At 39.7% G+C, this 64,142-nt stretch overlaps 2 protein-coding genes and 1 long non-coding RNA gene across 4 annotated transcripts; 2 read left to right on the plus strand and 1 right to left on the minus strand.

Annotated features, from left to right (window-relative positions):
- Positions 1-27,944: 27,944 nt before the first annotated feature.
- LOC113308126 lies at positions 27,945-29,837 on the minus strand. 2 transcript variants are annotated; one of them, XR_003339512.1, is made up of 4 exons: positions 29,762-29,837; positions 28,868-28,967; positions 28,429-28,548; positions 27,945-28,325 (listed from the first exon to the last, which is right to left on the minus strand). It is a non-coding gene; the product is annotated as an uncharacterized LOC113308126 (long non-coding RNA). The 2 variants fall into 2 exon arrangements; XR_003339511.1 differs by having other exon boundaries at positions 29,656-29,792.
- An 11,402-nt stretch (positions 29,838-41,239) lies between these two features.
- LOC113310310 (uncharacterized protein ycf45-like) lies at positions 41,240-44,700 on the plus strand. The gene is made up of 9 exons (XM_026558931.1): positions 41,240-41,817; positions 41,965-42,179; positions 42,361-42,511; positions 42,615-42,806; positions 42,923-43,085; positions 43,184-43,467; positions 43,618-43,794; positions 43,884-44,048; positions 44,172-44,700. The coding sequence occupies exons 1-9, from the start codon at positions 41,371-41,373 to the stop codon at positions 44,490-44,492; spliced, it is 2,115 nt and encodes a 704-aa protein (XP_026414716.1). The 5' UTR covers positions 41,240-41,370; the 3' UTR covers positions 44,493-44,700.
- Positions 44,701-48,025: 3,325 nt separating this feature from the next.
- LOC113308600 (protein NUCLEAR FUSION DEFECTIVE 4-like) lies at positions 48,026-49,600 on the plus strand. Its single transcript, XM_026557061.1, has one exon. It carries the CDS (start codon positions 48,026-48,028, stop codon positions 49,598-49,600), a length of 1,575 nt encoding a protein of 524 aa, XP_026412846.1.
- Positions 49,601-64,142: the final 14,542 nt, after the last annotated feature.

The following is a 64,142-nucleotide window of genomic DNA, read 5'->3' on the forward strand; positions in this document are numbered from 1 at the left end:
CCATATGCTCACGTGAGTAAATACGAAGAACTCTTGAAGAGTTGACGATTTGTTGGTGGAAGAATGATTAAATGCTGGCTTAATCATTTATTCAAAATGCTCGTCTGAGCGTGAGAAAACCTAATTAATTATGACGAGGCGAGGGACCGACCATGGAATCATGAAACCGGCCCTGGGTTGTCCCGTGACCTCCTGACGATCACTTCATGAAAATCCAAAGTGTTTGGGAGAGTTTTGGACCTAATACGAGCAATTGTGCAAATTAGGTCAAAACTGTGAAAATTGATGGGACCGGCTTCCGTGAGCCAAAGAGCCAATCTTGGTCGGTCAAGATAGCATGCTCGTGTCCCCAAGGCGTCCGCGTCTCAGTCCTGAGAATTTTGATATTTTATGGCGTGCAATTGAGCATCCATTCAAGAAAATATGCCAAAATTAGTGTTTTGACGAAACTGAGGAAAACACCATGAGATGATGAAAAAAATTATAAAATAAGGAATGAGGAGGCGTGGGACTGCCGTGGTCAAGGCATGGTTGGCCGGTCGTGACCACGGTCTTGTGGTGCCTTTTCCTTAATTTTATAATATTTTGATGATTTTATGAAAAATTCATGAATTTTGAGAAATTTGATGAATTTTGGGAGTTTCCATGAATTGAAGGAGTTTTCATGAGTTCAAGGAAGCAAAAGATATTAAAATAATAAAACAAGGGCGTGTGGAACCGTGGAAGGTATGGCCGACCGGCTAGGGCCCGGTCCCACAAGTTTCCCTAATTTTATAATGATTTTATGAAAAATTCATGAATTTTGAGAAATTTGATGAATTTTGGGAGTTTCCATGAATTGAAGGAGTTTTCATGAGTTCATGGAAGCAAAAAATATTAAAATAATAAAAACAAGGGCATGTGGGACCGTGGGGGCATGACCCGCCGGCTTGGGCCCGGTCCCACGAGTTTTCATAATTTTTTAATATTTTTTAGGTATTTTTGATGATTTGAGGGAATTTTTCCTAATTTGAGAAAAATACCATGAAATCAAGGAATTTGATGAATTCAAGGAAAACTAATAATAAAATAATAAAACAAAGCGGCGTGTGGGACCGGCTAGGGCATGGCCGGCCTGCCAAGGCCCAGTCCCACAAGTTTTCATAATTTATTTTATATTATTTGATGATTTGTGCAAAAATACCATGAAATCAAGGAGTTTTTCCATGAAATTAGAGAAATAATAATAATAATAATAAAATAATAAGAAACCGTGGGTGTGGGGCCGGTTGGGACCAAGGCATGGCCGGTTAGCCAATGGTCACGCCCCACACTCCTTTCCTTAATTTTATAGTATTTTTTATGGATTTATGGAAGTACCATGAAACCGATGAGTTTCCTCGAGACGAAGGAGATTTGATAAAATGAGTGGATTTTCATCAAATCATGGAAAATAATAAAAATGCATTAAAAATATAAAACTGGCGTGGGATTGACCACGACACGGTCGGTCAGTCGTGTGTCCGTGTTCCCAGCAACCTGGTCAATATTTTTAATTATTTATTATTTTCTTCTCTATTTTGCATAGGTTCATCGTTTCGTTGTATTTTTGAAATACTCGTTCGTGCGGTGACTGTTAGTGTATCATCGTTGAATACACCTTCACCATTTGAATCGGGCTTACTTAGAGGTAGCTCAGACGCCCGGTTGTTGATTATTTATTACTAACTGTGGAATTCAGTGGAGAATAATTCACAAAACTGAGTAATAAGATGTTTATTATTAATTCATAGGATCAGCTGAGGATTCGACTACGAATTCAGAATAATAAAGTGAGCATTACCATTCCAGGGGATCGTAGATTCGACCATAAAATCGGAGTAATTAAGGTTTATCTATTACCATTTATGAGACTAGTTGTGGATTCGATCATGAAATCGGAGTAATGAGATAATATAGTTATTGTTATTCTATGAGATCAAGCTGTAGATTCGATCATAGAATCAGAACAATTGTTATTGTCATTCCATGAGACCAGTCGTGGATTCGACCATGGAATAGGAGCGATTGTAATTAGGAATAATTAACTTTGTGGATCTATACTAGCAGAGCAAGCTGTCTAGGAGCGTTAATCATCCCGATATGAGCTTGTTGGTAAGTCATATCCTTTATATAGTCAGGGTAAAATCGTTGTTTGTTCCTGAAGACGTTATTGCTCTATACTAGCAGAGTAAGCTGTCTAGGAGCCGTCCATCACGTGATGCTATATAAAATAATCACTGAAAGTATTCAGTATTCCTGAGGTATGCCGTTGTCCGGTCTTGAGACTACATATCCACATGTTCTCTGAGAAAAAGTACTCTCCGTTGAGAATTCGATGAGAGAGCCGTGTCTCAATACTCGCGTCTGATTGCTGAATCAGAGCTTCGTATAATTATGAGTTTACAATTTTAGACTTTGTCGAAAATCCACCATCTACACACCATAACTAGTTAAAATGACTCAAATGAACTAGTTAGAGAGTTGTTCAATTTCATGGAAATATTATGTAACTACACAAGACACAATCGAAGCAAAAACGATTTGATTCACTCGAATCGGTTCATGAAATCTATAGCCACGGATTGTAATTTGCATCCCTTAGTTAATATAGATAAGTTCACAAACAATCGTCTTTAGATATAACCAGCTTAAGTTCGCATACTTAGTTCGCGGACTTAAGTTCCCGGAAGGAGTTCTCAAACTCCAGCAGATTTTCTCGGGTCGAGAACTTCCGCCAGTTCGCGGACTGGGTTCGCGGACTGAGTTCACGGATCTTGTTCCGGTTCTCTTGATCAACAAAGTTCGCAAACTTCGGTTCAAGGAAAAAGGACTTATACGTATATGTGTTACCACACAATGCTTATATCCATCATTGGTTATATGATCTAAACTCTCATTTCAATAATTGAAACATTCTTAGAGGACGTTATATAGTTGTTATTCACAAACCATTTTTCGTCAAAGCAATTTTCAAAGTGATTGAAACATAACATGACTTTCGTCACTAGGTAAAGATGAACTTGGCCAAAGTGAAAGCTTACCAACACATATTTCGAGAAATAGATAGGCGAGATAAATTCGGCTCGGAATAGCAAATGTGTATCATCAAAGTCTATATAGCAAAACGACTTTTGTCTCAAGATAGGAGATAGAGTATATATACTTTTGAGTGATAGATAAGTTCAAGTCTCCACATACCTTTTAGTCGATGAAGTTACACCAGTTCCTTGAGTATTCCTTCGTCTTGTATGATGATCGCCATGGAGTTCTTGAGCTCAACTACGCATTCTATCCTAGTCCGAGACTTAGCTATAGTAGACTAGAAATCAAGACTTATAATTTTGATCACTAACAATTGACAAACATGCTTGAGATAGCAACGCATGCGAGTTTGACCGAGCAATGATCTAACAAGATTAACTAACAAATTCGTTACGTCAATTTACTCACCCTCTACTCCCCAGAAAGATATATCATTAAGCACAAGTTCAAATAAGAACTCTCCCCAAGTGTGTTGTCATCCACTTGCAAGAACAAAAGAATAACAACAAAAGCAATCTTTACCAGAGAAAGGTTGAATCGGTTTTAACTAATGCGTGCCAATAGCAAAAGTTGAAAACCTGAAACACATATGTTATGCTAAACACAACTCATGTAAACACAAATTGATTCAACATATTGTGACTTTTCACATATGAGTTTCAATAGGAACACCTTATGATCTTTTAGTAAAGCCTACCAACATGGGCTAGAACTTAATCCCGCTAAATCAAAAAGACACACAAATCATAGGGTTACACCATATGAGATCGATTATTAAGGTTAATTAAACCGAAAACAGACATCTCATAAACCGAAAACACATAGCAAAAATATAAACACTCTTTCACAGGCTATGTAATCGAAAACTATCACATGAAACAAAAATTATAAAATAATAATTTTATTCATAATAATTATTGATAGTTTTATTCAAAATAGACCTTATACAAAAATATCAAAATAAATCAATACATTTATGTCTATTTCCTGATTAGTTCTTATTCATCTTTGTTTTCCTCAGTTTCCATGTTTTCATCAAGATTTTATCCAAACATTTCCAGATTGGCAGAGTGAAATCTAATCATTTGAAGATCATGGAAATCTCTATAGGATGCCCAACATACATCATGGAAAGTGATTTCTTTGTGGGAAACTGAGGATAGTTCTTTCAGAAGTTATTTCTTTCCAATTAGCTCAAGAACACCTTCACAAAGACTAGTTGCCCTAACTTCCATAAGGGAGGGCATAATATGATACGAGCATAATTCAGAATAAAGTTTGAATCTTTCCTTATTAGAGGTATCCAGGATACCTTCTACTCGTCGAATACAGTATTCTCCAACAAATTCACTGTAAACTTTCTCATTCTTAGTGAAAGCAATTATATGAAGTTTTCTAGTTAAAATATCTTGAAATCTACAAGAGTATATCAGATTTGATATAACATTTTTTAGGTCTTTCATAGTTTTTCCGATGAAGTCATGAAAGATCCGAACACAAGTTGCATTCTTATAAGACTTTGGCCTCTTATAAAAAGAAACTTTTTATTCGAATTAACTGTATATTTTTCGGAAATCTTTATTAAGAGGGAACAAATAGAATTACCCATATTGTTCAAACAAATCTGTAAAACACAAAGTAGTGTTTGGGTAAGAAGATTTTTTTTTTAAATAACAATGCATTATTTTTTACTGTTTTTCCTCTTCCATTTCTTGAGATATGATATATCATCATATTCAAAAATTGTTTTCGAATTTGTTCCTTTTAAAGGATAAGCAGCAGATCTTTCTCTTTTAAAGTCATTTTTATTACACCCTTTTTAAGTGACTTTAGAGCATAATGAACAGACTATGGACCAGTATTGTAGTTCCTTTGTCTGTTTGTTGAGAAATAGGGATCAAAATTCTTTGTATGAAACGAAGCTTTTGCCAATTCCTTTGATACAAACCGAAGAGCATTTTGCATCTTACGAATCTTACATTTTCTTTGTAAATGATATTTATTACCACAATAATAACAATGTTTAGTATTATAAAAATTATAATTTTTGTTGTTACCTTTCTGTGGGTATTCTTGAGATGACCCTTTTCTTTTCTGCACTTTTGGAGGCTTTGATTTCTTCTCTTTTGTGAAAGATTTTTTCTTTAGTTCCTGATTTGATTGATCATCAATTGTTGGTTTGTCATCATTTGTTTCTCCACAGCTACAATGAGTATCATTAACATTAGTGGCCTCCATTTGTGTAGAGAGACTAAAAGATTTGACAAATTTTATCTTTTTGGTTATAGATTGAGGTATTACAACCTTCATATCCCAAGCCACGTGTATCACCATAACATTTTCCTATTTACAACAAAAAGGATAAATGATTTGTGCTATCATTAAGTTTTTTAAACTTAGAGATTTCTTCTTCCAATGATTTATTCTTATCAAGAGCAGAGATAAGATTATCTTCTAAGTGCTTTATATGGGATAGAAAAGTACTCTCTTTCTCCTTGTAGCACTCTTGCTGAGAATTAGATCTTGGATTAGAATCAACAAGTTCTTTCTCCAAGAGATGAATCTTTTTGAGACTTACATCCCTTTGTTTCTCAGCATTTTCTGCCCGATAAAGTTCAGCACTTACTCTTTTTTCGATACATAGTACTTGTTGAGAGAGATTTTCTTTCAACAAATCATGCTCTTTACCAAGATTTTCATACATGGTAGTTGTGAGTTGTTCACGTTCAAGTGATGAAAGGAGTTCATTAGACCAACGAAGAAATTTCCTGCTCAACTCTTCTAGTTCATAGGTTTTTACACTTGACCGTCAACCAGGAATTTCAAGCATAGAGCTCAGTAATATCTTGTCAGGGATATCTTCAGAGAAACATGAACTTGAGGAGAGATAATATTTTGAGCACATATCATGTAGCCCGTTAGTTGAGTCTTTTGACTTTTTCCGTATTCGCTTAGTCTTTGTTTGACCCATGATTTATAAGTTGGATCGCATCAAACACATATTGTTAGATCTTTTCTTGTTTTCCTGCTCTGATAGCAATTGAAAACACGAGGGTACCCAAATACACCACAACCTTTTTATTTCAATCTATAAGTCTGATACCAAGTGTGATAGTCTATGGATAAAGTCGAGACAATACCACAACTTGATATTCACTTGATAATAGTTACAGTCCGAAACCGATTCACTATAGGATCAATATCCAGTGATTCGTGCACAAGTATATTTACTTTATTATAATATAAAACAATTATAGTGTGAAAGTAAAGTAAATAACACAACACAGGATTTTGTTTAACAGGAAACCACAAATGCAAAAAAAACCCGGGACCTAGTCCAATTTTGAATACTCTCAGAATTAAGCCGCTATACAAAATCTAATACCAACTTCGTATAGTTGAGACCAAGTAGACTACCCCTAGATACTTAGTTCCCTCAGTATACCTGCGCCTTTGACTTCTATAGTCACGTACGTGAATAGCAAATCCTTTGGATCATATTCCAAACAGCAAAGGAAGAATCTATTTGGTAACCACTCTAATCAATCTTGCTACAAGATATAGATGAGTCGTTGACTAAATCTCTTCCATTTAATCTAATAAACTCCTTTTTCTGGTTAGATCAATCTAACTTTAACTACCGAAATAGTCAATTATAGATTCACACTCAATCAATATAGATCTCAAAGAGAAATATAGAGAATGCCGATCTCACACAACTAATCAATCAGATCTATCAAAGATAAACTGATTCTAGGTGGATCCCAGGCGATCAAGGTTTGTGCACTAAATCCACAAGATATGAAAACTAATAAGAAATATTCTTCGTCTTCAAATCTTCTTTTATCTTCAAAACCTGCACAACACCACTTGAATCTCTTGTGATCAATCACGCGAAGTCTATTAACAATGAATTATCACAAGATGTCTTTAGATCTAACAACAGTTCTAAAGATACCGTCGATACTTTGATATAGTCTGAGTGAATCTTATATCAGAAGAGAAGATTCTCAAACATAAACAAACTAGGTGCAATCAAAGTTTCAACAACCGTTAGTCAATCAAATGAAATGGAAAACTAATAACACTGTAATTATCTAGTTTCCCACCAATGGTACTTGTAGAGCTTCTTGATCCCACAGAAGTCTTTAAACGAGCGGTCGTAAGATATTTCACCTAATTAGGATACTTTCCTCTCCGAATAGACGGCTCCACCAGAAACAACAAAAAATGAAGCTTGCCTGGCTCTTAGGATAGTTTGCTAGAAATGCAAACTTAGGTATTTATAAACCAATGATGTTTGGACACCAAGGAATTTCCAAAATCGAATATATTCTCAAGATATGCAATGAATGCCCAATTCGGTTTTCATAATTCCAATAAATATTGGTCCAATATTTCCCGAAATCTCTCAATAGAAAATCTCTAATTAGTAAATGCATATTACTAATTTTTATTCTCTGGTAACTAAAGCATATCAAAAACCTTAATGAAAAGATTCTTAATTTATTTCGGCACATGATCACCTTGAGTACCAAGGAATATCTTTGAACAATAAATGCTAAGAGTTACTACTCGTGTTCAAAGTATGTGTGTTCAAAGTATGTTGACATCTTTTCACTGCAAATCCTTATTTCATATTTACATGGATTTTCTTCTTGGAATCGGTTATACCATACTTCCAAAAAAGTTTAGAATTGGTTTGCCAGTATTCCAAGACTACTATGTGATTGGTCATACCAAATCACAATGGTTAGTTATGTTCGGTCCTACCAAGTCACATACATGGGTTCGGATCGGTTATACCAAAATATGGTACTTACTTGTGATAGGTCATGCCAGTCACTAGGATCGGTTAGACCAATTACAAGGATCGGTTCCATCTTCACATGGTATCTACTTGTGATCGGTCATACCGGTCACTAGGGATCGGTTACACCAATTACAATAATCGATTACACAACACTTATGATCGGTCACACCAATTACTAGGATCGGTCACTCCAATTACAAGAATCGATCATACCATCTCATGGTGATTACTTAGGATCGGTTATACCAATTACCAGCACCGGTCATACCAAATGATAAGTCTAGGCATTGTGATCAGTTATACCAAGATACATAACCTGAGTTAAGATCGGTTCTACCAGCTCACACATATTGTTCATCCAAAGATACGCAATGAATAGGCGGACCAATAAACCTATTGATTTCCCTTTCGATTCACGAAACAAGTTCATGAATGTACTTCATTTAAACAAATGTAAAACATTGTTTCCTATGATGAAATTTTCACCGGAATCCATTCACATAATCATAACACTATATACGAAGTTCAAAAGATAAACGTTATAATTCGTAATCTAATTCCTTAATACTATGATCATGTCACATCACTAGAGCATTATATACAATATGTACAATATATACAGTTTTTCAGTTATGTTTTCAATATAACATGACTTGAAAGATACGTTAGGAATGAAACAGTTCAAGTCAATATTACTAACCTCAAGTGGAAGGATGATGTTGTCGTTGTAGTTCGTTACTTCTTCACATTCTTCAGGTATTCGTAGTAATACTTGTATGTCTCAACATTCCTAGACTTTCTAGTCTAACCTAAACGAAGTTGGATCTAGTATTTAATCAAGCTTCTTTAGATGAGTTTTGATACTAAAATATGACAACCAAACTTGCATACCAACGTTTGGTGAGTTCAAATGAGTTATGATCTAACAGAATTTACCTTATTGTTTTCACCCATTAGTTCTGCAATGTTACATTGGACATCTTATAAACTAAACATAGTAGTTCCTTATTGTTATGTGGTACTAGAAGTGTGGTATCATACTAATGTACACCGTCTGAAACATCTAGAGCGAAATTGTAAAAATTTATCGGCACAAGTTTCTCGATGACAATCGGCATGTGGGCTGAAGATACGTAAAAAGGATAATTCTCTTCTATCCTAACCCATTTGGTTTGACCATTTCTGGATATTTATGCAGTACTTTTTGTACATATGTTAACTTGATTTCCTATTTTATTATGACTTGTTAAAGAAAGAGTTAAGACATCTCACGATAATTTGTATGTGCTATTGGCGGCATAGATAATTGTTGTGGTATACGAAGAAATATCCAAAATGGTATGTATTAGAAATAACTCATATTTGTGATATTATCCAATTTTCGAATTTAATTAAATATTTGAGTTTTGGGGCATTTGTTATTTTCCTCTTTAGTCAACCAACGAAAAGTTTTTCCGCGTCCTTTATGGATAGCGTAGAAAATAAATTTCCTTTGTAGGTACACTACTGATTTTTGTAGTAAATAGTTCGTCTAGATTTTACAGAAGACACATGCGCAATATAAAATATTGCGGCGAGCAATAAGTAAAGCAGAAAAATTTTGCGTCCTTGTATGCTCCACTAATTTTTACGACATGCATAAGATGAGTTAATACCAAGTCTTGTCTAACTAAGCTATTAATTAAAGTCAAGAATTTGGTGAATTAAATTTGCGTTTTTACATAAGCAAATATTAGTTTATTTTTGACAAATTAATAGATACGACGAATGAGGAAGATGCAATTGTGGTATGCATATTTAAATATGGGAACCAGAAGAAGTGGAAAAATACGGGACAGTAGCATAATGATTGGTCGAATAAGCCATCTTTGAGCTGTGATTGAGCTATGTTATCATTGTGGCCTAACAGACACATTACGTGCACCTGAAGTGTGTCGTTCATTACTGTTAATCTCTGTCGGTCGTCTAATCAGGATTGGAACTGATGTTGATATTACGTCTATGCTCACAAACATTATTTTACAATTTACTATTGATTTTACATGGCAATGTAAATTCTTAAATTTATTTCATCTGGACACTAAACGAGAGAGGAAACCTGATCAGTTATCTCTCCTAGGTAGCTTATCATTGTTTATGAATCTCAGTTATACCTTTGATGAGTAGACTAATGCGAAACTGGAAGTTCTGTTGATGAGATATTCCCACTTGAGGATCAGGGGTGAGAATCGTCGATTATATTCGTTTAACTCGAATTGTGTCTCATTTAAATTCTCACACCAATAAATGCCTAGCGTGTTGTAAATTACTCTGCCGCTGGTTTTTGCAAGAGTACACTTGCTTGATTCGGCATAAATTAAGGTCATTGTAAAACATGCCATGGAATCACAATAATTGTTTCGTCCGAAAATATGCTTACAAGCATAGACGAAAAACCGCTAATATTTGGTATATGCCAACCTAATCAGATAATGTCCATATTCTCTTTGAGTCATGAGTTGATATCTCATGACGAGGAGCATATCCATAAAATTTGGTATCAACAGATTATAATATCCTCATACTCTGGAGAATGATGTAAGGTTTTTATTAACTAATTATTAACTAGTTGTCCATAGTATTCAGAGTGGCTACCAAAATCTTTGCATATAATTAAATATCCTCATTTGCAAAAGATTTATCGACAAAATTCATATTATTGGAAAATATGGATCTTGATTCATATTTAGTTGTTTTCTCGCTTGCTTATGCTTTTGGATTTTAGCCTTAGCATCGGATATAAATTTGATGCTTATATGAAAAAAGCATAATAAGAGAGCTAATTTAATTCATCTGTCTTATAGCGTAACCCTTGACAACGAATTCCCACATACGTTTGATCAGGTTGATGGAAGTATAGTCTTGTAATCTTATATGACTCGACGTATCACCTAAGTGAGAACTGTGTATTTAAACTCTTGCTTGTCAGTCGTTGATGTTGTATAATCCTAATAATGCTCTGGGAATGATGTTGAGTATTGTATTGTTCTTTTGTCTTCATTGAATGGTTTAGTTAATTCATTCATGAAGTATTTCACACCTATTACTCATGAAACCACTGTCATGTTTCTGTTTGAGATGTGCTACTTTCTACTGTTGTTACTCATGTTATTACAAGATTTGAAAATTTGATGAGAAAATCTTCCCACCATTTGGGGGAGAAAAGACTATCGTCTGAAAAACGGCGTGAAATATCCCAGTTTGCACAAAAATAAACCAGGATGTATCTCGTCTTATTGTTATCAGCCGTGAAAGACATGTACAAGATTTGACATCTTCAGAAATTACAAATCAAGTTGCTTCTTGAGAAGTTGTGAATGTAGTAACTAGTGTGTCATTTAAGGCACACCACAACATGGATGACCAGTGGATTCGGTAAAAGGTAGAACTACTGTGAGCAGTTTAAAATTCGACCTTGATTTCTTTCTTCATATTGTAAAAGGGCTGCAATTCCCTCTACTGATTGATCAACTTGTGCCGCCGTTTCAGTGACCCACACAGCTCAGACTTGTGTCGCCACCTCTTCCAGGACCGGAATGATTATCCATGTCCGATGCATCTACATCCTTCCTTGAATATCGCAGGGTACTCTTCACTTCCCCTCCATTCTTGTAACTGTCACCTGTCATCCGTGCAGGTGTGTCTGCCACCCCCCCTAATCACTGAATTTTCGATTCTTCCTTCAACTTGGAATAGATTCACAAAAATTATTTTTTTTATGTAAATTTTTTATAGGGAGACATTAATATAATCCTTGATATTTCAGTACGAAGATAAAAAAACTAGTTGCAATCATTGAAAGATAAAGCTCTTTAAGAGACTATCAAAGGAAGATTTGATTCTCCGAGTATGTTTCTCCTAAAAAGAGAATGTCTCTGTAAAAATATGTAGATCGTCAATATGAGGGGATTTCCATAAGGAATGTCGTCAAAAGAATTCACCGATACTTCCATGGATGAGGTTGGTGTTAAACTATTATCTATAGAGTAATGTTGTCAAAAGAATGATTGGTTAATCTGGAAGGAGAAATCCAAACAAAATGACAATTTCTCAAAAAAATGCATATCTTTGGAACTGCATCCTGAACACTTAATAATGTGATCTACTCTTAGCCGTAGGCATGTTTGCATTCCCCACATCCGACAATGTAAGCCATGGAAGGTATAAATATGCGTTTTTGCATAGTGAGAAAAGTAAAGTCAACTAATGGTACAAAGTCTTTCATAGAAACTTTAGATAGATTACAAATAAGCATATTCCCTGTATTAGATGCAACTACCGTCATCGTTATTTCTTCTGGTAATACTCGAACGACTCGACGTGCATCTAATGGATACGGTTACTGCATGACTAAATACAAATATATACCTGGAAATCCTTGAAGGGGTTTTCAACTATCAATATGCCATGTCATATGCATTTTCTAAAACTTGATCGAGCCATGTGTGGTTTGAAATTATTTGAAAGAATGTGGTCAATTTTCTAAGTGAATCCTTATTAAGCCAGGGAAATATGAATTGTCATATATGACAGTAAATTGTGAATTTACTAGATATGATGTATACAACATCAATTTGATTGGAACTCTTGAAGAGCTCTTCAAAGAAAAAAAAATGCTTAAAGCAGGAGTTCGAGATGAATATCCCGGTAAAACAAAGTTTCATTCTTTTGATTGAACATTGTAGCTAGAACTCCGTTAATTTCGACAACCTTGAAGGTTTAGACATGTTTAACGGACAAGCTGGCACGATTACCGTCATTCGATCCCTTACTTTTAATATTAATTGATTTACGTCTCAAGAAAGAAGAAGTATCACTCTGTGGTTTGTATTACTTAAAATATGTGTAAATGGTATATTAGCTGAAATATGATATAATACCTGATATCGTATTTGTAATAAATATGTAAGCCCGGTTCTACCTAATATCGAGACATTAGTCCGGAAAAAAGTTCACCATCTTCGTGGTACCGTGTAGCTTGATCTTTTGCGTAGAAGATCGCTTAATGTCTCCCATAAAGAAAAACTAATTAAACTGTTTAAGTTTGTATTTTTATCAGGTGTATTAAAGCAACTAAGTATTCTCATATCTAGTGATCTAGTAGTAGAGGATACTTGTTGTTCTTCCGATCGCTTAGAGTTTTACAGACAAAGCCAGTGGAGAATAAGAAGCTTCCACAATCACAAGGTCATTAAGAAATTGTACAAAGGAAGTTTGGACCGAGTTTCTCAACTAAAGGAATCCTTTGAAGACAATACAAGATGTTCTTGATCTCTATGCAATATTATCGAAGAGAATGATCAACCGAGGGTTACTCATCATGGGGAGTAAAGTCGTGGAAGACTATGAATATTAGACACTTTGGACTTTTACGATGTATTCTTTTTCCTCGGACAAGGTATTTTCCCACTTGGTTTTCCTTGTCAAGGTTTTGATGAGGCATACGAGTCCAGAGATATCCGTAGTTTAAAGGGTTTTGCTCTTTTTCCCTTCCTCCGGGTATTTGTCCTTCTGGGTTTTTCGGGTAAGGTTTTAACGAGGCAACATCTGCGGGTCCAACAATATTATGAGGACCCATGTTTTCCAACGTTCAGGTTTTGTCCCTCTGGGTTTTCCTGATGAGGTTTTTAATGAGATAATAATCTTAGAATGGTGATCATCATATAAAGATATGTGTACATCCGTAAAGTTTCTTAACATGCGGCTATCAGATAATCGCAGTATAAATTGGGTCAGGTTTTCACATCACACATTTTTTCCTGCCAAAATTTTAACAAAGTGTTTGAGGGAAAAAACAACTAACTGGTTTTCTGGTAAAAGTGGTGGAGGCAAGTGCTCGCTGAAGAAAGTGCTCGAGGAAGCAAGTCGTCCGAACCTTCAAATAAATGTACTGCACGGGAGTACTTTGAGTTCGAGAGACTAATCTGTAGGACCCTGGCCTAAACCAAGGAAATGGTCGTTCCAGGTTCATTTTGGTCACAAGAGGAGGAGAAGGGTCGATCTGTTGGGAGGTGTTGATTGTGGATTTTAGTTCAGGGATAAAATTGTAAAACCAAATTTATGCACTGACATCATGTAAAGGATAAAGCCACTGATAAGTGATGAATACTTCTTCACTTCCCTAATTTACCTAGTGTTGATGGTGGATTTTCATTAAAGGCTAAAATTGTAAAGGCCGAAATTATGCGCTAACATCCTGCAAAAGATAAAGCCACTGATAAAATGGTGAATACTTCCTCACTATAAACTTATAGCATTATCAATTAATGCATGACCAGCCTTGTATTTTCTGTACTGCTCCACTCTCATTATTGGTGCGGCATGACGACTGAGTGTTGCTCTCAGCAGAGCAACACGAATCTCCAAGCGTTAATAATGAAACATATACGAAGTACCCATACATGCTGCATTTCTCGGAGTGTTATACTAACCCGATCGAGCATCTGTACTGTCTACGTCAGTCTTGGAAATAATCACGACCACGCAAGTCGGCCACATAGGTGCAAAGTCACGCCTGACAGAATAATCACCAAACGCCAGCCCAGAATGGGATATCCAGACTGGTGTGGAGCAGCTTGGAAAAGCTCGTGCGCACAAGACCGCCTACGGCAGTCTCAAATTCATCATGATCGTCCAACTTCACCAGCATGGTTGGACGGCGTAGATTATCCCATGACCGGTTAGGAAAAGCTTGTCATATACACCAGCGGACCTTCTTCCTACCTGCATGACCGACTCTTCCCTAGCCTGACCAGATTGCAATATACGATTGTCCGAAGTTGGGTCAGCGTGGAGAATTGAGGGTCGCAGAAAAGTCCACTAAAAACCTAAAATTGATCACGACCATCCAACTTCACCATCATGGTTGGATGGCTTAGATTAACCATGAGATGGTAAGACACATACCACCGCACTCAGCACCATCCTTGTAAGTACCCCACACAATCGGCCTCTCCAAATGAGGTATATAACACGTATTTTTGGTTATCCAAACTAGCTAACACGCGGCCGGCCAAAAACCTTAATTAGGGTTTTGTGTCGCAAATCGATCACGAGCGTCCATTTTCTCCTGCTCGAATGGAGGGTCCAGAAATAGACTAAGCAGGTCCGATGAGTATTAACACGATTAGTGTGGGTCAATCTATCTCCACACCCGATCGTCCAAGACATACCATGGCTGGTTTCCTCGATTCGCACGCCCAAACTAGGCGTGGTCACACTTCCCAATTGCGAACCAATCTCGACCACTCAACTTCGCGGGACAAATTGAGTGGCTTAGATCACATTTCTATGGGACAATAAGGTACAAACGTGTATACCAGCCCGCCGTCTGCACGCCTGACTGATCGGCCAAGACCGACCAGGCATGGTCGTCTCGAAACGCGCTCCCGAAGTGGGCATGACACGCAGCCTTTGCGACATGAGATTTTTGTCGCAAAACAATCTCAGTCATTCCTCTTTGCCTGAAAAATTCAGTAGTCTAGATTGCACCTTCATGAGACAGTGAGGTATAGGCGCCTACACCAGCATGTCGTCTACACGCATGCCCGATCGGCCCTGCCAAATATGTCTCCCATGCTTGGATTCGACCAAGCTAAAGGTTGGTGTTTGAGCACCTCCTAAACCCCAATCCAACGGTCGCAGATGTGGGTCGCAATCCATCTCGTCCGTCCAACTTCACCAGCTTGGACGGACAACCTAAGACAGGAGTTAGGTGACCAGTGAGGCATCACCACGATCATCGTCAACCACTCTTCCACACAAAGTGATCGGTCAAGTCAGGACTTACCTGTACAGCCTCCAAACGATCACTCGAAGATGGCTAGACATACATCTATTTTAAGACGCTTAATCGTGACTTACTCCGTTAAGCCTTAAAACACCGATGCTTCACACATGATGATTATATTCGATGCATTACCTGCATAGAATACACACGATATTTCACAAATATCGACTTCCTAAATAACTTAGTTATTTAATCTAGCATCACATGCTACCTTTTGTGGGTCCCACGATGCACACACTCGATTGATTAATCATGTCACAAACTGGGGGATACATACTTGGGTATTGTTCTGGCAGTTTACAGCGTGCAGCGCACAACGCGCCATCACAAGAACGTGTCAGGAAAACATGGATGATTAGTGATGATGGGAGAAGTGGTCAAGACTAATCGTGTGACACTAACACACGCAACTCCACTACTCCATCACTCCACTTTATCCACTTACCATGAGAGACGTGGGTAAGGATCAATGACTTGTATAAATAGGTTCTCCTCCCTATTTCAAAACAACACAAAACAGAAACCAAGTGTTGATACAACCGTATCCAAACACCAGAACTGATAACTTACATTCTGGAAGCCAGTTCAGCTTTCTGATACAAGTCATACACAACCAACACCTCCACAATCTAAACACCTTCTTCGCTTCCCTCCCTAAGATCAACCCCATCTCCTTCACTTTGTGACTGAAGCAAGTCTGAAACGACCATTTCTTGGTTTAGTCCGGAGTTGTACAGATTGATTTCTCGAATCACAAGCAATCTCGTGCAGTGCATTTGTTTAGGGTTTAGATTCATTTCTCATCCACACACCCCAAATTACCAAAACCAGCAGAAATAGTTTTCACCCATAAACAATTGGCGATCACAGTGGGAGATTAATCTCTCAGTCGCAAAATCAATTTTCAAATCCAATTCAATATTATCAATTTCGAAATGGTGGATCTTAGGTCTGGATCAGCAACCAATCCTGACGGGACAAGCGCTGACAACACTCTCGCTGTTGATATCCCAATAAGTGGTGTCACCGTACAGCCAGTCAATACCATCAATGTATCTCGTGGAATTACTTCCTCTACTACCAGCACCAGCAGAGCAGGAGGAGATATTCCATTGGGCGTGACACCTCCTATCACCAGAGCCAGAGCAGCCGCAAACCCTGGAATCTCTTCAAGTGTAACGTCTCTAGCCGTCACCAGAGCAACTTCCACCCCTTCATCAGGACGAGGAGCTATAGGAGCAAGAGGAGGACCATCTCCCATTACCATCGTAGATTTGATGGAGAGGTATGAAGTCCTTGCTAAGACTCAAACGGATATGGTTGCAACTCAGAAAGAGGTACTCACTTTTCTTAAAACATTAACCGATCGATTGCCACAAGAGCCACGATAGCCCCTGGAGCCAACAAGGAACGCATTCAACGCACCCGGAGAAGGTACTTCAGTGGCGGGGGCCTACATGGACCTGACCAAAGAAGCGATAAACGACATACTCGATCTCCTCATCAAGATGACATCAGATATGAGCGGTCTTGTCATCGAGACTCCTACACTGGGGACTGATCCTTATAGCGATCCTCCTCAAGTCAATAGTTTCACTATGAACCAGAGACCGGTGGATCAGAAAGCGGCTTCATTGGAAGGTTTTTGCGAACTCTTACACCTCTCGAAGAATCAGCGGGCGGAGACGTTTGCTGCAATCAACCAGAGGAAGGTCACAACCGGGCCCTACATATTACTGCACGCATCAAGGATTCAGAGTTCAAGAGAGCCCCCATCGACACATGAGCGTCTTCGAATGTGATTACCCTCAAGACTCTCAGGACAGCCAAGGTCCTCCCATGCAAGATCGTACGACAGCCTACCACAATGACAGACTTTAAAGGAAACCAGACTAGCACATACGGGATCGTCCCTTCAACATATCACCAGTACCTGAAGACTATGATGAATGAAGAAGTCGTCTGTATTCCTGCATCATCGTCTTCATACGCACCAATATGCGGGGTGGAACTGTTCGAAATGAGGGAAGCTCCACAGGAAGAATCAGACAAGGACCATTGCATCCCACTCCCCACATGGGTGTCAATCCAGGAAGAGGACCGACTCGCATCATTGAGGGCTAATCCCCACGACGCATCTTTGCTGAAGAAACATTCTTCTTCATCCGGTGAAGCCGAAACCCATGTTCACACCAAGAGGGAACGAACTTTTGTGGCGAGTCGTGACCAGAAAGGGAAAATGGTATACCGACACTGCCATTATCAATTAGCAAGAGAGACTGTTACCCAGTCTCTCCACCTAATGGAATGCTACAACAGCAACGAACCACAAGAACAAGTGCTAGATGCTCCACAACAGCTGCAAGATGGCGCCAACTCCACAACTGATGAGATTGAATTCGTTGAGGAATCTCCTAGGTCTATCTCCATTAGCTCAACCTTATGTACTCTCAAAGAGTAGCAGGACATATTCGCTTGGAGGTATGAAGAAATGCCGGATTTAGATGAAAATTGGTCACCCATCATCTACATGTCATACCTGGATCCAAGCTGGTTAAACAATTGCAGTTCAGACACGAGGAAAATGCACAGATCAGGTGTTGCATGGATTTCATAGACTTGAATCGATGCTGCCCCAAAAACGATCCTCCTCTACCTAACATCAACATGTTAGTAGATGCAACCAGCGGACACGGCATGTTCTCCTCCATGGATGGATGTAGAGGATACAACCAGATAAGGATGTACGATCATGACGCAAGTAAGATAGCTTTTCGAACTCCTCTCGGGAATTTTTATTATACTGTACTGCCATTTGGTTTAAAGAATGCCGGTGCAACGTATCAACGCTCTATGGCGGCAATCTTCCATTGGAGCCGATACCTCAAGGGAGCAGCCTCAAGGAGATAACGATGTCCACGCGTCATGTCGAGCAAGATCCGGGCGAGTCACTCTATCAGACAGTGGTGCATGTCTATCGTGCTATGTTGGAGAATCTGCGCTTTTGATTATCCTCTGGAGTTGTTGAACTCTCATCTACAACAACATCTTCCTTGCTAGAAAGAACCAGTTTCGCTGAAGCAGTAAGAGGAAAACCACCGAGATACAACATCCTGCATGCCAACTCCAACTATAGTACCGCATACACGACTGCCACAATGATGAAACAACGTCTAAGATATTCCATAGCTGTATCAACGACAAAAACATTAAGAGACGCTTTCAGTCTCCCATAGAAGAAGTAGTTGCGTTACCAAAGGAGTGTGACTGGGGACTTCTTAGCGCGTTGTCCATCTCAAACATGGATGCAAGCACGCTATCGTTATGATTCCAAGATGGTCAAATATGAGTATACACTCAAGAGAACGGGCGTATTGTCAAAGATTGGTGATATTCCTGGATGTCTATGAAACACAACGTAGTAAAGACGGCCTCATGAAATCGGTGTGACAACATTTATCAAGTCGAAGGCTCAGTGGATACTCGTGGGCAGGTGATTGTCTCCCTCTTTTTCATTCCAGAGGCAACATCAAGAAGTTATCGGTTCCATCATGATTCTCCCTCTAATAACGAGAGACCGCCAAGTTCGTGCCCGTAGTTGTTACGCCTCTTCATGTCAGTCTCTTCTGATCACAGCTGCAGCTAAGAACCGTTGATCGTTTGTTGATACCAGTGCCCGAGCTTCACCACAGCAACAACTACTACGAACATAGGTAATCCAAACTTCTGCATATTTTATTTTCCCGTGGAGAAGTAATAGAGCTACAGAGGCAAGATGGCGATATCTTTATGATAAACCCACCGACCATACAAATCATGTAAACCACGCTTGGGGACTGAGGCTCAGCATGAAGTTCCTTACCGTCAGTCAAGGACTTCTTCAACACGAGAGAGATGGTCAATCAAGAAACATGGAATTCGCAAGGGTAAATCAAACTGAAGAGGAAGCCACTTCAACGCTCCCTCCAGCAGAAGCTGCTTCAATGGTCTATTCAGGAGCCGCCTCAACGCTCTCTTCGGGACCCACGTTCACTTCAGAATCCTGCTTCAATGCTATCTCCAGGAGCCGCCTCCACGTTCACTCCAGAATCTTCTTTAACGCTCTCTGCAGGACCCACATTCACATTTGAGCACACAAAGTTCATTTTTGAGCAAAGCAAGCACGCGGTGGGTCCCATGTTCGAGCAGGCAGCAAGGCCGGTGTTTGATCAAGCTAGTTGGGTCGGTATTTGGTCGAAGTATCAAGGATGACACTCGAGCAAGCACATAAACCGTACGGGCAAAGCAAGCAAGGCTGGTATTGGGCCACGTCAGCAAACAAGGTCGGTGTTGCTCAAGTCCGCGAAGCTAGTATTGGTCGAGATTGCGAAGCTAATATCCCGTCACGCAAGCAAGACTAATATCACGTCACGCAAGTAGGCTTGTATTAGGGCACGTCAATCCGGTATTGGTCAAGGACGATCAAAGTCACAAGGCTGGTATTGGTCCACGTCCGCAAACAAGGTCGGTGTTGGTCGAGTCCACGAAGCCGGTGTTGATCAAGGTCATAAGGATGGTATTCGAAGAAAGCATGCTTACATTGGGTCCCACATTCGACCAAAGCAGGCACAGAGTGGACCCACATTTAACCGAAGAAAGCACAACAAGCCCGCGTTCGATCAAGCAGGGGCATGATGAGTTCCACGGCTGAGCAAAGTAGGCGAGCCCACATGCCTATCAAACAGGTGCAACATGGTGACATTTGGTCGAAGCATATACATGGTGGGGTTCACATCCGTCTAGAGTTACATGCACGGTTTTCTATTGGAAGAGGAGCATACAAGTTGTATTCCCTTCTTTGCTCGAATACCCGAAGGAGGAAACCGGTCCCACCAAGGTCGTCGTCACACCTGGCGTACTCCCACGAACGAAGCAGCCAAAATATCCCCACATTCGAGCGGAGCAAGCACGAAGTAGGCTCTCTACAGAAGCAGGCATAACAAGGTCGATCGAAGCAGGCAAGACTGACATCATGATAGGGGAATGCTCGCCTAGACGCCTCTTGAATGTGACATGGTCCAAGGACAGGACGACCCGTCTCTCCTGGTAACATCTAACTTTGTCTCATAAGTTTTATCTGTATATGTCACCATCTAATGCCTACCCCACAATAGTGTAACCATTATGTGCTAGGCATGGGACTTAATGTTGATGGTGGATTTTAGTTCAGGGATAAAATTGTAAAACCAAATTTATGCACTTACATCCTATAAAGGATAAAGCCACTGATAAGTGATGAATACTTCTTCACTTTGCTAATTTACCTAGTGTTGATGGTGGATTTTCATTAAAGGCTAAAATTGTAAAGCCGAAATTATGAGCTAACATCCTGCAAAGGATAAAGCCACTGATAAAATGGTGAATACTTCCTCACTATAAACTTATAGCATTATCAATTAATGCATGACCAGCCTTGTATTTTCTGTACTGCTCCACTCTCATTATTGGTGCGACATGAAGACCGAGTGTTTCTTTCAGCAGAGCAACACGAATCTCCAAGCATTAATAATGAAGCATATATATTGAATACCCGTACAGGCTGCAATTCTCGGAGTGTTATACTAACCCGATCGAGCATCTGGACTGTCTACGTCAGTCTTGGAAATAATCACGACCACACAAGTCGGACACATAGGTGCAAAGTCACGCCTGAAAAAATAATCACCAAACGCCAGCCCAAAATGGGATATCCAGACTGGTGTGGAGCAGCTTGGAAAAGCTCGTGCGCACAAGACCGCCTACGACAGTCTTAAATTCATCATGACCGTCCAACTTCACCAGCATGGCTGGACGGCGTAGATTATCCCATGACCGGTTAGGCAAAGCTTGTCCTGTACACCGGCGGACCTTCTTCCTACCTGCATGACCGACTCTTCCCTAACCTGACTAGATTGCGATATACGATTGTCCGAAGTTGGTTCAGCGTGGAGAATTGAGGGTCGCAGAAAAGTCCACTAAAAACCTAAAATTGATCACGACCATCCAACTTCACCAGCATGGTTTGATGGCTTAAATTAACCCTGAGATGATCGGACACATACCACCGCACTCAGCACCGGCCTAATAAGTGCCCCCACACAATCGGCCTCTCTAGATGAGGTATATAACACGTATTTTCGGTTAGCCAAACTAGCTAACACGCGGCCGGCCAAAAACCCTCATTAGGGTTTTGTGTCCCAAATCGATCACGAGCGTCCATTTTCTCCTTCTCGAATGGAGGATCCAGGAATGGACTAAGCAGGTCCGGTGAGTATCAACACGATCACTGTGGGCCCACCTATCTCCACACCCGATCGTCCAAGACATACCATGGCTGGTTGCCTCGATTCGCACGCCCAAACTAGGCGTGGTCACACTTCCCAATTGTGAACCAATCTCGACCACTCAACTTCTACGGAAAAATTGAGTGGCTTAGATCATGTTTCTATGGGACAATAAGGTACAGACGTGTACACCAGCCCGCCGTCTGCAAGCCTGACTGATCGGCCAAAACCGACCAGGCTTGGTCGTCTCGAAACGCGCACCCGAAGTAGGCATGACGCGCGGCCTTTGCGGCATGAGATTTCTTTCGCAAATCAATCTCAGCCATTCCTCTTTGTCTGACAAATTCAGTGGTCTAGATTGCACCTTCATGAGACAGTGAGGTATAGGCGCCTACACCAACATGCCGTCTACACGCATGCCCGATCGGCCCTGCCAAAATATGTCTCCCATGCTTGGATTCGACCAAGCTAAAGGTTAGTGTTTGAGCACCTCTGAAACCATAATGCAACGGTCGCAGATGTGGGTCGTAATCCATCTCGTCCGTCCAACTTCACCAGCTTGGACGGACAACCTAAGACGGGAGTTAGGCGACCAGTGAGGCATCACCACGATCACCGTCCACCACTCTTCCACACAAAGTGATCGTCCAAGTCAGGACTTACCTGTACAAACTCCAAACGATCACTAGAAGATGGCTAGACATGCATCTATTTTAAGACGCTTAATCGTGACTTACTCCGTTAAGCCTTAAAACAACGATGCTTCACACATGATGATTATATTCGATGCATTACCTGCGTAGAATACACACGATATTTCACAAATATCGACTTCCTAAATAACTTAGTTATTTAATCTAGCATCACATGCTACCTTTTGTGGGTCCCACGATGCACACACTCGATACATTAATCATGTCACAAACTGGGGGATACATACTTGGTTATTGGTCTGGCAGTTTACAGCGTGCAGCGCACAACGCGCCATCACAAGAACGTGTCAGGAAAACATGGATGATTAGTGATGATGGGAGAAGTGGGCAAGACTAATCGTGTGACACTAACACACGCAACTCCACTACTCCATCACTCCACTTTCTCCACTTCCCATGAGATACGTGGGTAAGGCTCAATGACTTGTATAAATAGGTTCTCCTCCCTATTTCAAAATAACACAAGACAGAAACCAAGTGTTGATACAACCGTATCCAAACACCAGAACTGATAACTTACATTCTGCAAGCCAGTTCAACTTTCTGATACAAGTCATACACAGCCAACACCTCCACAATCTCAACCCCTTCTTCGCTCCCCCCCCTAAAATCAACCCCATCTCCTTCACTTTGTGACCGAAGCAAGTCTGGAACGGCCATTTTTTGGTTTAGGCCGGAGTTGTACAGATTGATTTCTCGAATCACAAGCACTCCCGTGCAGTGCATTTTTTTAGGGTTTAGATTCATTTTTCATCCACACACCCCAAATTACCAAAACCAGCAGAAATAGTTTTCACCCATAAACAGGAGGGAAGATGAGATTGTGTGGAGATCAATCGAGATTGATCCGTTGGTGATGTAATGTGTTGATCTGCTTTGAAGATGATTCTATGTGTAGACGAGAGAAACCTTCTGAAGGTGTTTGATAATTGACTGTTGTAGGTTTACTTACGTTGAGTCTTGTTAGTCTTATCAAAATCATAGGTTCAGAAACCTATTTATTGCAACACATCAATCTTCTGTTAGTGGTGACAGTTGAAGTAAGTGGGAAATCGTGCAAAAACCACTTCCACTTTGCATGGAAGACTTGGTTGATCGACCATCCACTATTCCATTTTCTCTTTCAACTTCCAGCACGACTTACCATAACTCACCTCGTGGATGTGGATCACATCGCACATGTTGTACTTCGCCAGACCAAAACCCTAGTAATATCCCCCCATGTGACATGAATTGATGTCTCATGTAAAATTCTGCTTTGCAGACATATTTAATCTTTGGTGAAAGAATAATTAATTGCTATTTAATCATTATTAAAATTGTGCTTGACTGAGCAATAGGAAGTAAAACCTAATTATGGAGAGAGAAGGGACCGACCAAGGGGCGTGAAACCGGGTCTTGGTGGTCTTGGGACTATCTGATGGTGAGTGGATGATCTTCCTAGTTGCAGGAAAGAGTTTGAACAAAATATGGATTTTGGATGATTAATTAGGTAAAAAATCATCAAAGGAGGTGAGACCGGCTTTTCCAAGCCAAAGGGCCGACCAAGATCGGTTATAGTGGCATGCCCGTGTTGCCATACTGTCCGCGAACCAATCCTGAGAATTTTGATATTTTCAGTTGATCCATCGAGCATTACTTGATCTTTTTATGAAGAATTTGAGTTTGACTGAAACTCTTAATCATGGTTGAAAGACCAACCATTAAAAGTATTACAATAATATTATTATAATATTTCTCATGGTAGAAAGACATGATGGTTGTGGGACCACTTGCTTTTCTAACCATATGGTCCATGAAGCAAGATTTGAAAAGATATGGAAATAAGGAGTTTTGATCAAAAGAGGAAGTCCTTGAAAGAGGAAATCCTTATAATAATAAAACAATAATGAAAATAAAAAAGTGGAGCCGGCCATCATGGTGACGTGCCATGGTGGCCGGTCTCGCCAAAAATCATTTTTATACTCCCTCTGTCCAAGTTTACTTGCTTAATTTGGATTTTGCAAAAACTTGAAAGAAATTCAAATTACTTCCACATACACAATCGATCTTTCAAATTGTTTGTTCAATATACTAGTTTTTCATATCCTAGTTTTTGTTTCTTTCTTGAGAATTAGAAAATTTAAATAGTAAACATACCAATTTTTTGGTACAAATTTGTTTAAAAAAACACAATTTTGGCAAGTAAAGTTGGACGAATGGAGTATTATTTTACTATTATTCTCTCTTCCTTTCCCTTATTTGATCCAACTTCCATATCTTTATTCTTCCATGTTTTTGGATGCTCTTTTGAGCATTATTATTAAAGACATCAGAGCCTTTTACTCGGGGTTTACTCGGGGGTGCCCCTTATGCCCGAAAGATAAATATTCATTACTGCTCCATGGAGTTCAGTTGAGTGAAGCCATGGATCCTAAGTAAGTGAATATTACTGTATTTTTTCTAGGAATTCAACCAATGAATACTGCAACTAGAATTAATTAGTGGATCTATACTAGCATGCAATATGTCTAGGAGCATCACATCATTTTTATTCTCCGGGTTAGACATCATAGATGAATTCCGAATTCAAAAGAGACGCTGAGTCTTTCATCTTAAATCATGTAATGTATGGAACATTGAAAGATTCTGCTTCAGAAACCCTAATATCGCCGACATATATTATTACTTTCATGATATTACAGAACTGCAATTTACTTCTCTTGCGAAAGGTGAAGAGATAAATTTCTTATGATTTCGATACTGATCGTAGATGCATAATTATCGATGTGATTTTACGGATATGACCTTCATCAAAAATCCACCATCAACACAAAGCAAAATGAGCCGCTTCGTCAACATTGTTATGAGCTTCCACCGTTCAGTTTTTTCCAAGTGGTTTTCCTGATAGAATTTTATCAAGATGACATGTTCATGACGGTCAAAAAAATTCGAAGCATTGCACCTTTTTCGTTGGTCCAGTTTTTATCCTATTGAAATTTTTCTGGAAAAATTTTAAGGAAGCAACATCTTTCGAAATGGTGGTCATCCAAGCAAGAATATTATAAAACCAGCTTTCAAATATCTACTAGATTTTGTGCCCGTGCTATGCCCGGACGGCTTCGCAAACTTGGTTCACCAATTCAGTCTACAACTACAAACTACAAATAGAATGGTATAGTTATGCACCAATCATAGGAGTAATGATCTTAAAGCTACGTATTATGCATGAACATATATATTCAAACCATATTAAAAAAAAATATTGTATACATGTGCTATGCATCGGGCATCTTTTTCTTTGAACCATTTTTTTGATTTGGTAAAGCTCGGCTTCAGCATCGCCTTGCCTCTTCCATTCCCGTCCCGATATGATTTGGTAAAGCTCGGCTTCGGCTTCGCCTCGCCCCGTCCAGATTTCATCCCGATGCATTTTTTATTTGGCATTGCCAAGTTTGTGCACAAAATTGGGACGCCTGAATTCAGTTTAGCTAACAGTAATTGTTACAATAATCCATCTGACTCGTATCCTTAGTTCATTACACAAAACAACTTAATGTTCCAAGCATGATAACTTAGGTAAATTCCTTAATTACTTTACAAAATACATAGTAATTAATTTCCCTTGTTAGCCTGCAAATAACATAAGTTAGTGCCCCCAAGGGCCCAAGAAATTTATGAAGCCTACACCATCTGTATCGACAGAATATGCATGTTTATAAACCAATATATATGTATAAACATAATCAGGCAAACCATGTCTTCCAAAAGCACCCGAGGAACAATAAACTAATGTGCACAGGTCAGGCTGAATATGGTCAGCCTATAAAATGAAGACGAAGGCAAACAAAAAAGATGGTAAGAAAAGCATCCTTATACTTTTGTTACCAATTGTTTCCAAACTTCAGGTCTTCTGGCCAATCAAAGATTATGAGTGTTCATGATATGATAAGTGTTGGGAAAATTACTAATAATGTAACTGAGAAGAAGATACTTAGCTCAAACCGATGTTGCTGGAGATGCAGAGAAAATGTAGAGGCACGTATACGATACGCTGTCCTAAAGGCAATATCGCCTGCCACTCCTCTGAGATGCTACAGCAGTTGGCGAGTCACCTCCAGGATACAACTACAGTTAGTACCCCTCAATGTAGCATACAATGAGGGTACCCTTAGAGCTTGGAAGAACTTAAAACAGTAGAAGAGATGTTTACAGAAAAACAGAGGGAGAGTAGAAGAGATGTTTCTCTGTGGTGTGTGTATTCTGAGCTTACAACTACTCTCTTATATAGTGTTTGTGTAGTTACAAACAAGAAAGAAAACTCATGCTTATGACAGAAATACTGGTAATGTTGGGTTAAAGATAGTGCAAGAAAAGTTGTTTTGTCAGGCATGGAGCAGTGTGTTGCTGCCAAGCCAAATACGTACAGACAAGGGATCCAGGACAAAACACGTACAGACAAAGAAGCCAAGACAAGCACGTTCAGACAAAGAAGCCAGGACAAGCACGTTCAGACAAAGAAGTCAGGACAAAACACGTACCAAAAATTTCAGCAAAAAGATAGGATCTAATGAACCCACACCCAACTGGACGGCGTGCGTGCTTCTGTGCGAAGCACCGCGCGTACGGGAAAGGCAACCTTGCCCTAGTCTAGGCCTTTCCTCCAAGCACAAAAGTCTAATGACCCAAGGGCCATGCCCTTATAGCCAATTCTATGGTATTTAAGTCTAAAACTCTTTAGATTTTAGTCAATGTGGGACTATTGTTTTATCTATTCAAATGAAAAAACAATTAATGGGCAATAGGTCTAGGGATCAAAACATAGTCCATGGAAAAATTGGTATTTTTAAAGCGTTTTTTCTAACAATAAGAACATTAGAAATTAGCCATTTTCAATCAAGCCTTAATTGCACAGTTATATATCTTCTGATAATCATATGAGTCATGCGAACAAACCATATCTTAATGATTTTCCGTGCATTCAATTCCAAACCTTGCAATTGAGATCATCTCTTGCTTCAAGTTCAAGCACGTATGTTTCTGTTTCTTCCTGATAAGTTTGATATAAACTAAAAGATGAAAAAGGTTCAGAAAGAAAGATAGAAGGTTAAGTTTGATACTGATACGTGTTTTCTATCAGAACCTAGTAGTATCCAAGATATGTATGCTCACTAAGTGCTAAGCAATGAATATTGGACCTAGAAATGGTTCAATGGTTTTTAACATATTGCAGCTCATTCTTCTTCTTTTCTAGTAAAATGTTATATTCACAATTAACAGCAGTATTGAATAATCAAGTAAACATTCTGATCTTCCATATATATTAAGCATTATCTACGTGTCCATCCTTATCTAACTTAATTTTTTATCCATAAAACAAAATGGCAATGTAGTAAAGGAACTGCCAAAACTATTACAATAAATTACTACTTTGCAAAATCATTTACCTATATTTAAAAGCATATCCCGTAAGATGTACAAACACTAATTCATTCCAGTTAGAAATAGTTTTCATCCTTTCTTAGTATTCAGGTTATTAAACATGCAGGATCGACGTCCATCATCTTGAATCTTCCATTTCTTTCAGTGGTGTTGACCCGCAGCAAGAAAGAGATGACTAATAAAACCTATATACGTATAATATGGTGAATTCAGTATATGAAACATGAAATCTTGAAGCCGAAAACCATTGAACACAGGCAACTAAAAAAAACTCTAAAGCCATCTTACCTGTCCACAACCAAAGAAGCTTCCGTCAAGCTCAATAGACCCAAAAAATCCAACTTCACAAGATAGTCCACGAAACGACAGGTCATATTTAAAAGCTGAACATATCTCTGGATACCCAAGCTGCACACGAAACCAAAAACTAAATCTCATAGAAAAAGAAATCACCATGCTGGAATATAAACAAATGATCCCACAGGACACTACTCCACTATCAACAATACTACCACCATCAACTTCTTTTCTTGAATCATTATCCTGCAATATAGAGTGATTAATAATTCGGCCAAGCATTATCATGTATTTTATTTTCCTAATCTCTTTAAGTATGTACCTCTTTCCTAATCTCTTTAAGTATGTACCTCTGCAAGGAAATGTATTGAACAACCACACTTAAGGAAAATTCAATAATTTGTAATAGGTTGTCGTCCTTGTTAACAACCTGGAAGAGAAGGCCAACGTAAAGCTAGCTCCAGATTTCCATCATCACTTGCAATGGCATCATGAACAATGATTAACTTTGTTCCATTCCCGAGATCTCCCTAAAATGAAAACGTATAAGCAATTATAAATAACCCATAAAAAGAACACAAAGATATAAGTTCACTATAATCCAATGCTCCTTAATTATAAAATGAAAATCAATTGAACAAACAATGAATTACTAACTGTGAAACATATATCCTGCAATCTATTCTCTCAAATACAAAAACAATGAAAAGTGTTTGGGGGACAGATCGCCAATTGTTTCCAACGAAAATTATGCGAACATTTTATAGAAAAAATGCAAGATGTAGAAGAACATGAAGATAGTAAACGACAATTGTAAAATAACTAAACCATTTGACATCAGGAAAATTGTAATGTAACATCTACAATTGATGCCAAAAGAGGACAACTTAATGGTGCTAATTAAGATAGGTAGTGTATATGCATGCGCTCTAAGTGGTTGACAATATCCAGAAAATTTTAAATAGTGCAAACCATGTGCAATCGTATGCTTTGACGATAAAGCTTCTTCTACATGGAATGATGGACACTATACTATGTGGGAAAGTTTCCTTGCTTTTCAAGCACCAGTAAAGAGATCGAGAGAAAGAAAAAAATGAGAGTAAAACAGGGAGAAAACAGGCAGAGGTTTATCAATGGATGGTTAGGGATAGGGTTTTCATATATGGCAGCCGTTTTTCAGTAGTCGAGGAACATGAAAAAAACCCTAACTTAACTCACCGCATTAGACAGAGCTTCTCTATACTGCGAACCTTCGAGTAATGTGGAAACGATAAGATAAAAGAAAAAATAAAACAGAATCCACAGAAAAGAGGCGCGGAGCTACCTCTAACAATGGAAGAGAGGCGACTTCAAAAATGGAAGAGAGGAGATTAGGTTTTCGTTTTTTATGTTATGTGAATAGACTGTTTTCCAAGTTATAACCTCTACAATAATAGAGTCTCGCCCGGTGTCTTCTCCAGATTTAACGTCAGAATTCTTTTCTCGGCGATTGTGGCCCTCACGAAAACTCTTCTCTAAACTATTCTCTTATTGAATGGTGACGCTCACCATTCAACGTGGGGCTCATATGAGTTAGGATTTATTTATTTTTTTTGATGGAACGAGGGGCTTTAAAAAACCCCTAGAATTATTTATTGATTACCTCATTGAAATTGAGGTTTGGATTGTTACAAAGAAGTGGTAAATAAACATACCCTTCTGTTTCATCATAATACATTGCACACTGATACAACCAATATACAATGTGAATTTTTTGATTTATATGAAACCAAATAAAATGGAAAAAACTAATCTGAATACTGGTATTTTGATTATTCTTCAACCATTCAGAGGCTTCTTCTTCACTGAGATGAAATCCGTCAAAGCGGATTCCGCTAATCATTGTAATCGCGATCCATTCCAATAGCCATTGATCTTCTTTGTATAATTCTTGATCATCGTCCCGTCGGAATCGATCGTCTTCAAAGATATGTTGGAATCCCCCATTTGATTTCAGTTTAAGAGCACATAGGCTATAATAAAACGCCTTAATGGCTAATTGAAATTGTGACAAGGCATGAAATAGCCATTAAAATAACAAAACCAGAAGAACAATAATGTAAAAGTAAAATTCTAAAATCTAATCACAAAGTGATTTTTATTGAAAGCAAGGAAGTTAACTATACAATTACAAACCCAAATTTACTTGGAAAATCTGATATATCAGATTTAATCCTAGTGAATTTAGGTCTGAAGAAGAAGAAATTTTGAAGAAACTAGGTTTGGATAATTTTTTAGAAAAAACGGTTATGGAGAGAATTCTAAAGAAAGGATTTGGTTTTCGAGAAGATTCGTTATGAGTTAGGATTTTAAAGGAGTTAGATTAGATGGCTGACCCACCATATATCATGGACATCTTGAAGTGAGGATGACTCACCATTTTGTACGAGTAAAGGTGGTACAAATTAATGCCTTATACGTTTCACTTGCAAGTATCACTTGGTTTAGATAGGTTCCCATACATGCAAAAGGTGGTACAAACAAATGCCTTATACATTTCACTTGCATAGCATACATTACGTCTATAAATGCTCATACAATTTCATTGTTTATGGTTGTTGTCGAACTTAATAAGAAGAATTGTCCCTCTTGCTTTCACCCATTAGTTCTGTAATGCTATCTTGGAAATCCTATGAACTAAACATAATATAATAGTTCGTTACTGTTATACAAGAAGTATAGTATCACACAAACGTACACCATATGAAACACCTGGAACAAAATTGTAAAAGAGAAACATCCTCTCACACTTTTATTTCCACACTATCTCACACTTTTAGAAACATTTTTCTTAATAAACTTAAGCGGTAGCGTGTGTGAAGCTAATATTTTGGAGACACAAAGCTCTACATACCTATAAAAAAATGAGCACATTCAAAAATACTAAACTTCACCATTTTTTTTAATAGGTAACGGCCTTCAAAAAGGCTAATGATCCCCCTTAACAGTTGGTAGAAGCCAAACTGGAGGAACATACCAGTACATAGAGGAATTGTTCAGTTTTTCCCATTGAGCAAGCTCATGTGCAACATAATTACAATAACGAGGTTGATAAGAAAAAATACAAGCTACTAAACTAGAAGAGAAAAATAGAATGTCCTTAAAGATAGCATCCGTTCTTGAGTCTCCATCGAACATGTCAGAAGAAAATTGATCAATGAGACCTTTACCGTCACTTTCAATGATAATGTGAGTGAAACTCTCCTCCTTTGCTTTCTTCAAGATTGCCCAAATAACTCTGGCTTCAGCTTCTTCAGCAGACTTTATTTCAAAAACCAAGGAAGCACAAAAAGAAGCTTTGCTTGCAAAGTCCCGCATCACATATCATGCACCATTAGCTCCAGAGATGTCATCATATGCTCCATCAATATTACATTTAATCCATTCAAAAGAGGGGGCATCCATTAATTCGTCACACTGACTAACAGAGGTAATGTGAGAGATAGAGAAACAAGGCTTCATAGTCAAGAGCATTGCTCGAGCTCTAGCTAAGACAACTATGTGAGTTTCTTTAAGCTTTTGGAAAACAAGGTTATTTCTACTACTCCATATATACCAAAGAACAGTAACTAAGTGGCATTGATTTTCATCAGGAAGTTTAGACACATGATCAGTAAGCCAAAAGACCAACCAATCAATGAAAGACTTATTTTGAAAAACCTGAGTGTTAACACAAAGATAACCGAGAAACCAAACCCGACTAGCAAAAGGGCAAAGGACTAAAGTATGCATGACAGACTCATGAGGATCAGTGCATCTGGCACAGTCAACACTATGCATGGGCATTCTAGTATGTAAAATAGTTTTGGCAGGTAGAGCATTTCTAGCATCTTTCCAGAGAAAGACTTGGATTCTGTAGGGAACCCTAATTTTCCGAATTCGCTTCCAAAGATTAATACATGGAGAGGGTCTAAGATCTTTAATTCCCATGTAGGCAGACTTGGAGGAAAATCTACCATTCTTTGAAAGATCCCAAGCCCTCATATCAGGAGTGCATAACTGGCTGAAGGGAATAAGGATAATCTTCTTAACAGAAGCATCATCAAAGTGAGTATTTAGTCTATTAACATCCCAAGTTTTAGTCTAATTATTAATGAAGTAAGAGACTTTAACATTGGGATCAGGAGGGATTAAGGGGTTTGGTGTAGCAGAACCCAGATCTGGGATCCATTTGTCACACCAAGGATCAATAAATTGACCATCTCCTACAATCCAGGAGATAAAAGGTTTGATCAACTCATTTATAGCATGCATACACTTTCAGGTCCAAGAACATTTACTAGTGCATTTGGCATTCAAAAAAATCAGTTCTAGGGAAGTACTTAGCTTTAAGAACAGTGGCTAACATACAATTAGGATTTTCAATAATTCTCCAAGCATTTATAGCAAGCATAGCCAAGTTATTTAGCTCAGCTTTCCTAAAACCCAGGCCACCTTCAGATTTAGGGGAGCACAAGATATCCCAACCCAAAAGATGTAGTTTTCTATCTTTAGGGTCAAGGGTTTCTCCCCACCAAAACTTACAGAGATGAAAATCCATTTGTTTACAAAGGTGTTTAGGAATAAGGAATGCTCTCATTTGGAAAAGGGGAATAGCTTGACTAATATGTTTAATTAGAGTAGTTCTAGCAGCTTGAGACAGGAGATTATGAAGCCAGATAGTAATTCTGGCATCAATGGATTGAAAGATACCCATATGGGTTGGAATTTTGGAAGCTTGAAACACTATAGGTGTGCCAAGATACTTTTCTCCTAAATCCCTATTTTGAATATCCAGAATATTGGCTAGTTGAGACTTCCTATGTTCAGGAATTTTCCTACTAAAGAGGATTCCATATTCATCAAAATTTATTTCTTGACCAGAGGCCAAACAGTATTTTTGGAGATACTCATTGATAGTCTGAAAATCCTTAATAGTGGCTTTAGAAAAAAGGAGGGAATCATCAGCAAACAGAAGGTGTGTCATAGGTGGAGCATCTTTATACACTTTTATGCCTTCAACCAGACCCTTTTTTAGAGAGGGTATCAATGTAAGATGATAGATCCTCAGAGCAAATAGTATAAAGGTATGGGGATAGAGGGTCTCCCTGCCTCAGACCTTTTTCTTGTTTCAAAAAACCAGTAGGGCTACTATTGAGGAGGATAAAGTAAGAAACAGAAGAAACACGCTGGTTAATGAATTTTATCCAGTGATCAAACAACTCCATTTTTTTAAAAACATTTTCAAGAAAAGACCACTCCAGCTTGTCATAAGCTTTGGACATATCAAGCTTAATGGCAGCAATGCCTTCAGTTTTGTCATTGTGATTGACAGCATATATAGCCTCATCAGCCAGAATGATATTATCATAAATACTCCTCTTAGGTATAAAGCCACTTTGATTTTGGGAAATTATGTTATTCATAAAAGGCTTCAATCTATTGGCTAAGGTTTTGGAAAGGATTTTATAAATGAAATTACACATACCTATAGGTCTCTACTAAGAAACCAATTCAGCAAGAGGAACTTTGGGGATAAGGGAAATATTAGTATGGTAAAAACTTTTGCTATATTCCCAGTTCTAAAACAAGTTTGTGTCACATCAATGAAATCTTCCCCAACAATATCCCAATGCTTTTGATAAAAAAAGCCCAGTGAAACCATCAGGTCCTGGAGCCTTTTTCCATCCCATTTGGAAAACAACATTCTTGATCTCCTCAGGGGAGAAGGGAGAGTTTAGATGAACATTATCAGCTTCAGTAAACTTGACAGGAAGATCTTGAAGGATTTCATCCCGAAATTTTTGGGGATGGGAAGAATAAAGAGTTTTGAAGTAATTTATGAAGGAAGTGTCAATACTATTTCTATCAGTTAGAATAGTATCAGAAGAGTCCATAATTCACCTAATAACATTTCTCTTTCTTCTAAAGAGAGTAACTCTATGGAAATAGGGTGAGTTTCTGTCACCTTCCATAAGCCATACCTCTCTAGACTTGTCCTTCCAATAGAGTCCTCTAAATTGTATAGATACTCTAATCTAGCTCTAAGTCTAGCTATGGAGCTAGAATTAGTAGGATTGGAAGTTTGGATTTCAACTAATTCCTCCCTAGTAGTAGATATATTTGTTTGAATATTACCAAAGGAGGATTTATTCCAATCTCTAAGACCTTTCTTGGTACTAAAAAGTTTAGATTTACGCTTATAGGCAGGGGAATCAATCACATTGACAGACCAAGAATTATCTATAATATCTCTACAAGTGGGAATCCACATAGCCATGAAATGGAATAGTCCATGTATACAAATGTCTTCAAAGTTAAAACCTATATGCATGGGGCAGTGATCAGAAGAGTCTCTAGGCAGATTATTGACACAAAGTTTAGGAAATAAAACCTCAGCAGATTGATTAATAAGATATTTATCCAATCTTTCAAGAATAAGATCAGGACCTTGTTGCATATAGACCAAGTAAACCTATGACCAGAAAAAGCAGGATCATGTAAGTTAAACACATAACGAAAATTTCTAAGGTATTCAAAATCAGAGTCATCGACTTCTAGACCACCATTCTTATCCTAAGTACCCAAGACAATATTAAAATCTCCTACAAAGAAAACTGGGTCATCTAATGGTGTTAGAGGTAACTGGCATTGATTTTACCAAAAAGCCTGTCTTAGATTACTATTAGGTTCACCATATATGAAATGTATATGACAAAGTTTGGAGTGGATGATGTGTGTGGATGTGACATAGATACCCCTCAAGCTGGATGAAATAATGTTCAAATGGATTGTTTTTTCCATGCAAGAACAAGACCACCACTCTTCTCAATACTTTGGGACATTAAAAGTGCAGGGAAAACCCATATTCCTTAATCTTCTAGAAGCCAAATCTTTATTTATTTTTGTCATCGATAGAAAAATGACATCAGGGTTTATGTTTCTACATAGCAGGCTAAGTTCTTTATTAGCAGTTTTCTTTCCAAATCCTCTTATATTCCAGCAAACCATGTTGACATTATTGACAGGGAAATGATTGATATGACTAGAAGTATTAACAGGGTCAATAATAAGAGAAGAAGGATTTGAGTTTACCTGAGTGGTGGAAGCAGAACCATCAAGAGTTGAGTAACTAGAACCACCAATTTGAATAGTCTCCTGGGTAGAACCGAGATTCAGAGAAGCAGCCGCATGAAGAGAATTATTGCGAACACCATCATTGCTTGGAGTATCATCAGTAGGTACATTATAGCTACCATAAGGGTCAACCAGGGAATAGGTATTGAGAGTACAGTTGGAGAGGTTAATGGCAGGGAGATCTCCCAATTTGGTGATAGGGGGACAAAGTGTTGAGTAATCAGGTTCAGAGTTATCAGATTGATTTGGTATAACTACAATGCTAGCTAGAGTAGAGTTACTTGCTCTAGTTCGTTTTATCAAGTCATCTCTGGGATTGGTTTTTCTCTTAAAATTTGATAGTGCATCATGCTCAGCAGCAGCGGAGATAACTTCTTCTCTGGTAATGGTAGGTTGTTTTGTCGGAACAACCGCCGTTTTGAACCTTCTGGATGAGTTGGTGGTCCGTATCGGACCCCTATTTGATGATTCAGGGTTAACACTAGAAGTTTCCATTATAACATTTTGGGTAGTAACTTGCTTGAAGATAACTGAGAGACTATTATTCAAATGAGTTGAGATTTGCTGGACCGGCCCAACATCAAAGATCTTTAAGGAAGTAGAGCGATTAACAAATGAACCCATTTGGAGATTATTGGCCAAGCCTTTTTGAGACACATTATCAGTACTGTGAGCTAAGTCTTTAGTTTTTCCTTTGGTGTTAACATGGTTATCAATGATGTCATCTTGAGTTTCCGACACTTCTTTATTAGGAGACATGATAGTATCTTTGATCACCATGCTGGTAGTAGGACAAGATTGTTGAGCCTTTGATTGTTTGGGCATCATTAGCCTCGAAACTGCTGGGAGGACATATTTTGAGATAGAAGCAGTTGATTCTTGTAGTAGCTTTTGTTTGGATTTCCAGGATGGACGGTTGATATCTTTATGATCTAAAACACGACAAGAAGTGCAGAAATACCTGGGAACTTTATAGTTTCTGCACTCAATGAGAAAAGGTTGAGCTCTCCCTGAAGTGAAGAGATGGATTCCTGTTGGTAGGGCTTTCTGAACAAAAACTCTAACACAAACTTTAACATTCTTCTTTAAAGGATGATTCATGTAGGGTGTTTGAGCCTCTACTAAACCCCCAAGCTTGAAGGTGAGTTTTTGGAGATTCTCAAACTCAGTGCACTCCTTTGGGATGTTGCATAAGATAAGCCAAAGCAATTCTTCATCAAAAGAGACTTGATAATTTGATGGCCAACCATTAGGGGGAACAACTTTGAGAACCATTAAATATCCACAAGCATACCAAGGTCTCTGCTCTATTGAAATCATTTTCAACCAAAAATATGATAAGGACCTTATTTCTCAATCCCTTGAAAGTAGTAGCGGAAGGTGTTTGTGCTAACGTCCAATGGTTGTAGATGTAGTAATGAATAAAAGAAGTATGGATGAGGGTTTCGCAACAAATGTATCCAACCATACACCATTTCCCGTTGTTATCATTTTCTGCTAAGATGACTGTTTTGTAGATGAATACTGGCTCAGTTAAAGATGAAGGTAAAGTAAGTTTTTCTGCCATTTGGGTGGTGAGGTTTTGAATTTCAAGGTTTTCAGGTGTGATGGTATCCTGAGGTGAAGATGGTTCCATATAGATTATAATAGTGATGGTGATGATAAAAAATTTATCAGAGGAGAGAACTTGTTTTGGAATTATAATAAGGATATGAAAGTAAAAGATTCTTGTAGTAGTGCTGGGATAGTGATATGAGCCTATCATACAGATGTGAAGATGCAGCCAAAAGATGTCATCTAAGGTGGACTGATCCTTAAAATGGGAACTCTGAGAGAGTTGAAAATAGTCTGAGAAGTAAATGGATGGAGAATGATATAGTTTTATGTAAGCTTCCCAGTTTTTGTATTTAAACAAAAAGCCCTTATCAGAGATACTAGATAACTTGGTATCCTTTTTTGGAGCAGCAGAAAGAGACGTAGGCTTCAATATTACGTGAGACTTGTAGCAAAGAGACATATTAAGGGTATGTCCAAACAAATCACTTAGCTTTTTTTTTCTTTATTATTGGATATACGTGAGCATGATGAATAGAAGGGTTGGTGAATATTTAAGAGCTTTGTCTTGGCATAGTTGGTAAACAAGAGTATCATTACACAACATTCCAAATGTCATAAACACTGTTGGATGTGGTAAAAATGAGGGATGGTAAATGCAGGAATGAGGTTTGGTGGGGTGATTATTAGAATTATTGGTGTTGAGAAAAAAGGGTTTTTTTATATAGTAAAAAATAATGTTGGCCTGAGCAGTGTGAGGAATAACCCAACTACTGATCGTACTCCAATTATCAATGGTGCCTCTGAACAGGTGCTGCTTGCACTGAATCTGCATAAAACCAACAGTTTTACTTAAAACCCAAATAAACTCTTCAAAATTAGGTGGCTTAAAGTTACATCTCTTTATGGCAGTCCCAACTGGATTTAAGGCAAATGAAGCGTCTAAAATTAGACTTTGAAAATATAGTTTAGAGTAATCTAAAGAGTTGTGCATGGCATTGAAGTGGCGTGAATAGCCAAGCGACAAGACGCTTGACCAAATGCCATAAACAACCATTTATGGCTAATCTACCACCATTATTTAAAGGAGACGGGGTGATAAACAAATTATTATACCAAATTAAACCAAAAATAGAGATCAGAGAAAGAGAGGTTAAGGAATAGAGAAATGGCCGGTATTGCAAACAGTTCCGTCGGTGGAAGTAACCCAGAATCATCACCCGATTCCGCTACAATGTGATATGCAAAGAGTGCAATTGAGGCTTTAACAAGTTTAGAGATGGAGAGTTTGATCGCATTTCTGAATCTGGAGATGACCAAGAAGAAAGAAAAAGAAGAGAGAGAAGAATTTCAAAGATTAAGGATTGAAAATGATGAGGAGTTTCAGTTGTGGATGAGAAAGTTAGATGTTGTTGATGCACGTCGACACAGGGAGAGACTTCAGTGACGAGGTGAGTGGAAGTGTTCATGGAGGAAAACTCGCAGTGCGACTGAAAGTGATAGTGAAGATGAGGAACAAGACTATGAAGAAGAAGAAGATGAGGAGAGTAGTGATGATTCGATGAAGAGAGATGAGAGAGAAAGAGAAGCAGAGAGGAGGAAGAAGAAAATGCAAGAGTTTGAGGATGTGATGTACAAGTGTTATCCCGCCGAAAATACGAACAACCCTCACAAGTTTGCTCCAACCATGTCAGAACCCTTGAATGTAGATTCTGACGGAGAGGAGATTCTTGGGTTAGACATCGATGGAGAGCCTGTGTTTAGCGGTGAGATGGAGGCCTGCAGTGAAGAGGAAGTGAGGAAGAGGAGACTGAAGATGAGGATCTCCAGGGTCCCTATACATCTTCAGACAATGATGATGGTACATGTGCCTACTATGAAGAGGATGAGTTAGACTACAACAACAACAGTGATGGCGATTCTTGGTGATTGCCTTGTAAGTTCTGTCAAATCCCTTAGAACTAGAGTACTGTAATGTTTTAATTATTGTTTCTCTTGTGCATCTTCGTGAAAACTTGTGGGGATACTGATGGTACTTAGTGTTGCTGAAGAAGTGCATGGAGAATGGGGTTTCAATTTCAGACATTTGGTGGTAGTTTCTTTTGTTGTTTTTTGTTTGATAGATGATGGTGGTGAAGGTCTTAGGATGAATAAGGTGATTTTGGGGTTCAGATTGCAGCATGTGCATGGTTTGGATAGCAGTTGGGAAAGTTGAAGTGGTTACGATATTGAACCTTTTATGTCAGGTAGATTTGTAATGTTGCAACTTTGATTTTTTAGTTGTATAAAGAAAGTTGTAATAGCACTGATAGCCTGTCGGATGTTCAGAATTAGTATTTTGTTTGCTTTTTTTTTTTCCTTTGGATGTAATTAAATCAGTTGTGTTCTTCCAGTGATATTAAACTTTTTTTTTTGATACACGAAAGCCGGACCCAGGCCCCTACCCGAACCCAGCCAGTTGGACTGGCCCAATGTAGTTAAGATCGGATATCGGTTCATCTCGGCCGGGACCGATACACTGATACGATTTTATATCGGGGATATTATCGTTGAAATATCGGTTCTAGATTTAGAGACTATAATTTTATATTAAACATTTCTCCACACATTTTCGGATAAGATATAATAGATAACATCAATTTTATCAAAAAAAAACAAAAGAGTAACTTTAGTAGACTTGCTTCGAGAGCTACATGCACCTCTACTACCACCCGGAAGACTTTCTTCGCCAAAATTACCCTTAAACTTTATAGAAAACGACCAATACCGTCTCATATCAGGAAATATAGGAAAATTTCGTATCGACCGATACGGCCGATATTTGACCGAAACGGCCGATATTCGACCGATACGACTGATATTATCGGACGAATATCGTATCCCCGATATCCTTCTTATCGTATCGTTTTGGGCCGATATCCGAAATATCCCCGATATATCGGCCGATACGGCCGATATTGACTACATTGGACTGGCCTTACTGTCAGACTCAACACCGCTAAACCCACTATAAACTAATCTATTACAAACCTTTGGCGGAGGGGATTGAACCCCTGAGTTCCTCCTTACTAAAGTTGATGGGATACCACTGAGCTATGCTCTTGGACCCTTAAACTTATGATGAATGTAGGTTTGATGGGTTTGAAATTGCTTGCCACTTTTTCTTACTCTTTTGATTTCAGTAGTTAATAATCGATTACAATAGGTGTACAAACAGGTAATGTTCTTGATGAAGAACTCTAATATTCCAATGATTGTTGAGTAAAGATAGAAAGAAGTGATTGAATTGAGTTTGCTAGGATGAATACTGAATTGCATCTGGAAAAAAAACTTTCATACGTCACAATGACGGAGCAGAACTCAAGAGGCTGTTTAGAACTTTTGCTGAAACTTGCCAAATGCGATCAACTTCACCATCTACTAATCTTATTTTTAATGGTAGAAAATACGTTGATTTTCAAAATAATAAATGACAAAATTATACATTTCAGAATGTGCTCAATATTTATGGGTATGTAGAACTTTGTAAAACGAACATATCCCAAAATATTACCTTACTCTACTGTTTGATTTGTATTCAAAGTGGGAGGTAGTGTTTGAGCCGAAGTGTGAGATATTTCCCCATTGAAAAATTGTAAAACATTATACTTATTTTACTTTTGGAAGCAACCCTACACTGTGACGAAGCCAACAAAGTCTCTTGCCGACGGGAATTGAATTCTGTGGCTAATATTCTTTTTTTTTGCTAAGAATGATTGGCTAATATTCATCAAAATCACAACTACCTCTGCCTTCAGTCGACAGAATATTCAACTGAATCACTTTCCGTACTCCAAACGGCTAGTGAAGTCACGCAAGCTAGATTTTCGTTCTCAACATTTTGTTCACCTTCTTTCCCAAACTGTACACGAAACAATTAATCATCCAACCATTCGATTGTGTCATGTAAAGTTCACTCTCCATACATGTAAGCGTACACAACATAACGTCTCACGAGCAAAGTCTCTAGTGTAGACGGCACACCCACGTGGTACAAGATTATTATTCAACGATCGATAACAGTTTGTATTGTTCTTCGTGTGGTTCCCACAGTTTAATCCCTACTAAAAATGATTGGGAGAACAAGGGCGGATCCCATTCGAATGTTCTCTCTCGGATTCTCGAATTCTCATGATATACGAACGTAATTAACACAAGAAATCCATAATTGTAGTGGAAGCAAAGATGAGCTCGTTGAATTCCAGATTTCTTCTCCTGGATTTACAGAATTCCTGGAACTCCATTAACAGGATTCCAATTTCTGCAATTTTGACTTCGTCATTTCATCGAGTAGGTGATGTGCATAAAAGAATTACTTCATTACCAATTCGGTCTTCAGCTTCAATTCGTAGACCTAGTGATAGATTTTCGATTATTAATAATGGGTTTTCATCAAATTCTTCTTCTAATCAATTGGTCTCATCAAATTCAAATGCTTCAGAACTTGAGTTGTTTCTTGAATTGGTTCCTAGTAGGATGAGAAAAGGTTTGTTTGAGCATAAGGAGATTGAGAAATTGATTGAGGTTGTAATGGATTTAGGGAGGAAACCAATTGCTAGATTTCCAACTGGAGATTGGGTTATTTCTGAAGATCCAGTTAAGCTAGAGGATCTACATCATGCAATTTCTAAGGTATTTGATTTGGAGTTGAATTTATATTGTTTTCATATTTAAGTAGAGACAAAATTAGAGTTTTTTTAATGAATTAATCGGATAAAAAACAGAAGTTAGAAGAAAGGTGGATTTGTTTTATATATAAAGGTACTTGCTTTTCTATAGGTTGGTGATTTTTCGGATGACAACCGTTCTGGTATTGATCGTTCTTTACACCGAATTAGTGCTATCCGAAACCGTAAAATGCAAATAATTGGCCTTACTTGTCGAGTCGGAAGAGCTGTATCTGGAAGTGCTGGGATGATACGTGATTTGATTCAAGAAGGAAGATCGCTCTTGGTTATTGGCCCCCCTGGTGTTGGCAAAACAACCTTGATCAGGTAGTCAAGCTTATTTCATTTATTATTCGGTAGGGTCGGTGTATGTTTTGTTGGTCCCTTGAATGAGAATCAATGCTAGTAAATCTAGTAGAGTGTTTTAGTATTCAAATTTAGTTGCAACAAGTGTAGTCATATTTAGACTTATGTTTGATCAAGCCCTGATAAATGTTTGCTGCTGCAGGGAGATTGCGAGAACTTTAGCTGATGAACACATGAAGCGGGTCGTCATTATAGATACATCGAATGAAATCGGAGGTGATGGAGATGTTCCTCATTCAGGCATAGGACGTGCAAGAAGAATGCAAGTTCCAAATGTTAATATGCAGCATAACGTAATTTTTTGTTCTTGGTCCTTCTGTTTCCACTGATGAATATTAGAATAGACTTCAACTTTTTGTCATTCATGAAATATGGTCTCATATTTTTTGTTTGCAGGTTATGATTGAGGCGGTTGAAAATCACATGCCAGAAACCATTATAATTGATGAGATAGGTACAGAACTTGAAGCATTGGCTGCCAGTACAATTGCTCAAAGAGGAGTGCAGCTGGTTGGGACAGCACACGGAATGACAATTGATAATATAGTAAAGAATCCTTCACTCCAGATGCTTGTTGGGGGTATAGAGGTGTGAAGAAGCATTCTTGCTTTCCCTTCATTATTACTTTTTTCAGGTTTAGAAATATCATCAGTTAGCCAGTTGGTTTATTGATGAGTATTGTACTGAATCGTATATATGCACAGAGTGTTACTCTGGGTGATGAAGAGGCGAAGAAAAGAAAAGTGCAGAAAACTATTCTTGAAAGGAAAGGACCCCCCACCTTTACCTGTGCCCTTGAGATGGCATCGAAGACTGAATATCGTGTTCACCATAGATTAGATGCTACGGTAGATGCTATTTTAGCAGGTATTACCCTCTATCTTTGATAAGATTCCAGCCTTCGTGCTTAACCACTATTGAGTTTCTTCATTCGTAAACTTGATAATGCTATTTTCTACAAATAGGAAAATCTCCACTATTTGAAGTCCGTCGTATGGATACGAAAACTGTGGATCCTGTGGTCTCCCCTGTGACCCATACGAAGCATGATTCAGTAGAGCCAGAGATTAGTACAACTGAAAGTAATAATACTGAAACACCATTATATGAAGTCCGTCACATGGATACTAAAACCGGAGGTCCTGTGATCTCAACTACTGAAGATGTTACAGAGTATCCTGTCCGAAGTTCCAAAAATGCTGATAGGTTCATGAGCAAGAGGTTGCCAGTATCTGTATACACGTACAAGGTAACTGCTATGTTTTGTCTTCTTCTTTTTCTGCCTCGTTATCATATATATCCAGATTTTATCATATAGGGTTTTGCAGTTCCTGATGATGTCATAAATAAAGGTGTACAGACTTTTAGTTTATATCCCCTTAAATGTTTGTGTTTTTAGATATTGGAGGCTGATCTGCTACAAGTAGCCAAAGTGATGGGGCTTGAAGATGTCATAGACGTTTCTGATGATATTGGTGTGGCAGATGCAATCCTAGCATCAAGTTCTGAACTGAAGCAAAATCCCTGGATCCGAGGTGTAGCTAAATTTCATCAGTTGCCTGTATTTGTTATCAAGGTGATTCAGTTACTTCCTTCTCAGCAACTATATCTTTTGAAGTAAATACGTTTGCAATAATTCCGAATAATTGTGCTTCTATGTTCCAGTCAAATACCATGGCCCAGATGGTGAAGGCAGTTCGCATGATTCTTGGAATGGAGTCATTTGGTTCTACATTGGATCGTCCACTCAACCATTCCACAATAGACATTGAAATTGAAGAAGATGCACCGATAAGGAAGCCTTCCTTGGAGGAGATTGATGCCTTGGAGGTGCAAATCATTTTTTTTTCTCCCACTATCTGTTTAATCTTCATTCTCTAATATTTGGTTACTCATTTATGTAAACACCCTGTGATTATAGACATATAAACTAATACGTCATTTTTCTATCAGGAGGTACGACTTGCAATTGAGTACATTGTGATTCCTGGTGGAGAGGCAGTTGAGCTACTTCCAAGACGTTCAGATATAATTGCTAGACAGATGGAACTAGTAGAAAGCTATCAACTAGCTGCAGAAAAATCGGGCAGCGAATCAAACCCACGGTTACAGATTCTTCCACTAAGGTTAAACAAGAAGAAATCTGCTGTTAAATACTCTAAACCTAGTAATAGGAGTTCAAGTATAAAAAAAGAAGACACGTTAGGTTATGATTCACTCAGTGGTAGCAGTCGAGGTTCAAGTGTTGCTCGGCTACCCCTTCTACCCGAGTAACTAATAAATCACACAGTACAAAACAGAAAAATGTATATCAACTATTGGTTGATTCGTGTATTATTTCATGTACAGTCATGTAAAAAGTAAAAAAAGAAAATGTTTATATTTTCTTTTTCAAAATACTTTTACGCAATTCATCTTCTGCTCTGTAAATGTTATTGTAACCAGTAATTGAAATAAAGCTGATTATCTTTTTCTCTTTGAATCGAATGTATAAGCTGATCCTAATTATCATTTTGCTCTTTTCCAGTTCATATCTTTAGATTGAATAAAGTTTTCCAGCTTCATTCATGAGCTATTGCTGCTTGGTCGGCCATGTTTCAATCAGTTTGTGTTTTGGGCTTTGCTGTCTCTCTGTTGCTAGTGGCTTTTTGTGACCTTTTGTTTGCGCGATTGCTTATAGTTGAATGATTTTTTTAGGGACCATGGTTTTTGAGGGGATCATGGTTTTATTAGGCCACCTTCCTTATAGTGATAAGGGGTGTCCTAAAACGTTGAAATGACTAACCTACTCTTAACCTAATTTAATTTAAAACCAACCTAATAACCACCTATATATATAACCATCACCTCCTCCCACCACCTCCTCCCACCACCACCGCCCACCACCGCCGATTACCACCACCACCACCTCCGATTATCACCACCACCAACCACCGATTACCACCACCACCGCTGATTACCACCACCACCACCTATCACCACCACCAACCACCGATTACCACCACCACCTCCTCCCACCACCACCACCACCGCCTATTTAAGAAATGTAACAACATCAATGCAATCACAATCACAATTAAGTTCTGTTACATGATAATTTTATCGAGTATAAAAGACGCCAGCCGCAGCCTGATTCTGTCATCTGACCACTCCGGAGGTATTTTCCAACAGACCCTTCACTTTAATTTGATTTTGATTGCTTCAATCGAATAGATATCATCAAAATAGAGTTTTAGTAGGAGTTACAGAGCCATGTTCGGTTAGGCCGATTTTCCAAAAAAACCCTAGTTTACTAACCGAACTTCTTGAAAATGAAGAACACGAAGAACAATTCGGTTCTATTGGATTTAAAACTAGTCACCGAACTCTCAGTTCGGTTGTTTCGCAAAAAATTTTAAAACTACAAAGTAACCGAACTCCACCCTTAGAACCGAAAAAAAACAAATCCAGTCTAACCGAACTATGTTGTTGTGGCCACTATGTTGAGTTCCAAAATAACCGAACTTAGCCAATAGAGTTCGGTTTTTTCGCAAAAAATTTTAAAACTACAAAGTAACCGAACTTAGCCAATAGACGCTGGAACTTCACATTTTTGTTTGTTTGTTAAGTTCGGTAACTTCACAATTTTATCGCAGAAACCGAACTCAAAGTTCGGTTGGTTAGCTGTTAGGTTCAAGTGTGCGAAAGAACCGAACTTTGTAAACTTATATACTCTTATATTACGTAAAGTTCGGTTAGATCAAAAGTGCATGAAGTTTGCGAACCAAACGAACTTTGTACACCAAAGTTCGGTTAGTTGAGAACCAACCGAACATAACGCTGTAACTCCAAGAAATTCTATTATTAGAGAGTTCGGTAACCTGCGTGTTTGGAACAAGTAACCGAACTACACTTTCAGATGAGTTCGGTTACTTGTTCATCTCACGGGGCAACCGAACTACAGCTTCATATGAGTTCGGTTACTTGTTCTTCATATAAAGTAACCGAACTGTTCAAAATCCAGTTCAAATCCGGATCATTTTGAAGATTAACAAATATTCTAGGAGAGGATGGAGATGAAGAATCAGATGAGTTTTCATCATTTGAATACTCAAACTTAGTGAATTGGAAAAAAAATCTATTTTCCATGTTTTTCTCCTTCATCTTCTCTAACTCTACTCTCAATAATTCTACTCAACTAATAATAAATCCATCTTTTAATTTAATCTCACTAATTGTTTTTAACTAAATCATTCACTAATCATCACCCAAAATTAATCAGGAGGGTAATTTAGGTATTAATATAAATATCTAGATAAGGAGTGACCTAGATTTACTTCTAATGTCTTTACCCAAAATAAAACCATGGTCCCCAAAAAAATCATGGTCCCCAAAAAATCGTTCTGGACTATGATGCAGTTACACTGTTAGGAGTCATGAAGTACGTGGTAGGTGTTTTGTCTGGGCAGCATAAGTAAACCTCTGGCTCTGAGTCGTTTTCCACCTTCCAGCTTTATAGAATCTTCCATGAAGCACTACAAAATAAGTAGCTTCTAGGAACAGGCTGTTTCTTCAAAACCGTCCCTAAAGAGGATTATTTGGGATGCTCATGGAGTACTCGTCCCTATTAGTGATCAAATTTTTAAATTAAGACAATAATATGACCGTCCCTAAAAGAAATGACGACCAAATAGTATTAGTGACGGTGGAGCAGGGGACGGTCAGAAAAACGTCACTAATATCTTCTTGGGACGGATTTGGGCCTCTTGGGACGCTTTTTAGCCGTCCCAAGAAGCCTTTTGTTTTGTAGTGAAGTTTAAATCTTCACAGCTATAGAGAAAAGACACAAAAACTCAAATGTTACTTATATCTGCATTTGATGACGAAAAGAGAAAGACCTTTTTAGACGTCACTCTTTTCTTGACTGTTTTCTTCTTTCTTACTCACGAACCCTGATTTGGAATTGTCCAAGCTTCAATATTTTGATGTCGACACCGTATTATGAAGGTTCAAAATCACTTCAGTTATAGAAATATTACAAGTTTGAAATTCACGTAATCTATAGAGAAATAGAAGAAGACACATTACGAATTACGATGCATGATTAAGACGGACCTATGTTTTATGTACATTAAAGGAATACGTGTATGTCTGATTACACAGGCGATAAGGAAATTTTAATGCATGAATTTAGAAAGCTCCCCTTAAAGTCCAGTAATGCATACACTGAAAAAATTGACACACTGGTTTTAAAAAGCTAATACTCACTCTATTCTCCGGATGTGCAAATCAATCATTAGATTATCCCAGAAAAATGTACTATACTGCATTTTGTTTTCGTGTTCTTTATTAGCAAACGGGAAAGACTGTTTGGGTCTTCAGCGATGCGCCTAGGGCGACCTGAAGATTAGCCAAGACTCGTAACCTTACCAACTCAGAGTGCAGGTAAGCAGCGATACGCCTAGCGCAACCCGACAATTAGCCCACAAAATGAGATTCCTCTTTTTTTTTTCTTCCTAAAGTTATAAATTGCTTCACAATCCTAGATAGCTTTCCAAACAGTCCCTTCCAAGAAGTAGTCTACTGTCTACAAAGTAGTCCAAGTCAAATTACTTTCTATATATATATATATAACCCATACAATCCCACAACCATATTCAACACCAAAATATTATCATAACCATAGAAACACAAACACCAAAATCAAAAACCAGAATTTCACCTTGTGTGTGTTTTAGAGAAAGAAAATGGCGGTAGCCATGAACTCTGGTAATGGTCAAGGAGATATACTGCAACTGGCATGGCAAGTTTACCGTGGTCGTTGGTTCATGGTATTCGCGTCCTTCTTAATCATGGCGGCAGCAGGAGCAACTTATATGTTTGGTTTATACTCAAATGATATCAAGAGAAACCTTGGTTATGATCAGACAACACTAAATTTATTAAGTTTTTTTAAGGATTTAGGTGCAAATGTTGGAGTACTATCTGGTTTAATCAACGAAGTAACACCTCCATGGGTAGTTTTATCTATTGGCGCTGGTATGAACTTTGCTGGTTATTTCATGATATGGCTAGCGGTAACTGGTCGAATAGCGAAACCCGCAGTTTGGCAAATGTGTCTTTACATTTGTATGGGTGCTAATTCACAAGCATTTGCTAATACCGGTTCACTGGTGACTTGTGTTAAAAATTTCCCTGAGAGTAGAGGAGTTGTTTTAGGCTTGTTAAAAGGTTTTATGGGTCTAAGTGGTGCTATTATAAGTCAACTTTATCATGCACTTTATGGCGAAGATTCAACAGGTTTGATTCTACTAATCGCTGCTCTTCCTGCCGTTATTTCCATGTTGTCCGTTCATACTATTCGGATTATGAAAGTTATTCGACAAGCTAATGAGTTGAAAGTGTTTTATAATTTCCTTTATATATCTTTGGGACTTGCTGGATTTCTAATGGTTATTATCATAATTCAGAAAACGGTTCCTGGTTTTAATAGGGCCGAGTATGGTGTAAGTTCAGCTGTCGTTGTACTCTTTCTATTTTCGCCACTTGTTGTTGTCATTATGCAAGAAATTCAGCTAAGAAAATGTAAAAATCAGCAAGATATATCAAACTCTCATGAAGATCATCAAATTACCAAAGTAACTATCGAACTTCCACCGAGTTCTCAACCAGAATCAGTACCGGCTTTGCCAAGGTTACCCATTTCATCAGACGTCAAGGAAAGGTCGTGTTTCTCGACGATGTTTGAGCCACCAAACAGAGGTGAAGACTACACTATTTTACAAGCACTCTTTAGCATAGATATGTTGATACTGTTTCTGGCTTCAATATGTGGTGTTGGTGGGACGTTAACAGCAATTGATAACTTGGGGCAGATAGGTTCTTCACTAGGCTACTCTGCTACTGGTATCAGCACTTTTGTGTCACTCGTAAGTATATGGAATTATTTTGGCAGAGTTTTTTCTGGATTCGTTTCAGAGATTCTCTTAAGAAAATATGGATTCCCTCGACCTTTGATGCTCTCAATCATAATGTTGTTCTCTTGCATGGGTCATCTCTTGATTGCTTTCGCTTTCCCGGGTTCTGTTTACATCGCCTCCGTGATTATAGGATTCTGCTTTGGAGCTCAATGGCCACTAATGTTTGCTATCATCTCTGAAATCTTTGGTCTAAAATATTATTCTACTCTATCAAATTTTGGTTCTGTTGCTAGTCATATTGGAGCCTATTTACTAAACGTTAGTGTGACGGGGCATCTTTATGATGAAGAAGCTAAAAGACAAATGAAAGCTTCAGGGCTTCAAACTCCATCCGATGGAGGAAAAGATTTGCCATGCCATGGTGTTCAATGTTTTAGACTATCATTCATTATGATTACGGCTGCAACATTTTTGGAACTTTAATCTCATTGATTTTAGTTTGGAGGACAAGAGCATTCTATAAGAGTGATATTTACAAGAAGTTCCGAGAAGCTTCAGAGCTGGTTGAGACTCAAAACACAACTGTATATCCAGAGATGGCCAACAACCAACGTTAAGAGATGACGAGAAATTGATAAACAACTAGAACAACCTCCACTGCCACAGATTATAGATTGAAGAATGAGAAATGAGCAACAAGTAGTAGTGGATTAGTATATATAGTGCGCTTGTTTTCTGTGTTATTTATTAGCAAAACGGGTAAGAAACTATTGGGTGTCATATCCTGCTATTACTTAAAAGCATCCTCAAAAGAGGGTGAAACTTACTTACACATACGATTTTAGACCCCTATTAAACAAAAAACTCATCTCCAATAATTAGGTCCTAAAATTTGGAATGGATGAAAAACTAAATATGAGGTGTTAAAGAAAATCTTAATTACACCTTCTCGGATGCACCTCCACGTCATTAATTTTATTTAAATATATCCATATTTAATATAAAACTATACTAAAATAGTTAATATTATTTTTATCTAAAATGTAGGATATGATCTTAATTACTCGAGATGAGTTTCAAGACAAATGTCTTATTTGGACCAAACTATGAAAACCCCCGATAAATGGAGGTCTACCAATGACCTCCACACGAGATTTTTTGGATCCACTACGGGAGATGCTATTATGATGGTCGTTGTTGATGGAAATGTGGTGAAGTACAATTAGAAACAAAAAACAAAATGGAAATGTTGCTTAACGAGAACTTCTTCCTTTTTCATTGAAGTTCACGTAAACGTACAGGGGGGAAATCTCCGAAAAGAAGTTCACATTAAAAGCTATAATTTCATGCATGTATTTAAGCTGCAGATTGATTCCCAGAGTATGGCCTTCCGACTTTGGTCCTCTTAAAACTGTTTGATTAGTCAAATACGATGTTGATTAGTCTTTGGCAAGTTTAGCCGGTGGTGAAAACTAGGGTTTGATAGTTTCTCATGTTTGTTGTTCTTGATTTTAATTGATTACTCCAAGTCTCCAATATTGGGGGATCACACTGATGATACTCCAACAAGTTCTAAATACTGTGCTGCAGTTACAAGGAAGGTTATTAATATGGATATGTTAACACCACCAATTCAGGTTTCCGGAGAAGGAAAAGGTATCGTGCCAACGACAGAGCTTGAGGATGAAGCTATCAAAGATATGAAATATAGTTTGATCGGGAGAATAGATATTATAGGAAGATAAACATGAAGTTCGAAGTTGCTTCTGATCAAAAAAGAAAAAGAAAAAAAGTTTGAAGTTGCTACTCAGAACCTACTGAATCAAGTACCATGTTTGCCCGACCCGGTCCACCGGTCTATTTTTTCTGGCCTAGCTACTTAACCGGACATGTTCGTCCGACTCGACTCATCTAACTCGTCATGTTGCTAGTCATGCTATCATCGAGATTGCCAGCCCATTATGCCTGGCAATCTTCCAGTTAAAGCTCGATAGTCATAGTCAATATGCAGCCAACAACAAGAAGTCAATGCATGCCCACCAAAATCAAGCCGAAGCTCAAAGTCAGGTCCCACCAGTCAAATTCGTCGGTCCATGACAGTTTGGCCCGTTTCCAGATCAATTGTCAGAATCCGCCAGGAAAGTTTTATAAGTTTCTGGATTGCTTGTTGGCCAAGTCGCCGCGGAGAAGGTTCTGGGACATTCCAGATGTCTTTTTGGCCAAGTTACTTATATATGATGTTTATCTCGAAATTGAATATTCAACTTTATGAATAAAAGGGAATCTCAACCCCAAAAAGATGCATAGAGATACATGAAAATACACCATTAAACCCTAAAAGGAATCAGAAAATAATTTTAACCCATAGATCAATAAAAGATCTCTCCCAATGGAGATTCGTCCGTGGATGTAGGGAAAACTTGCCGAACCACGTTAAATTTTTGTCTCTCTTATGTATGCTTTTATCGTGTTATGATGCTATTATACATCATCATCATCAAATTAATCGTGTTTTTTGCCTGAAAGTATTTTTTGGTACAAATTATACTTTACTGTGTCGTTTCCAGGGCGGAACTATAGCCATCCCTGATGCAGTTTTAAAGTGTGGTAAGTAGAAGGTTCGATTCTCGGACTTTTGAAAAGGTTGGTTTAAGACAAATAAAAAAAAATACTAACTAAATGAGATTTTTTTTACCAAGGAGATGGAGAACTAGGGTTTGGATTCCACTATTTTGATGTTGCAAATTCACTAATTAAGACTTCTACACAATACTCCAAATTATTCAAGGCAGTTTTGAACTCAATCTCATGCCTTGGAGGATAAAACGTTACAAGCTCTATTTTTATGACTCTGTCATTAATCTTAGCCATAATTCTCCTTCGCCTATAAAAAATCAATAGTCTAAAACTATTCAAAACAATTTAAATGAGGCATGCAAGAAGAGAGAATTTTTAAGGAATTATTAGCATAAAAGAGGAGTAAATATGATAAAGAAAATAATTATTTAAATAAAATCATCATAAAATAGCTTCATCCCAACCCAAGAAAAGAAACTTAGCTACTCATGAATCGAAAAATGGAAAAATATTGATTCTTCATTGTATTCAAAAAGTAATTAAAATAGCTTACAATGATTTCCAGTGGCTAAAGATGTTCAGCCACTACACAGTTACAATTGTTCAGTAGCAAAAGATTTAACGCGACTAAAATGTAAACGATACAACACTTGTGTGGTTATAAAATGATACTCTTCTGTGACTGTCTTTAACAGGTGTATGTTTCGTGTTCTTCAGTTTGCAACAGCAGGTAACTTTCTGGACTTTCAATTTCTCGATTCTAAGCACTACTCTCTTCCCCAGACTCTCCGTCCTCCCTCTGCAGACCCCAACAGTTCTTTTTATACTCGACATGCCCCAAATCTTCTTGTAATAACTTCCGAATATCTTCTTTATCTTCCATGCAATATCACGGGAATATTTTCCCTAATTAATCCCTGCTTCTGCCGGTGTCATATCTTCCTTTTTTATCTCTTTCACGCTCCTGGTAGTATCCCAATTCCTCAAAACACGTACAGGGGACATCCAAAACTCACATCGACTCGTGATATCCCATTGAAAAATTCGTGTTCCATGTTTTAACCAAATCCACGTTGCATCCATATTTAATCGATTCCAGCAGACATACCGTCCCTGTTAAGTCTTAACAGGCCCAAATAACTCCAAATAAGCGATTGAATCTCATTGAAATTCTTCCAAATCCAAGTAGAACTTCCCGGAGAAAAATAAACGCGAGAATACCATTTTCTTCACATACATGATTCCAGCCAAATTTATCCGAAACAAAGACCCATACAATCCCTGTTTAGGTCCTATGAACAAACCCATTTAGTATCAGCGATTGAATCTTAGTGGAACACCTCCGTTTCTTCAACCCTAATTCCGGCCGGTGACTGCAACAATTGTTCCCGATTATCCAGACAACTTTAAGCGAATCTAACACCCATATCATCCCTGTTTAGCCCAAATTAATCACCCAATCAGTTTCAGCCTTTTAGTCTCAGTAGAACTTGACCAAATATCGAGCCCTAATATGTTGCCATTGAAATCCAGTTTTCCCGCCAAATTTGAAAATTCAAAAGGTGGAAGATGGACACCCCTTAACCAACTGCTGTGGATGGCGCTAGTAAATGGGGTTCCCTTTAGTAATTAGGGTGCCCCGTAGTAATTTTTGGGGTGTCTTTAGCAAATTTCTTAGGTGTTTTCAACACTTCTCCCGGGGCGTTTTTAGCACATTTCAGGGGTGTTATTATCCAAAGTTCGGGTGACTTTAGCAATTTTCGAGTCGATTTCTCCAAAAAGGTTCATTTTCCAAAAATACCTACACAAACATAAAATACCACAATAAGTTGTTGATGGTGGTTTTTAGCTTATGGTTAAAATCGTAAAACTGTACCACTGACATGACGTCACTATGACCATTAGCACATTTATTGAACCAATCAGCATGCCTACGTAAGAATTACCAGGATGCCTTTTTTTGTGTCATGTTCCGTGGAAGAACCCTTAACATTGACCGACATCATCTATGCCAAACCCTAATTCTCAGGCTAACACGCCAAGGCATGCCAACCATGCCAGCCACATCTCCGCGCCAAGGCATGCCAACCATGCCAGCCGCACCACTGTGCCAATGGAAAACCATGCCAGCCACGTCTACCGCGCCAAGGCATGCCAACCATGCTAGCCGCACCATGCGCCAATGGCATGCCAAACCCTTGGCCCCACCATGCCAAGCTAACCGCACCTTGCCTCGGCCCCAACCATGCTAGCCGCACCATGCGCCAAGACATGCCAACCATGCTAGATGCACCATGCGCCAATGGCATGCCAAACCCTTGGCCCCACCATGGCAAGCCAACCGCACCTTGACTTGGCCCCACTATGCCAAGACGTTTGTGCCAAATCCTTGGCCCCACTATGCCAAGCCGTCCGCGCCATTTTGCCTTGGCCCCACCATGCCAAGCCAACCGCACCTTTCGTTGGCCCCACTATGCCAAACCAACCGCACCTTTCCTTGGCCCCACCATGCAAGCCGCCCGTGCCAAACCCTTGGCGCCACTATGCCAAGCCGTCTGCGCCATACCATGCCGGCCTTCCCTATGCGGCTACCAAAACGAAGACGTGCGACGATCAACGGCCACCCTTCAATCCTAGATGCAAATCCTACCCGTCCAAGGTCGCCAAACAATGCATGGTAACCTTTGGCCCAAAACCATAGTTTTGGCCACGCCAAACCGCGCCAATGGCATGCCAACCACCTTGTCGCGCCATACCATGTCGCCTTCCCTATGCGGCTACCAAAACGAAGGCGTGCAACGATCAATGGCCACCCTTCAATCCTAGATGCAAATGCTAGCCGTCCAAGGTCGCCAAACAACGCATGGTAACCTTCGGCCCAAAACCCTAGTTTTTGGCCACGCCAAGGCATGCCATGCCACATGTGCCAATGGCATGCCAACCACCATGACGGCCCTTCCCTATGCGGCTACCAAAACGAAGGCGTGCGATTATCAACGACCACCCTTCAATGCCAGATACAAATCCAAGCCGTTCAAGGTCGCCAAACAACGCATGGTAACCTTTGGCCCAAAACCCTAGTTTTGGCCAGGCCAAACCGCGCCAAGGCATGCCAACCACCTTGGCGCGCCATACCATTCCGGCCTTCCCTATGCGGCTACCAAAACGAAGGCCTGCAAAAATCAACAACCACTCTTTCATCTAAGGTGCAGATCTTAGCCGTCCAAGGTTACCAGCTAACGCATGGCAACCTTTGGCCCTAGTTTGGTTGCGCCTAAACAAAGCCAAAACCCTAAATTTTGGCCGCGCCTAAACTAGGCCATATTAAAGCCATACTGATCATGCTTTCATGTCACTGGCTACCAGACGAAGGGTTGCAATAATCAACAACTACCTTTCCTCTTAAGATGAAAAATATCGACCGTCGAAGGTCTCCACCGAGCCGGTAAGTCTCCCAAGATCAACTTGCAAAACAAAAACAACGTGCTACATGTTTTCCATGAAAACACTCGAGACATCAACGCATGTCACAAACTAGGGGATGCTCATTGGGTATCGGTTTGGCGGTTTAAAGCGTGCGGCGTATACTACGCCCGTTATAAGAGAGTGTCTTTAGGATGAGGCGGTTAGTAAATACAAGGAGTAATGGTGAAACACTTTCTTTTATGGAACATCAATTCCAGGAGTTACTGGTTACCACCTCCTCCCATTTACTCACCTGTTTTCCATTTCTTAATGAGACCAGAGTACCTTTCGCTTCGACTTGTATAAATAGGCATTACCTATTTCCACCGAACAACAAGTTCAGGTCAGGAGCATTCAATACTCAGAAATCATTTGCTAGCTTTCCATCTGTTAGCTTCCCACTTTCTGATACAAGTCGTAGAAAACAACTACTCTTCCAGAATCAACTATTCTGGTCTCAACACTTTCTTCGCTTTCCTCCCCAAAACCAACCCTTCTCCTTCACTTTGTGACCCAAGCAAGTACGGAACGACCATTTCTTGGTTTAGGACGGATTTGTACAGATTGATATCTCGAATCTAAAGTACTCCTTTGCAGTACATTGTTTAGGGTTTAAATTCGTTTCTCACCCACACACCCGAATTTACCAAAATCAGCAGAAACCGTTTTCACCCTCAAATAATTGGCGACCACAGTGGGAGATTGATCTTTCGGTCACGACGTCGGTTTTCAATCCTCGATCGCATACCTCGACCCAGATGTCAGGACAGTAGAATCAAACGATCCGCTCAGGAATCAACGACTCAGCTACCCGACGGCTCGATTACCAGTCGTAACACGACAAGGGACGATTGGGGACTTCCGAGGGGTTAGAAGCAAACGATCCGACCAGGGATCAGCGGAACGACAAGGAATGACTGAGGACTTTTCACAGTCACGGCGTTGTTTCCCACAAAACTCGGTCTTACATCCCGGAGATTCCTTTTTCACCAGAAGATCCGAAAAACCGAGTAAGTCTTGCTAGACAAAATACATGGTCTACTACCTCAAGTCTTCACAGGGGAAATAAAAACCAATAGCCATATTTTCCTGTGCTTCATGCTTTCTTTTATCGCACACAACATTCACAATTCCATGACTCTCCTGGGGTACTCATGACACTTATGTTCATAACCAAAATATCATTATTCTAAAACGATTCATTCTAAATAATAATTCAAAACCCTCAGGGTAACATTTGTCTACCAACCCAAAAATTCTGGAAATCAAAACCATAAACTAGGCGTTTCATTTTCCTTTAAAAAAAAAACCTAAAATAAGAAGTTCAGAAGACAGAAATGCGTTCAAGGAAAGTTTTTCAACAATGGCTTGCTCTTCTTGGCGAAAGCCTCATTCGTGCTTTGGAGAGCCGCCCTCTTCAACTTCAACTTCCTGGACAACTTTTCGACTTCCATTTCCTGCTTCTTCACTATATCCGCAGAAGGACTTTCGACTGTTTCGGCCAGCAACTTTTCAACCTGAGAGAGACCTTCAACGAACCAAGGAATATTGAACTCGAAGTTTACACACACGTCACGATGGAACCTCCGGCTCGAGACTACATCCTCAGAAACAGTGTGACATGTCACGTTGCACATGTCGTCAATCGAAGACAAAGCTTCCTCCACATGCTTAACCAACGCAAATCGACTAGTAATTTTCTTGGTCGTGGCGATATGTCCGTAGCTTTCCCATATCTTAGTGTATAGCGCCGCATATTTGGCTGGCATGCTAAATCCCCCGATCAACACATGATCCGGATGAGGAACCAGGTATGGAGGATTGAAAGTGGCGCCCGCGACTGCATCAGCGACATGCAAGGAATTCCTAACGACAATTGCACCTGCGGCCAATGGAGTACTCTCCATTGTCTGAGTCACAACGACGTTTTCATCTTGATCAACATCCATTTCAAGGTCACCCGGTGCGGCCGCCACAGTTGGAGACAAAGTTGTATCTCCGCCAGTCTTCATCTCAGGGCCATCTTCAGAAACGGCTTCCCCCTATGATATCACAGATTAGATATTTTCCAAAGAGAAAGGGAGGGAGGAAAGAAGAAGAAAACATGCGGGAGACTCACTGATTCGCTTTCAGACCGACTAGAGGAAGATTCAGCACTGCTGTCGGAAAAACTACTCTCGCCATCACTGGACTCTAAACTTTCATCCTTCTCGGGTTACCCATCACCATGGATAGGCTCAACACCGCCACCCTCCGTCTCGAGAAGCGATGTTTTCTGACTACTTGCAAGTTTGGTAAAGGCGTTCGCGCTGATGAGACCCTGGGCAAGATACAAAGACGGATATTCAGAAAAGAAACAAGGATATATATACACGATCCAACTAAAGTCAAGAGGAAAATCATACGTACCCTCATATTGGACGAACTGAAAGTCGGTAGGGCTGTCGAAACTGACTGGGAACCAATTTCACGGCTATTAGATCTTCACTCCTTCACTTGGGGACTATCCGCATTCGGGCTAATGGATTTTCGCTTGGGCGAAGAAGGATCCCTCAGCAATGGATGCTCCGCTAAAACCGCAGAAGAAGGCTTACCGCGACGGTTTTCTACCACATCATTCACGAATCCATGGAAAAAGAGAAACTCATCCTGCCAAAATATGTTATATTTGAAGGATGTTGATGGATTTCGTTCCGCAAGCAGGAAAGGGAAATTTTTACCCGACACAAGAACAGTAGCATCGAGAACAGTTGGCAACGAGACTTATGGAACAACCGGCTGACGAACAAGTGGGACCCCTTGGTCAAAACCCATATGCCGAGCTGCCCTATCGATATTGTAAGAGAATGCTTTGCAAGATCCTCGAAAGAAAGACGGCACATGACCGGGCGTGCAGCTTCGCATGAACACCATCTCTCCAACACTCATATCCTCTTTATCAGAAGACAAAGACATGCTCGGAGCAGGAGCAAAGGTACTGATCTGAGTTATGGACGCATGCACCGGATCCCATGGACGAAAATTGACCGTGTGTGAGTTGTCAAGGAATCCAACCAGGTTCGAACCAATCTTTGGGCGCCTATTCGACCAGCCCAGTATTCTAGAGCCACCCCAAGACTCGAGAAGTACGGCCAACGGTTTTGGAGCATCCTTTCGAAGTGCTCCCACAACCACGCTTGGAGAAATGCGACATGAATATACGAATCCACTTTCATGTAACCATTTGAAGCGCACATATCCGCGACTAGCTGATCCAAGTGTGTGTACAGAGAACCAAGAAACAAGCCGCCAATAGGGAGAACGACACCTTTTTCCAATTTTATGGCAAACTTGATAAGTTCCTGTCTTATCTCCTTCTTACCCGAGCCGTCATCGAAAACATCTCTAGATAACCAAAGAGCCAAGAACGCCGCGACATGAAGCATACTATTCTTCTGATTTGGCTCCAACTCATCGGGAAACCACTGAGACACCCACCAGCCATTGAAGCACCTCGTCTCGTTTTCTTTACGAACGAATCCTTTTGATTTCGCAACTAGAGCGGCGCGCATTTCTTCTTCATCTGCATACAATTTGACATCGAGGTTTCCTATTACGGGAAGGTTCAGCAACACGATCACGCTCTCTAAGGAAATAATCATTTCACCCCACTTGCATATGACCGTGTGAGTGTCTGGACATCATCTGGAAATAAAAGCAACCAAGCCTGGAATATCTTTCCTAATTTGAAGCACTACGGAAGCCGTGACAGCATCAATGATTTACGCCTTGGTCAAACTGGCTTTTATACATTCCTGGCTCATCATGAATCACATCTATTTCTCAAAGGGACGCAATAGACTCACATAGATTTTAAAGTCAATAGGAGAAGCATGATACTCTTTCCTCTGAAGACAAAACCTTATTACACCTCCTGGTCGAACCGACCGGGCCTCTCCTTCACTTTCCGGACCAGTTAGAAGAATTGACACATACTTGGGATGATTTTTCCTAATCGTGGCGGATGTTGTAAAGAACTCATCATCTATGTTTGGCTTGGAATTGCCAACATATTTTGGTACGGTAGAACTTTTCTCAAATGACATCTTAACCAAAATTCTCTCACGCTACTTCCACCTTCGAAATAACTACAATGGAACAATACGAAGAGAAATTATTACGGAAAGTGCATGGAAATTATTTTATCAGACACAAGAGATCCATCCTGGACGCAAGCCAATTTTTTTCAAAGTCATAATGCGCATAGGCAAAGAAATGGGGACTGACAGACCCTGCATCACCACCTCATGCCAAGGCCGTACTCTGCAACGGGAAATTTGCGTCCGGCCGAGGAGGCGCTCCCCACCACGGGAACCATACACACGACCACACAAGGAAAAAAGGAGTAAACCCTAGAATCTAGGTTTTCACGGGACGGGAATGACAATTACCAGCTCATGCATGCCTACTTTGCACGGTAATTGAGGCGTTCAACATCACTACGGTACCTAAATGTTACTACAAGTTCGTGCAAAGCATACCTGCGGCTAGGATTCATACCAACGCAGAAGGACAATATTTCTACAAGTTCATGAAAAGGTATGCATAAAGCTAGGGTTTGCACTAACAAAAAAACAAAACAAAAAAAAACAAACAAGAAAAGCAAATTAAAGAGAAAGTGTTAGGAGACATACCTGGAATTCGCTCGTCCGCTTTACTGTTACCACACGGTCAGAATAAAAAAAATATAGGTGTGAAATAAAAGGAGAGGTCGGCCCTCCTTTTATAGGCGTGATACTTGGGAGTTTGAATAAGGAAAGGACTTCTTATTTGAGTCAAGTAAGGAAAAGAGGCAACAAGGCCCGCGAAGACAAATCACCATGCCAAGACCAAAGCGCCATGCCCCACATGCCAAGCCGTACGCGCATGCTTTGACTCACCAAACCTCGCCTTACCTTGGCCCCACCATGCCAAGCCGTCTGCGCCATGACTTGTCGCGCCAACACCAACAACTCGCCAAGCCAGCGTCATGATGTTTCCTAACCCAGCCAAGGTGATGCATAGTCAGACTAAGCCGAAGATCTTCATCTCACCACTTCACGGTCTACACCACGAATAGAATCTATGCAAGGCCTCCAAACACGAGGATCATGGACTTTCCTTACCTCTCGAAAAAGGTTAGTCGGACCTTCCTGGCCATCTTTCCACGACTTGTCGTTTCGATTTTTTTCCTTGCCCGTCACCATCCTATGCTTACCTCGCAACAATTCTCCTGTTCCGAGCTAAACATGGGACTTAATGTCGATGGTGGTTTTTAGCTTAGGGTTAAAATCATAAAACTATACAACTGGCATGATGTCACTATGACCATTAGCATATTTATTGAACCGATCAACATGCCAACGTAAGAATTACCAGGGTACCTTTTTTGTGTCATGTTCCACGGCAGAACCCTTAACATTGACCGACATCATCTATGACAAACCCTAATTCTCAGGGTAACACGCCAAAGCATGCCAACCATGCCAGCCACATCTCCGCGCCAAGGCATTCCAACCATGCCAGCCGCACCACTGTGCCAATGGCAAACCATGCCAGCCACATCTCCGCGCCAAGGCATGCCAACCATGTCATCCGCACCACTGTGCCAATGGAAAACCATGCCAGCCACGTCTACCGCGCCAAGGCATGCCAACCATGCTAGCCGCACCATGCGCCAATGGAATGCCAAACCATTGGCCCCACCATGCCAAGCCAAGACAACCGCACCTTGCCTTGGCCCCAACCATGCTAGCCGCACCATGCGCCAAGACATGCCAACCATGCTAGCCGCACCATGCACCAATGGCAGGCCAAACCCTTGGCCCCACCATGCCAAGCCAACTGCACCTTTCCTTGGCCCCAACCATGCTAGCCGCACCATGCGCCAATGGCATGCCAAACCCTTGGCCCCACCATGCCAAGCCAACCACATCTTGCCTTGGCCCCACCATGCCAAGCCGTCCGTGTCAAACCCTTGGCCCCACTATGCCAAGCCGTCCGCGCCATTTTGCCTTGGCCCCACCATGCCAAGCCTAATGTACCTTGCCTTGGACCCACCATGCCAAGCCAACCACACCTTCCCTTGGCCCCACCATGCCAAGCCTCCCATGCCAAACCCTTGGCCCCACTATGCCAAGCCGTTCGCGCCATACCATGCCGGCCTTCCCTATGCGGCTACCAAAACAAAGGCGTGCAACGATCAACGACCACCCTTCAATTCTAGATGCAAATCCTAGCCGTCCAAGGTCGCCAAATAACGCATGGTAACCTTTGTCCCAAAGCCTAGTTTAGGCCACGCCAAACCGCGCCAAGGCATGCCAACAACCTTTCCGCGCCATACCATGTCGGCCTTCCCTATGCGGCTACCAAAACGAAGGCGTGCGATGATCAACGGCCACCCTTCAATCCTAGATGCAAATCCCAGCCGTCCAAGGTCGCCAAACAACGCATGGTAACCTTCGGCCCAAAACCCTAGTTTTGGCCACGCCAAACCGCGCCAAGGCATGCCATGCCACATGTGCCAATGGCATGCCAACCACCTTGCCGCGCTATACCATGTCGGCCCTTACCTATATGGCTACCAAAACGAAGGCGTGCGACGATCAACGACCACCCTTCAATCCTAGATGCAAATCCTAGCCGTCAAAGGTCGCCAAACAACGCATGGTAACCTTTGGCCCAAAACCCTAGTTTTGGCCACGCCAAACCGCGGCAAGGCATGCCACATGTGCCAATGGCATGCCAACCACCTTGTCGCTCCATACCATTCCGGCCTTCTCTATGCGGCCACCAAAACGAAGGCCTGCAACAATTAGCATCCACTCTTTCATCTAAGGTGCAGATCTTAGCCATCCAAGGTTACCAGCTAACGCATGGCAACCTTTGGCCCTAGTTTGGTCGCTCCTAAACAAAGCCAAAACCCTAACTTTTGGCCGCGCCTAAACTAGTCCATATTAAAGCCATACTGATCATGCTTTCATGTCACTGGCTACCAAACGAAGGGTTGCAATAATCAACAGCTACCTTTCCTCTTAAGATGCAAAATCTCGACCGTCGAAGGTCACCACCGAGCCGGTAAGTCTCCCAAGCTCAACTTGCCATACAACAACAACGTGCTACATGTTTTCCATGAAAACACTCGAGACATCAACGCATGTCACAAACTGGGGGATGCTCATTGGGTATTGGTTTGGTGGTTTACAGCGTGCGGCGTACACTACGCCCGTTATAAGAAAGTGTCATAAGGATGAGGCGGTTAGTAAATATAGGGAGTAATGGTGAAACGTTTTTTTATGGAACATCAATTCCAGGCGTTACCGGTTAACACCTCCCCTCATTTACTCACCCGTTTTCCATTTCTTAATGAGACCAGCATACGTCTCACTTCGACTTGTATAAATAGGCATTACCTATTTCCACCTAACAACAAGTTCTGGTCAGGAGCATACAACATTCAGAAAACATTTGCTAGATTTCCATCTGTTAGCTTCCCACTTTCTGATACAATTCGTTGAAAACAACTACTCTTCCAGAATCAACTATTCTGGTCTCAACACTTTCTTCGCTTCCCTCCCCAAAACCAACCCTTCTCCTTCACTTTGTGACCGAAGCAAGTCTGGAACGTCCATTTCTTGGTTTAGGACAGATTTGTACAGATTGATCTCTCGAATCTAAAGTACTCCCTTGCAGTACATTTTTTAGAGTTTAAATTCGTTTCTCAACCACACACCCGAAATTACCAAAATCAGCAGAAACCGTTTTCACCCTCAAACATAAATGCGTCTATCAAATACCCCCAAACTTATTATTTGCTAGTCCCGAGCAAAAATAATAATCCTAACTCACTGTCGCAGGCATCGCGATTAGTTTAAACCCCTAGGTGGCCCTAGTGGCCGAGTTATAGTCTCGGGAGGGTTTACAAGAGGTGTACCCACAAAACCTTTACTCCAAACCCTATCTATCTACGCAGAACCTTGGAATGCACTAAAGAATCTCCGTGGTTGGAATATTCTCATTGACTATAAGAGGAAGTGCCCTGATGCAAAATTCCAATTGTTGTACACGAGTTTGCACTCAAGCATACTAAAACTCATATATAAGTGACAAAGCTCTACTCAGATAGTCTCACTATGGACATCATATCCGGAGTCAACAAATCACATGGATATATTAAGAAGATGGATTTAGAGAAAAACATAGATGGTTTTGATGTTGACTAAGGTGAACGGTGTTTCCCATATCTGTCTGAAGGCCACTGTCAAGATGAACCTATCCTAATGGACTGAGATACCGGTCTGACTAATATCAACACAACTGGCATATACAAGGGAACCAGTGGTCTATAATCCTAACTCTAGGTCAACACAACTGGCATATACACGGGTACCAGTGGTCGACTTTATTGAGTTTATTCCGGTTGGTCTGGTGGTCGGTCCCTTTTTTTTTTAACTGCATGATTTGATCTTTTGATCCAAGCGCATGCTTCTTGTCAGCAGATTACATGATAGTTCCCATGGATCCTGCGTTCCACGCTTGCTTAGGCGACTAAGACAGGGAAAACACACACATATTTCTATCCAAGTGTTAACTATTTTTTTTGGTATCTCAATCACTCTATTTCACCCTAACAGTGGTAACAAATTGATTCTTGAGCCCCACCTAATCACTTAGAGAAACATATTTTTAAAAAGAAAACAAAATAAAAACAGAAGTGAAAAGGACTCAACGAGATATGGTGAAACTACCATGTTATTTCTAACACCTGAGCTCTGTGCTTTTATGAATAGACTCTTTAGATGTTTCCATCTACTCAGATTGGTTCCTCAAATCCTCCAACCAAGATGCTTCCATCCACTTAGATTGGTTAGTGCCATCCTTAATAGGCATAAAATTCTAGGCTCTGGAGTTTAATTTTATTATTATTATTTTTTTTTTTTATTACTTTTTTTTTTTTTTTTTTTTT

The sequence above is a fragment of the Papaver somniferum genome, chromosome 9 (assembly GCF_003573695.1).
Source record: "Papaver somniferum cultivar HN1 chromosome 9, ASM357369v1, whole genome shotgun sequence".
In the NCBI taxonomy this organism is placed as follows: Eukaryota; Viridiplantae; Streptophyta; class Magnoliopsida; order Ranunculales; family Papaveraceae; genus Papaver; species Papaver somniferum.

Coding starts and splice junctions, on each gene's coding strand:
- LOC113310310 (XM_026558931.1), top strand. CDS start 41,371: ATGAGCTCGTTGAATTCCAGATTTCTTCTCCTGGATTTACAGAATTCC. Junction 41,818..41,964: donor TACATCATGCAATTTCTAAG/GTATTTGATTTG, acceptor GCTTTTCTATAG/GTTGGTGATTTTTCGGATGA. Junction 42,512..42,614: donor ATGTTAATATGCAGCATAAC/GTAATTTTTTGT, acceptor TTTTGTTTGCAG/GTTATGATTGAGGCGGTTGA.
- LOC113308600 (XM_026557061.1), top strand. CDS start 48,026: ATGGTATTCGCGTCCTTCTTAATCATGGCGGCAGCAGGAGCAACTTAT.